This window comes from Pyrus communis, chromosome 13 (assembly GCF_963583255.1).
Source record: "Pyrus communis chromosome 13, drPyrComm1.1, whole genome shotgun sequence".
In the NCBI taxonomy this organism is placed as follows: Eukaryota; Viridiplantae; Streptophyta; class Magnoliopsida; order Rosales; family Rosaceae; genus Pyrus; species Pyrus communis.
Window position 1 is genome coordinate 1,595,479 of NC_084815.1, and position 71,497 is coordinate 1,666,975.

Sequence of the window (71,497 nt, forward strand, 5' to 3'; positions counted from 1 at the left end):
TGCCTTCATGAGCAGGCTCATCAATTCAACTAGGGACGTCACACTCCTCTGTGTTGATGGGATAATCACCGGCTTCTCACTGAACGATCAAAATGTAGCTGAGATGATCACAAAGTTAGGGGAAAAAGTTGTGTTCAACATAAGAGATTGCTACCTCTCCAAGCAGTTCAGAGATGTAGAGGCCTATTACAGCAGCCATTGGGCAACTTTCATGCGAACATATTTTAGCAGGCCATGGTCCTTCATTACAGTTTTAACTGCCTTCACCGTTCTTCTTCTTGCTGGGATTCAAACGATTATGGCCATCTTGAGCTACCTTCAAAAAAAATAATCAAAAGATTAATGTTGATGCATGTTGGCCCTTCTCCGGATTCCGGTTACCGGCAGATGACATCTTATACTTATGTCGTAAGTTTGTTTAGGGATTTCTACTTCTTGCAATATGAGTTTGGCCTGACTGAGTGCGAGTTGAAAACGTATCCAACCGTCACTCGTTTATTTCTGTTTGCTTTGTATTTCCCCCGTTTTTCCAAATGAAAGTTTCAACTAGTCTTGTATTTGGTGTGTTTTCAATAAATATTCTTCCAGCTTTACATCAATACACTCTGGGAAAATTTGATGGTTTCATTATCCTTTCCCTCACTTGACATACTTGATGATTAAGGGTTCTTCAAGAAACCTAAATACCTAATGCTTTTGTCAAATGAGATGAGGGTGTCCAGATTCCGGACCTGTTGTGATTGGACCATATAATATGGCAACAATTGAACCGTGTGTCTGCTTTCGGTGGGTCGCGTTGAAGGATGCAAACCATGTGGAGTGCTACAAAAGAAAGGTCTTGGATTGTCTGCTCTCTTCATCCCCTCTTATATTATGTGATCACGGTTAAGTTACGTCAATATTTTATATTTCTATTGCTTTTTGTTTTATTATTTCTATATAAAAAAATCAATATAAAATGTTAACGTGGCTTAATCGTGACCACAAAAATAAAAGAAGATGAGAAAGGTATAAGATGGGAAGGACAGACAATCCAAATCCTCTATTTGGATGCTTCTCTGATGCCTGCCCTCTCACTCGGCAAGCATATCCCAAGACATCACTTTTCATCCAATAGCTTCTCAAGCTAAATGCTCCCAATGTCAAAAAAGCAAAAAAGCAAGCCTAGTCTTGCTTTTCTTTTGGGACTTGGATTGTCTGCGGTTCCTATCTCATACCTTTCTCATTTCTTTTTATTTTTGTGATCATGGTTAAGCTACGTTAACATTTTCTACTGATTTTTTTTATAGAAGTAACAAAACAAAAAGCAATGGAAATATAAAATATTGATGTGGCTTAACCGTGATCACAGAATGTAAGAAGGGATGGGAAGAGTATGGGATAGAGAGGATAGACAATCAAATTCCTTGTTTGCTAAGAAAATGATGTGATGTGACAGTGAAAATCTGAAATTTATGCTTTTAGTTCGAGATCAAATAAAAAACAAACATTAGAGGTTGCATTTGCAAGCTTTGTTTGGACAAAGGGCACAGCTGGCAAAGCTTGATGGTACACTGACCACAAAATAAGAGTGCACTTAGAGTCTCGAAATAATAGCAAGATAACAGACATACACAGTCATGAGGTCATACATTGCAACTTTGCCCACAAGAACACTGTAGAAAACGAAATCCCCTGGACCAAGTTTAATACCTTTGCACTAAACATTTTGCTACCTCCCCTTCATCTCTATTACCCTTACTTTCCTCGTTAGCTACCTCAACATCAACAATGGTATACTCAGAATTACCACCATTTTCATTCTCATTTTGATTCACATTACCCCTGGGGACTGATTTGTCATATAATTCTTTAAGGCATTAAATCAAACACATGGAGCGTGTATAAAGACTAGCAAAAAGCTGTACGAGAGATAGATGGAGGAAGACTATCAAACACCTGGAGATGTGTGGAGAAAGACCATCAAACTCTGTCGGTGACCCACTCGTAATTCCGTTGTTCGACGACGACGACGAAGCATCAGATACCTAGGTTTCAATATTAACCAATCAATCAAGCAATGGGGAATTCCCCAAATGAACAAAAAAAAAAATCAAATCTTTCAAGCCGAAATCGCACATGAAACACAAAATTCAAAAATACCCAAAAACACCCATTTGTGCAAAAACGAATTGAAGTGGAAAAGAACGAACCTTTGAGCATTTGAGGTTGGGAGGAGGGGAGACGGAAAGAGCTCGATTACGTGCTCTGATTTGTTTTGGAAATAGGGTGCCGTTTGGTACATAGGACGAGACGGAACAGAGTGAGACAAGGCGTTCTGTCCCACGTTTGGTGAGCCTAAAACAGGTGGAACGAGCTGTTCCACGGAACGAGTTTTGGGTGAATTTTCGTTCCACCTCACCCCCCTGGAACGACTTGTTCCACATTCGTGGAACGCAAAATTATAACCTCTCTGTCTCCTTCTTCTTCCTCCTTGTTTTCATCCAATGGCATCTTTGCTCCCGCTCCGTTCCGTTCCATCCTATTCCGTCCCGTCCCGTCCCATTCTGTTCCGTCTCGTCCCGTCTGCATACCAAACGATAGCTAGGGGAATGGGTCAAACGGTCAAATGTCATCCCACTTTCTCTTTTTTTCAAATCGCTGAACGAAACGGTGTCGTTTTACTTAACGATTTTAAAAAATAAAAAATAAAATTATAACACTGTGTTGCATAGTAGCAGAAAACCAGAGAGCGGGCTGAGCAACCATCACCACCGACGGGACCAGAGGGGTTAAACCACCGCTCCTAAGCTTGATTTCTGGCAAGGGTGTTCCTTTGTAGCTTCGCCAGTGGTGGTGCAGGTGCTGACTCATGGGAGGGAAACGATGCAGTCGGTGTAGATGGCAGGGGCACGTGTGGAGGTGCAGTCGGTGCAGCTGTAGTGGACGCAGCGTGTAGAGTGGCAGAAAGAAATGATACAGTTGCAGCCCGCGAGTTGGGAGGTGGGCTCAGCAGGTCGATGGTTAGAGAATGGACCTGCGGAGGAAAAAAAGGCAGTAGGCCTGTGCTCGGCAACGGGGGCTGCAGAGGGGCTGAATATCCAACAAAACGGTTTGAGATTCAATAGAGACCTTCAAGTTAGTAAAAGGAAAATAATCTTCTTGAAAAATGACATGACAAAAGACATAGATACGACTGGTTGAAGGGGGAGACACCTATAACCCAAAAAAGCTCTCATGCGGCAACAGCCCTGATCTCGTCTTTATCCTATTCAACCCCAACGACGACGCCATAATGGGAGACACCAAAGCCGTCGGCTCCGCCGCCCCCAATGCGGACGCAGACGACTTCTTTGTAGTCAAGCTCACGTACTTCGCCGGCGTCTCAAGCTGAGCTAGCGGATTCTGCCTTTTAAATTCACCGCCGCCGTTAGAACTGGTACTCGGGCCAGACAAGTCGCCTTTGGATGTGGATTTGGGCCTTTTCTTATCGGATCGGATCGGTGAATTTTTTTTTAAATTAACCGCCAACGCTGCCCTCCTCAGCTCCACAATGGGAAAGCCAAGGGAAGTGATGTTGGAAATACGATGTGAATACTAGTTCTTCTACAACAAATCTACAACAAATCACATAAGATAAATATTAGTGCATGATAATTTTCATTGCCACAATTAATTACATAAAATGAGCAAAATAAGATAAAATACTTATCTTTGATATGTAGAGAACGCTATTCGTTGTTCCTAGAATAGAACATATTTTAGGTTGAGGTGTGTAAGTTCACTGTTCTTAAAGAGTAGATTTCGCCCCTTTAAGACAATGTCTTAGTGTAACAGATTATAGCACTGTACTCTTCAGGATACAACAACCTTTGATCCTTGTAAGCGTACACTCGCAATACTTAGATCTGGTGAACAGCTCAGTTTTTCCATTGGTACAAAACAATTGAATGACATAACAACACTTCAAGAAATAAGGAAAGGTCATATGAAAATTGAAAAACAACTCATTTACCATGAAATGCCCGCAACCTTGTTATATATGATATATCTTTCCTTTGTAACATGTTTTCATAATAATAAATATTAAAATTATATAGCTATTAATATATATTAGAAATTAGGTAACTTAATTGTTCAAAGCAAAACGGAAGGATAAATTTCTTATCATAAATCAAGAATTAAAGCATATAAAGGCACCAACAATAAAATTGATATGGTAACTGTCACATCCCGGCCCGGGACGGATCACTTCCCGGACCTGCTCCACCACCGTAGTACGATATTGTCCGCTTTGAGCTTACCATTTCCTCACGGTTTTGTTTTTGGGAACTCACGAGCAACTTCCCAGTGGGTCACCCATCATGGGATTGCTCTAGCCCCCCTTCTCGCTTAACTTCAGAGTTCCTACGGAACCCGAAGCCAGTGAGCTCCCAAAAGGCCTCGTGCTAGGTAAGGATGGGAATATACATTTAAGGATCACACCCCTGGGTGATGTGGGATGTCATGGGAAGTTGCTCTAGCCCCCTTCTCGCTTAACTTCGGAGTTCCTACAGAACCCGAAGCCAGTGAGCTCCCAAAAGGCCTCGTGCTAGGTAAGGATGCGAATATACATTTAAGGATCACACCCCTGGGTGATGTGGGATGTCACAGTAACCAACCAAAACTGAAATTAAAGTAAATTAAAACCCATTTAATGGTTTGCAAATAACCAATTCAATAATCGTAATTATTGTGGAATAAAAATATTTTAATTTATTACAAAACATATTTCCTACGATCCCGCACATGTATTGCAAATTAAAAGCAAACCAAAGATAGACAAATACAAGAAACAGCTGTCTCGATATTAATATGGTTGTTGCAGAAAGTAACGCACATTAGTAGTGATGGATACCAACCAAATTGATAGTATCAACAACCATAATAATTAATTTACATATTTTTTAAAAATTATTTTTAAAAAAAAAGAAACGAATTAAAAATGTGAAACCACCCACTAACGTGGGAGGTTTTGTTTTTGTTTTTTTTTTCTATAATTTTAAATATTAAATTCATTCAAAATAAAAATATGGTTAAATACTTTAGCATCTTTTGGTTCAATTGTAATTTATGAAATTCTTAAAGGGCAATTTATGGTATTTTAAATGTTTCACCATTTTAGGATGCTCACTTTATATGTATAGATAATATTTAGGAAGTAAAATGATTTGTAATACCTTAAAAAGTCCAACAAGTGAGAGCATGGTAAATATAGGATTCAGGAATTTTGATTTTGCAAGGAAGGTGGTGCGAAAGGTCACGAAATTGGGAGGGAGAAGGTCCATTCCATGCCACGAAATGAAGTTGTCGACCAAGGTGTTTGGGTTTGTCGGATCTGTGAGTGGTGGCCTAGAAAGTGAGTGAGGTGAAGATGGTGGAATTGGCCGGAGAGAATAGGTGGAGGAGACGGGGGAGGGTGGGGATGTGGTATGGATTTATATTTTCTTTCTGGATTTGGGATGGGATGGTATGATTTTCTGGATTTGGTTTGGGTTAGTATGATTTTCCAGGTTTAGGAGTTGGGGTGACAATGTGGCAAGTGGGAGTTGGGGTGACAATGTGGCAAGTGGGAGAGAGTTTTTTTTTTTAAATTTTTTTTTAATTTTAATTGTTAAATAAAAAATTAATAATTTATTAATAATTAATAAAAATTTATTTTAGTTGCCGCTTCATCACTTAACAGTCAAATTAACAGAAAATTTAACGAAGGTCTGACATTGCAACAAATTCATAAGTTGATGTATGACATTACAATGTTTAAAACATGAAGTATGAAATTGTGGTTCGACCCATGGTTAAGGTAGTTTTGTATAATTTATCCAAATAACAACGAAAGTTTGCCATATTTGGTTGAGGACTTCGATGTTTTTTAATATTTGTATTACTAACATGAGTTTAGTCATGTTAACTTCCTAAGACCATCTCCAACCCTAAACAACTTGTTTGCTCCAACCCTTACACCATCTCCAACAATGGGCTAAATGTCAAATTTCCCCCTATTCTCCCCCCCCCCCCCCCCCAAAAAAACCCACTCTAACCCAAGCCAAAGCTTTGGGCTAAAAGCCAAATGCCAAAGCTAGGCCAAATACCCCGCCAAATTTCCCCCTATTGCCACAATGATAATTTTCATTGCCACAATTAATTTTCCATTTCCAATGCATATTTACTCAAAGAAATGAGAATGAGAGTATAAAAAGGAACCAAACACATAAGTGACCATTTCTTGAGATAAATCAAAAGAAAATTAAATCAAATTCTTAGCCCTAAACATCAAACTCTAGTAAAGAATTGTATTTGAGTTCCAACGCCCCAAATTAAATTCCAAACCCTAAATTGTGGCGAGATTTTTTAGTATGTCAAAAACACATATCGATATAGTAATATCAGAATGCAAATGGTTGGATACTTAAAAAAAAAAACTTAAATCACTTGTGTGACACCCCACATCGCCCAGGAGAGTGATCCTTAAATGTATATTCCCACCCCTACCTAGCACGAGGCCTTTTGGGAGCTCGAGAAGGGGGCTAGAGCAATCCCATGATGGGTGACCCACTGGGAAGTTGCTCGTGAGTTCCCAAAAACAAAATCGTGAGGGAAGTGGTCCCCCCGGGCCGAGATGTGACAATTTGGTATTAGAGCTTAACCCTGGCCGCGTGTGTGCCGACGAGTACGTCAGGCCCCTAAGGGGGGTGGATTGTGACATCCCACATCGCCCAGGGGAGTGATCCTTAAATGTATATTCCCACCCCTACCTAGCACGAGGCTTTTTGGGAGCTCACTGACTTCGGGTTCCGTAGGAACTCCGAAGTTAAGCGAGAAGGGGGCTAGAGCAATCCCATGATGGGTGACCCACTGGGAAGTTACTGGTGAGTTTCCAAAAACGAAACCGTGAAGGAATGGTAAGCCCAAAGCGGACAATATCGTGCTACGATGGTGGAGCGGGCCCAGGAAGTGATCCGCCCTGGGCCGGGATGTGACAGCTTGTATTATTATACTTGATGTACTAGGCTGTGTTTCAAATACACTGGAAAAAAAATTCTCCAAGTTATGGACCTTAGTGAAAATAAATAATTGAGATGACAATAATATTTGAAAAATATTTATCTCACTAGCATTTTTGGGTTGATCTTAAACTGTTATCTGATGAATTTGTCTTCAATCTCAATTTGCAAGAGCTAATCTGCATCTTCTCTTTTATTTCGTTTTATAACATTTGTTAACTTCATACCAAGAAACCATAAAGTAAGATGTGCATTTTGTACTGAATAATAACTTTATTATTTTTCTTATTATGCAAGCGATAAAAGAATCGAACGCGTAATCCTCAAATGCGAAAGTGATATTCTTGCAGAACCAATAATTCTAATGATTGTTTATAATTAGAATAATAAAACAAGCTTTCTTCAAAAAATGAGTAAACACAATTGATTTCTCTAAAAAATAAAAGATTCATAAAATAAATAAAAGATAATACATTTGGAGGTACACGTCAGTTTGTCATGTAAGATGGTATCAAGCTGTGGAATAGAAAGATGGTGAGCCAAACATGACTCGTTAAATTATAGTGTGTATTTAGTAGACCCCTCCATTTAGTACTGGTTCGAAACTGCTCAACTTTTTTTTTATATAAGTACGTGTTAAAAAAAGCTGGACTCCAATTTTTATTTGGTAAATCAATCAAACCCTTTTTTTTCTTTCTAAATCATGGAAATTCAAAGCAAAAAAGCGGATTTTTTTTTTTCTTTTCACAAAACAAGAGTGAACGATAGTCATTAATGAAAATTTCAATATGACAATCTCACTATCCTCTCCATCGTTCCTTTCTACGTATGAAACATTTTTTCGTCTCCCTCCCTCGTCTTCCATGCAAGAAATCAATGGACGGATTGAATGAATCAGATGACCATATGAGAAGTTAGTTGGAGCACATATCCCATTACATTTTCGGTGTTCATGGTGGCAGCAACGGGGTGGAATTCTGCTACCAAAGTGGGGTTGATCGAAGTCAAATTGACCCTTTGGATGAGAAAGACTGGGAGTTGGGCTCGTGGCCATGGACAAGAGGAAGGGGAAGTTCTGCAACCCAGAGTTTTATCTTCTCCATCTCTATTGTTTATCTCACGTTTTTTTTTTTTTTTTTAATTTCTCAACAATATTCTTCTTTTCTCCTCTTTAATTAATCAAATATTTTGTTTATCTTTTATAAAATTATTTGAATGTGAAAAAAAAAAAAATTAAGATAAGCATTATAATATCACATTCACCAAGATCCTCGGTCATTTTGCACAACCGCAACAATTTTACATAAAAGTTTACTAGACATTCCCATACTTTTTTTTCTTTTCTTTTTTTTGTTAAAAGCATTTTTATAGCTACAATTTATTAAACACCTAAATGCTTTCTTTGAAAACTGCTTTTTCTCACCGCACAATAAAAAAATAAATTTTTTTTTTTTAAACACAACATACTAAATTAGCCCTTAGTCTAATTCAAATAATACAAAAAAAGTGTAATTTGGATTAGACCATAATTGGGCTCAAAATCTAAGTACCACCATATATTGGCCCAAACTACCTCAATCCTTTTGGCAGCCAACCATCTTCCACAACCCAAACCACCTCAAGCCTTGAAACACTAACCTCATTCGTAAGATTCTAGGTGCTGTGCAGCCCATTTGTCAATCTTATATCTTAATCTCTACCAGCGCAGCTAGAATCCATCTATGGCAGTTTTAAATAGAGTGATCAATTGAACTATACAGTCTACACCTAATCATGGCATTGAGTCCAGTCGAAGTAAATAATCGTAGTCATAACAACCTTCTGAAACGTTAATATCCGCTGGTGGCTTTGGTAAATGTATGAATATGGAACGAGTTGTAAACTTAAATATTAGAATTTCGAATCACACATGTAAGAAAATCTCATGAGTACAACTTACTCCTACAAAACCCTGGTGTAATAAGGTGTACAAGAGCTCATATACCATCTCAAGAGAGGATATTTTTTTCAAGGGGTGTGCTATCCACATACCTCATTTTACTTCTCACACATTCCTTGATAATTTCTGTCCATTGATTTTCTTTAATTCATCCGATCCGACGGTCGAAAATTAAATATGTGTGTGAGAAGTAAAATGAGGTGTGTGAATATCATACCCCTTTTCCAATGTGTAATATAAAATAGGTCCTAACGTTGTAGGTTTGCAGTTGTACAAATAAATGCATAAAACCACGTCTGGTCTGTCTTACTTAATTTTGTCACAAAACTATTGTTATCCTTAAAAAATCAAGAACACGTTTGTCTAACTAAAATATAGAAAATACAGCACACACTTGCCTGGATCTACACTATATATTACCAGTCGATTTCTTTATTAAAAAGTGATCCGCTGGTAATTTCGTCACAAAAATTCATTCTTTTAGGGATCGGGAAGACTCACATGTACTACATTTCGACTTATAGACCTTCTTTTTAGCCATATGCTAAAGAAAAGCCCTATCCCGCCCATGCCTATGTCCCAAGTAAATAAATAAGAAGCATTTCAACTTCCTTTGGCCACCATCGTGCGATTCACTAACGCTAGGAATCGAACTCAGTTAATTGTATAAGTGATTCGCTATCTTTTGACACCCATAAAAAAAGTAACGCTGAGTAGACTAATTTTTTAAACCACCTATGTAAATTATATAACGTGTCAACAATAAAAAATAAACATATTAATCAAAACCTAAGTAATAATTCAATCGTCAATAACCACGTAATATAATTTATAAAATACAATTAAATTGAAGATCTCTCTGGCATTGCCCTAAAAAATCAATGAATGAATTGCATGGACCCAGAAAAAAACAGTGAACTTCCATTTTCTTTCACTTTCTTTTTTTGTCTTCTTTTTCTTTTTCCAAGTCCACTTCTCCACATGGTGCAGTAGTTAATCATACAACTTAATAAACAAAAGAGGCAAAGGATAAGACCGTGGTACGGTCACGTCTAGCAGAATATAATACGTGCATAGTGCATGTACACAGTGATCGATATAGAAAGAGATCAACCGATCGCGAGCACTAGGGTTTCTGGTCTTATACCAATAAAGTTTGACAAAATTTGAGCGCATCCGTGCATAGTTTTGTCACAGTGGCTAGGCCGCCAAAAGCATGCGATAAATTAAATAATTAGGCTCACCTACTTAACATTTTCCTTTGCAGCACCAGAGAATTAATAGTCTTTTGTCAGCACCATATATAGCTTTGTTCTATTAGGAACTCGATCGTATACACATATATGTGTGCATATGTACTACAGTGGAAAGATGATTGTCCAAGGTTTATTAAGTAGCAGAATGTTCAGCTCGTAAATAGGTGATCAGGAAATACGTAGTCATTAATCTTTAAATTGGATATTAAGGATGAAGGATCAACATAATGTGCTTCTAATTTTTTAGTCTTCACATTTAATATCAAACTGAATGGTGAGTGACTATCAATCTTTGATATATCCAGATGGTCAAAAGAACATGACTCTATGAAGTAGCAAGTTTCCTTAAATTACAGTTTTTTTTTAAGAAAACCTCACATCTTAATAGGTTTATTAAGTCCCCACCCAACTTATATATATGTGGCCAGTGGTGGAGTCGTCAATTTGCAACAATGAGGCTATGGTTTCGAAAAAAAGAAAAAAAAATCATTGCACCATTCATTTGAGCATCTCATGGGCACCTATAAAAATCTACCAACATTCGCTGAAAGCTTGTGATGACATCTATCAATTGTTGTGTTCTTCTATCATCTAAATCTATCAAGGTATGCCCAAGCTAGCAGACTGTCAAGACTTGCATGCCAAGACTTTTTAAGTGAAGCTTTTAGTTGAGCATGTGAGGTACGCACTACTAGGTTGCACACAAGAAAAAAGAGAAGGAAGACACGGGAAAGAATGAAGAAATTAGAGAATGAAGAAGCAACAATAGGTTGTAATTCAACGTTGTCCACTATCTCCTTAGTTGGGGTCAAAGATAAACTCTAAAACTATTGAGGTCATGAGCAGCCATTGATCCCAAACTGGCTCCGCTACTGTGTATTGTATAAATATATACAATTAAAGAATTTTAATATACAAGACTGCATAAAACCGAATAAACTTCTATAAAAATCACTTGTCTATAAGGTTATAGCAATGATTTGATTGAGGATACATAGAAATGGAAGCACATTGTGCTTTCCACTTCAACTTTTGCTTTGTGGGATCCCATAAGAGGAGATTAAACATTCAAATTGGAGCATAAACATGCATTTATATATAAGAATGCATTGTTACATAAGGATTAGGGAATCAAGAATGTCTTGTATTTGAGATATATCAGTTAATGTTTATGCGGGAGCAGCAAGAGCAGACAACGTACGTTAGTACAAAGGAAGCACACCACATTGACCAATCACCTTATTGTACATTATAAGGTCAAGGCATGCCAAGATAAGATTTCGATTCTCTTTTTGTTTGGAGCTGGGATTTCCCATTTTCTCTCTTTTATCTTAGTTAGATTGTCAAGAATTTTTATTTTTTCAAATAAAATGAAAATTATATATATATATATATATATATATTTTTTTTTAGAAAACTAAAACTCATGGAAACTAAAATTCATGGAAAGGTATCTACTTTGTAAATCTACGATTAATTGTCTGTTTAAATATGCTTGAAAGCAATAACGAGTATTAACCAGTTAGTAACCTAATAATTCATTTAAGTTCACGCGGCAATTTAACATCAGATGTGAATCTTACAAAACTTCATCACCATGAGTGAAAAACTGGAAACATTTAGTCATTTGAGGATTGTTCTGAACATCTCATTATTTAGTGATGAGAATCTCTTCTAATTCACATAATTACTTTCTCCTCTAGATCTAGCAACAATCATGATACATGAAGGATTAAAACTGAAATTGAAAAACATACTTAGCTCTTACAATTTAGCAACAAGTTATTTCAAACTGAAAATTATTCTAAATTGTGTTGGCCAATAACACATTATTAGTAGCGCTTAAATTTATGCACAATGTCAGGGATACTAAATTTTTAAACCAAATTTTGTAAACCATATAATGTGGTTGTTGATAATTTGAATTAGTAATGAAATATTGATTAACGTGCTTATTTTTTGTTGATGACACATCATATGGTAATGTAAATTTAATCTAAAAATTAGTTTATCTAGCATTACTCTAAATTTATCTATTTAATCATTGCCTATATATACTAATGAGAACTCCCACAATTTTCAGAAACTTTGTGTGATCCGCAACTATTTATGAACATCCTAATTAAGTTGCTATGATTAATAGAAAGTAGATTATAAATAAGGTTAGGTTCTTGCTCCAGGTCAAATAGACAAGGAAATTAAAACTGGGTTGTGGTGGATCAAACGTCTAATCACATCGGCTTAAGCTTAAGGCTCCATCATTTATAAATGACAAATATCTCCAAATAGAAAAAGCCTTCGGGAATTGGCTTATCTGTATATTCCTTTGGTGGACTTGTCACACTTAAAGGAGTGGTCTGACTGCGACATCTATATCTATAAAACCTGTGCATGGCATTAAAGAAATGATTTATATTGGCCTCAACCAAGATTATATGCCCCTACATATTTAACTATATACCTTTCTTGTTCAAAAACTAAATACCTTTTTCAAATTTTTGAAAAAAAATAGAGATTATTGTACATATAATGTGACCCCGTTAATTTTTAATTTCCAGTCCATATAAGTGGCTAGTTTTGAGACACTGATGTTTTTGCCACTGGGCAAGGAGAAGGTTCTCGGAGATTTTCATGCTATGACAGTTTTGGTTTTAACCTCAAATTTTCATTTTTTTTTCCTTCTAAATATTGGGAATAGATCGTTCCATCTTATTTCGTCAGAAACCTTAGGTGGTGTGCGGAATGAGGTCCACTTTAGATTTTTGTGTCAGGAGTATGCAGACCAAGAGATTTGACCTTTTTTAGAAAGATTCGAACTGTTCAAGTTTTTGTTTTTGTGAAGTTGACTAGTGGGATGAGCTAATAACGATCGTATGATTCAAATTGAGTGATATATATCTCTCGATTTGCTGGCTCCGAACATAGATATCCGAAGTGAATCTCAACTCGTGATGTACATCAAGGGTCAAAGAAGGCAAATACTAGCCAAGCCAATTTGGTGTATCAAGCATGCCCCTAGTGTTTAAGTTTATATTTCACACTACAATTATTCTACCAACTAAGTTCCAACGAAATTTTCTTTTATGAGAAACTCAATAGATTTCACTAATGAAGTAGTAACAGTACAACTTGGGGATAAAGAAACGCCCTTTACTCAATACAATATTCCAACAATAAATTTGAGATGAGGTTTAGAGGTTCCTTAAATCAGTTATAACACGCACTAATATAAAGAGCATATATATCGAGCTAGATAGTGAGTAGTATCCTTGGCTTGACGAGGAAACTCAATAGAAAATGTTCAAGTGCTCTTAAGCAACGCTGCCTTTGAATCCTCTACAATGTACCCCACGATAGACATTTTTATAGAGGTCTGTTGCAAAGTTGTTGCAACGAACTTGGGCGGATACATTGCAACACTTCCTAGTTGCCAACCCTACCAACCCCTTGCATATCATGTTTCACCGCAATTTCCTTGATTCCTGATCCACTACAAACATAACCTAAAATTTGTGATGAAAGTTGACTGAAGGCGAAGACGAAGACTAAGAGGGAGTGTCGGTCATCATTTTCCAGCACGAGCTGTGACCGGGTCCAAAACCTAAAGGGCACACGCTGGATTCACCATTTTACTTGTTAGATTTTGTGTCGTTTTCACGACTTGGTGTACCGTTTTATATAAAAAATTCGTCGTCCAAGTCTTTGCATAAATATTATATAAATTGTACAACCACCTAACGTACAGACCCAAAAAAACATAAAAAAGACAACGGCACAAAGCAGTTCTGTCTTTGCCACGAACGCGAGCACGACAAAACGCACAGATATCTCCGTCCATCGCACAGTTTTAGGCGCCAAGAGGCGCTTAACTTGTATAGCTGCTGAGTTTTAAGAGACCACAAGACTTGGGATTCTATAAAAAAATAACAACGTAAGTTGCCATATTTGGTTGAGGACTTTGAAGTTTTTAGTATTTGCATGTATCACTAACATGATTTTTGTTATGTGAAACTGTCATCTCATGTGTTTGTTTTACATCTCAATTTTCAATAGTTGATTTTGTAATTGCATCATCTCTTTTATTTCTTTACAATATTTGTTATCTTCGTAACATAGGACCATAAGTAGTAGAATGTTGTTTTCTACCGAATGATCGGTGTCTTGTTTTTTGAAATTTATGAGCATCATATTTTTTGTCTAAATACGATTTGAGAGTTATTGATCTTCGAGTAACAAGAGGTGTAAAAGTTTTACTGATTTGTGTAATCTTGTAGTTTTCAGTAAGTTCGATTTTGAACGAGTGCTATAAATTTACTCATTGCTTTCGAGACTAGAAATACCACTGGGGGAAAGAACCATGAAGACAACCTTAGACACGTATTCTTATTAAATATCAAACATCTTAGCACATACACTCAAACCACATGAAATAACATTCATAAAAATCAGAAAATTGTAAGTGACCAAATCAACGTGACAAAGCGTTATAAGAAAACTCGGACACGTTTCCAAGGAGTCAACCAAGTCTATCCTCTAAACCCTAAACAAACCCTAGCAAGACCTCGTATTTGAGTTTTGAACTCCCCGAAACTAGATCTCAAATTCCAAGTTAGACTTCCCTAACTCTTGATCCCCCCAAAACCCGAACTCTTGATTCCATAAAACCCCTAATCCTTGATTCGATTAAATCAAATATTACCATTTTCTTTTTAGTTTGGATGTATGGGAGTCATGCACTACTGTTTGTGGAATGAGATAGGACTAGTTTGTAAGTGCATTCGAAATGATTAAAAACACTTTTTGTGAAATTGATTTTTGGTTCAATTGCTTTTGGGAAGAAGCACTTCAAATGTTTTTTCATGATCCACTTGAATTTTACTAAAGATTAGTTCCAAAAGATTTTGACCAAAAGTATTTTCAATCATTTTAAAAGTAATTTCAAACGAGCACATAGTTCACACGTAAACATTTGCCCTTCACAAATGATTGTCGTATTAAATAAATACGTGTACCATTACTTGTCTTCAAATATAAGATTTGCAAAACTAAAAATTCCTAACTCGGAAATGTCCAAAACATGCAAGTCCGAAAAAGAAAAAGCATCTTTGTCAGATCTTTTTTTTAGGGATTCTATGAATTTTATGATCATGACTATTTATTTTATAATGTGCAGTCAGAAATCGTTAGGTATTATATACAATAAACGATCACCATCATAGAATTCCTAAGATCTTCAAGATCTTTTTCTCAAAAAAAAAAAAAAAAAAAAAAAAATTCAAAGATTGAATTCTTTCTATAGCCGAAAAATGAAGGGGGGGGAAAAAAAAAAGGATAGGCATGCAGACTGGGACATTAATAAGTCAATGTTGGGGGACATCTTTTACTTTACAGTTTACATGGTATCACGTCATTCCACGTTCTTAAATATCATTTGACCTGGAAAATTGAAATGCAGAAGGCCAAGCACGTGAATCATTTGAAACTTCGAGAAATGTTAAAAGAACTCTAAAAAAATCAAGGTTTTTTATAAAAAAAATTGTTCTTGGCACTTCAAAAATTTTATTTTGCATTTCAAATTTTCTATAATTAGAAAGAAAAATACTCTTATGAGAAGTGTAAAATGAGATTTTATAAGTGCTAATAACACTTTCCTTCGTAAAAGTTTTTTTCATTTATAATTTAAAATCAATTTTATTGTTAATAGTATAAAATATTAAAACTTGAAGTGATAGAAAGATCGTAAGTTGTCTTATTTTGGAAAGAGTTCTCTTTGAATTTCTCACTTTAAAATCCAAAGCTCCTTTCTACTATTAGTTTGAATAAATTAGAAAGGATTAAAACACATAAATAAATATCCTTCGGTAAAAGTTATCTTCTTTATTCAGTAATACTCGAATGTTGTCGCATAAGATCTTGCAAATCGTTCGTATTATTGACACTACAACTCCTTAATAAAAAAAATAAGATTAATACGTACAACTCCTTAATGAAAGAAAATCAAGAAGAAAAAAAACCTAATTGACTATTTAAATTGATGGCTAATTTAATATCTAATTTACAAACGTTATCATTCGACTAAAAAAAATAACTATTTAAATCAATGATAACAATTATCTATTAACAGATGTAGTAAAATTATATCCTAATGTATGATTTGATCGTTCACTAACAAAAGTGACCATGTTATTTATTTATTTTATTGTAAAAAAATATAACTATATCGATGACAGTTTCTAATAAATTAGGTAGGTTTTTTTTTATACAATAGTATGATCTATTCCTATTAAAAAGTGAGTTAATATGGTTTAGTTTTATTAGTATAAATCAATAAAAAATAAGTTTACAAATATAACTTATATGACATGACACACCCCGACCGAGATCGGAGCGTGCTGGCCGTCACACGAATGTGACGTAGCCATGTGCACGTGCGGAAGCTAATAGGGTAGTAATATAAAAGTACGAATAATTAGAAACTAGCATACAAAGTACTAAAATAAGTGCTAGTAAGTGAGATACAATTTCAGAGCAGGTCTATAGCAGCCCAAACAAAAACGACAACAGTAGTACGCCCGAAGGCGACCCTACAATGTGGAGTGTCTGTCAGAACGCCGGAAAGCTCTCAAGGGAAACCACCGCAACGGCTAAGCAACTAGAACCTGGAGGGGCGCAAAACAAAAGCGTGAGTGGGCAAAAACAAAGCTCTTAGAAAACCATTTAGCAAAATACATTCTAACCCCTCGCCGTAAAACCTGTATACTTCCCAGAAAATAAACATATAAACGTATGTGTAGATATGCCAATCATGCTCCATAATATGCCATTCATGCTCGAGAATATGACATGCCAAAGCCTCATAATGAATGTAAGTGCCCAGGTATACATCATATCACATCATAACATCTGGCAGCCGGAGTCACCTAACGTGACCTGTACGGCTGCATCTAGAGCTCAAATCTCAATTCTATAACTGAACCTGCCCACGAGTCGGAACCACTCAAGGTGGTCTGTACGACAGGCCTGGGTGTAACATATATATACGCTCTAGTGCTACGATCACGTGAAGACTGTGCGAATAATCGCGAGTTACCTACGAGTCGGAACCACCTAATGTGGTCTGTACGACAGGCCTATGCACCTAACTTGGATCCAAGCTGAGCGTGTGGTGCGGGAGGTGAACATCACGTGAAGGACTGTGCCTTACTCTGGGCGGGAGCACTAACACCGGGGGTGCAGGTTATGAGCTCTCTAGGCATCTCAAACCACTACTGAAACATAAACGTGAATGTCACTTACCTGGCACTTACATGTGCGTCCACAGCACCCAATATGCATATGTATATGTATGCCACAATAATGCATGCAATGATGCGTAAACGATAATAATAAAGTGCATGGCATAATGTAAATAACCTTTTTAATCAATTTCTGGGAATATAAATGTATATAGGTATATACGGAAAACAAAAGCCCACTCACTGGTATGTAGAAGGGTCGTAGCCCCCCTGTCTCGCGTGTGCATGCTCGTCCTCGGGGTACGTGTCACCTAAATGCGAAACAACTATAAAAACGTTAACTTTAAAGCACATAACCCATTTCTCGTAATAACTTCTCATACATTACTCAAAATGGACAAATGAATATACCAATGTGCTCTACACAACCTCAGGATCACAACCATATTTTTAAAATAATTTTTGGACCCCGCACGCGCCCCCACGCGCCAGAACAGGCACGGACCCACGCGCCCCCACGCGCGGCCACGTGCCAGGCACACTGACGGTGTCAACAGACGCCGTTAGGAATATTCCGTTAAACTGACGGAATATTCCGTTAAACTTAACCCCTGCCGTTAGGAATATTCCGTTAAACTTAACGGAATATTCCTGCTTCTTCTCCGATCACCCTCGCCGGACTCCGGTCACCGGAAAACTGGCCGGAAAACTGGGAAAACTTTAAACTCACTTTTCTCCTTCGTTTTTCATCCATTTTTCACGCATTTTATACCAAAATGAAGCCCTAAACCTCATCTACCACGTTGGACTAGTTTTAGAGCCTAAAAACAACTGGAATAAACTTTTCAAAAACATGGAAAATCGGCCAAACTTACAGTTTTTGGTTCCAACGTCCAAAACCGTCCAACGATGCACTCCCAAGCTCCTTGGGACCTCACCAACACAACTACAACCTTCAAAAGTCCAAAAACTAACTAGATTAAACTTGCATGAACAGTACACAATTCGGACCACTTCGAATCGACGTGAAAATGGTAGTTTCCTTACCTGAAAATGGTATGGCTGTGCTCGCCTTGACCTCACAAATCCAAATGTGTCCCTGGTTTCCTCGATCTGCTAAGGTTTGAGGGTTCTTGGTGTGTGTCCGTACGTTAAAGGTGGAAGAGAAGAGAAAGAGAGAGAGACGGGAGAGACAGAGGAAAAAGGAAAGTGACTGTGTGTGTGAGTGTGTGGTCCAACACATGCCACACCACACAAAACAACCCACAACAAGACAAAACGAACTAGGGGCAATCATGTAATTTCACACGTACGGTTCGATATTTCCGGGACGGGATGTCACAACCTTCCCACCTTAATAGAATTTCGTCCCGAAATTCAAAACAACAAAGCAGCAACCCCTAGTGGTCAAAGAACAATCGAGGGTACAAATCCCTCATCCAATCCTCTGTCTCCCACGTCGCTTCTTCGACTGAATGATTCCTCCACAAAACTTTCACTAGATTCACCGTCTTGTTCCTCAGAACCTTTTCTTTCCAATCTAGTATCGTCACCGGCTCCTCGTCGTACGTCAAATCTGGATTAATCTCTAACGGTTGAGGAGGTATCACATGAGATGGATCAGCAACATAATGTCGGAGCATAGACACGTGAAAAACATTATGCACTCTAGCCAACTCCGGAGGCAACTCCAACCTGTAAGCTACCTCACCAACTCGTTTTGTGACCACGTATGGTCCGATGTACCTGGGACTCAACTTCCCCTTCTTTCCGAACCGCACAACACCTCTCCACGGTGAAAGTTTCAGAAATACCCAATCTCCGACCTCATATGTTCTGTCCGTAGCATGCCGATCCGCTAGACTCTTCTGCCTGTCCTGAGCTGCTTTCAGGTTAGACTTGATTACCTGAACATTCCGAGTAGTCTCCTCAACAATCTCTGGACCCACTAAAACTCTTTCTCCAACCTCTGACCAACATAACGGTGTGCGACAAGCTCTGCCATACAAGGCCTCAAATGGCGCCATGCCAGTGCTCGAATGAAAACTATTGTTGTAGGCAAATTCCATCAAATCTAACCGCTGGTGCCAAGCATCACCAAACTGCAACACCGAAGCTCGCAGCATATCCTCCAAGGTCTGAATAGTTCTCTCTGACTGTCCGTCTGTCTGTGGATGATACGCCGTACTGTAAAGTAATCTCGTGCCCAAAGCTTCCTGAAAAGCCACCCAAAACTTAGATGTGAAACGTGGATCACGATCCGAGACAATATTCACAGGGACACCATGATACTTCACAACCTTCGAGATAAACAACTCTGCTAAACGGCTCAAAGAATACTTCTCCCTCACTGGAATAAAATGTGCCGATTTAGTAAGCCGATCAACGATCACCCAAATGCCGTCAAAGCCATTATGTGTACGCGGGAGCTTGTACACAAAATCCATGGTGATATTTTCCCATTTCCACTCTGGAACGGGAAGTGGCTGCAACAACCCAAACGGCTTCTTCCTCTCTGCTTTAACCTGCTGACAAACAGCACACCTGCTCACATACTCGGCTATCTCCCTCTTCATACCCGGCCAATAATAAAACGGTCGAATGGTATGATACATTTTAGTAGCTCCTGGATGCATGGCATAAGCCGAGATATGTGCTTCATCGAGAATTTCTTTCTTCAACTCCACACTATTAGGCACGAACATTCTACCCTCTAGCATCAACATGCCATCTGAATCACGAACTTTGAGGTCTCGCCTCCTTCCTTACTCTCGAGCTTGGATTAGTTCTTGAGTTTCCTGATCAGCTACCTGAACTTCAAGCACCCGATCGATCAAAATTGGCCTAACTTGAAAATTAGCAAGTAAAGCCACATCTCGGTCTTCTGCTTCTAACCTTACTCCCGTAGCACGCAACTCCGCCAAAAGAGGAATATGACTAGCGTACAACGCATTAATACGGCCTTGAGACTTCCTGCTAAGTGCATCGGCCACTACGTTCGCACGACCAGGATGATAATCAATCGTGCAATCGTAATCGCTGAGCAACTCCAACCACCTCCGCTGGCGAAGATTAAGCTCTTTCTGAGTAAAAAGATATTGGAGACTCTTGTGATCCGTAAAGATCCTACACTTCTCTCCGTAAAGATAGTGTCTCCACAACTTCAACGCAAAGATGATAGCAGCCAACTCCAAATCATGTGTAGGGTAATTCGACTCATGAGGTTTCAACTGCCGTGAAGCATAAGCAATCACCCTACCATGCTGCATCAACACACATCCCAGACCATTCAAGGAAGCATCGCTATAAACCTCGAAATCACCACTATCGTCCGAGAGTGCCAAAACCGGTGCATGAGTGAGACAATGCTTCAACTGCTGGAAACTCTGCTCACATTTATCGTCCCACTCAAATTTAACATCCTTCCTCGTTAACCTCGTCAGTGGCAAGTTAATCACCGAAAAATCCTTAACGAATCTCCGATAATACCCCGCCAAGCCAAGAAAACTTCTCACCTCGGTGACGGTTCGCGGTTGCTCCCAACTCTCCACAGCTGCAACCTTCTGAGGGTCCACCAAAATACCCTGAGCAGAAATGATGTGCCCCAAAAATGCAACTTGATCTAACCAGAACTGGCACTTGTTAAACTTAGCATACAATTGGTGTTCCCTCAACCTCTTCAACACCAACGTAAGATGTCGAACATGCTCCGCTTTCGACTTAGAATACACCAGAATATCGTCAATGAAGACAATAACAAATCTATCCAAGTAAGGCTGGAATACCCGGTTCATTAAATCCATGAAGGCTGCTGGTGCATTCGTCAACCCAAATGGCATAACCAGAAACTCGTAATGACCGTAACGAGTTCTGAATGCCGTCTTAGGGACATCATCCCTACTGATCTTCAGCTGATAGTAACCAGACCTCAAGTCTATCTTAGAGAACACACAAGCACCTCTCAGCTGATCGAACAAATCATCGATACGAGGCAATGGGTAACGGTTTTTAATCGTCACCCGATTCAATTGCCTGTAGTCGATGCACAGCCTCAAAGTTCCATCCTTCTTCCTCACAAACAGAACTGGAGCGCCCCAAGGCGAAGTACTAGGCTGAATAAATCCCTTATCCACTAACTCCTGCAATTGAACCTTCAATTCCCTTAACTCTGCGGGAGCCATACGATAAGGAGTTAGAGAAATAGGATTAGTACCTGGAAGTAACTCAATGGTGAACTCTACGTCTCGATCTGGGGGTAGACCAGGCAAATCCTCCGGAAAAACGTCAGAAAAGTGTCTGACCACTCTCACATCCTCAACTCTACCAGGAGCGGCCTCATCTAACACCACATGTGCTAGGTACCTCTGGCAACCTTTAGACAATAACTTTTTCGCTCGCAGCGCCGAAATAACACCATGTCTCACCCCACTCTGCTCACCCACGAAAGTAACCGCAGGTAGTCCAGGTCGGTGAAACGTGACTACTTTCCCGTAACAGTCAATGTTGGCACGATAGAAGTGCAACCAATCCGTGCCCAGAATCACATCAAAATCCACAATATCTAACGGAATAAGATCGGCTGATAAAGCAACACCCTCTACGATCACTGGACACCCTGGGTACACACAATCTACAACACATCTCTCTCCTCTAGGCATAGCGAACTCTAAATCGTACCCTAGAGGTGTGGGGCGAGGTTGCGTCACTTGAGCAAATGTATGAGAAATTACGGAATGCGTAGCTCCACAATCAATTAAGACTCTAGCGAAACAACCAAGAATGTTCAACGTACCCATAATCAAGTCCGGGTTGTTCTGAGCGTCCTGCAGAGAAATATTGTGAAGACGCCCCTGTCCCTGCTGACGCCCGCCACGGCCTCTGCTCGCCTGAACGCCGCGTCCCTGAGCACCACGCCCCTGACTGGGCTAGCCCGACTGTCTCGAAGACCCTGCACTGCTAGTGGCAATCTCCCCCTGCTGATACTGTCCTCCCTGATACCACTGAGAACCACCCGCTGGAGCTGGAGGATACGGCATATAGCCGCCTGAATACTGGGGATAGCCACCCAAGGAATAGGGGTCCTGAGGGTGCTGATACTGCCCCGGAGCATAAGGGACAGCATCACCCTGATAGTGGTAAGCACCACCTCGACCCGTCTGGCCGTAACTACTAGGACCCTGGATCTGCTGAAGTGGTGTAGGTGGCGGCATAAAGGTCTGCTGTGGTTTCTGCTGCTGTTGACCCTGGGGACAATTCGCCGCTCTATGTCCCACCTGTCCACATGTGAAACAGCCGTTGCTACCACGTCTACACTCACCAAAATGCCGGTTGTTACACCTGCGGCAAATAGGGGCTCTGCCTCGACCACCATCGCCCTGCCTCTGGCCTCTAGCGCCACCAGAAAATCTACCTCCACGGCCCTGTCCAGTGGCACTGAAGCCACCACTCGAAGAACTCGAGCTAGCACCACCCCTCTTGAAGTTCTGAGTCTGACGGGGCCCGAGCGATACCTGACCTTTGCCTTTGTCATCTTTCTTCTGGTTGCTGTCATTCTCTTCATCAGTGTCGCTCGACATATTCTCAGAATCCTCGATCCTCAGTAATATCTCATAGAAGTCCCGGTAAGTCTCGTTGTGGACAGTAGACGCCATAGAACGCCACTTCTTCCTGGTGCCCAAACGGAAAAGACGGAGCATCTCCGCCGGATTACCAGCGACATCAGGGTGATAACGAGACAAGTCTGTAAACTTCCGGTAGTACTCATTCGCTGACATCTTCCGCTGTTTCAGTTCGGTAAACTCCTGCTTCTTTCTATCGATGTACTCAGGGGGCACATACCTCCTCCTGAACAAATCCGTAAAAACATTCCAATCAATCCTCTGATCCGGAGTCAACCTACGGAGCTCCTGCTCCCACAAAGCTGCCGACTCCGTATCCAGAAACCACGAGGTCGTCTCGACCCACCTCTCCATAGGCAAGTTCCCCTGATTATGCAGCACACGGAAGGTCTTCTCTAAGTGTTCTAGCCAGCGCTCTGCGCCCTCGTGCCCCTCACTGCCCTTAAACTTATCCAACTTCAGATTGTACATAGTCTCCAGAGGAGTCCTCTGGGGAGGGCGCATCACTGACTGAAGGGCTGTAGCAAAAGCTTCCCCCAACTGAGTAATATCGGGGAAACTAGGCTCAGAAGAGCGACGGGGTTCCCGACGAGGCGGCATAGTTCTGACAGAAGACACCAAAACCATTAGAATACTCACACAGACACAGGACTGCCAAACCTAAGCTCTGATACCAAACTGACACACCCCGACCGAGATTGAAGCGTGCTGGCCGTCACACGAAGGTGACGTAGCCATGTGCACGTGCGGAAGCTAATAGGGTAGTAATATAAAAGTACAAATAATTAGAAACTAGCATACAAAGTACTAAAATAAGTGCTAGTAAGTGAGATACAATTTCAGAGCAGGTCTATAGCAGCCCAAACAAAAACGACAACAGTAGTACGCCCGAAGGCGACCCTACAATGTGGAGTGTCTGTCAGAACGTCGGAAAGCTCTCAAGGGAAACCACCGCAATGGCTAAGCAACTAGAACCTGGAGGGGCGCAAAACAAAAGCGTGAGTGGGCAAAAACAAAGTTCTTAGAAAACCATTTAGCAAAATACATTCTAGCCCCTCGCCGTAAAACCTGTATACTTCCCAGAAAATAAACATATAAACGTATGTGTAGATATGCCAATCATGCTCCATAATATGCCATTCATGCTCGAGAATATGCCATGCCAAAGCCTCATAATGAATGTAAGTGCCCAGGTATACATCATATCACATCATAACATCTGGCAGCCGGAGTCACCTAACGTGACCTGTACGGCTGCATCTAGAGCTCAAATTTCAATTCTATAATTGAACCTGCCCACGAGTCGGAACCACTCAAGGTGGTCTGTACGACAGGCCTGGGTGTAACATATATATACGCTCTAGTGCTACGATCACGTGAAGACTGTGCGAATAATCGCGAGTCACCTACGAGTCGGAACCACCTAATGTGGTATGTACGACAGGCCTATGCACCTAACTTGGATCCAAGCTGAGCGTGTGGTGCGGGAGGTGAACATCACGTGAAGGAATGTGCCCTACTCTGGGCGGGAGCACTAAAACCGGGGGTGCAGGTTATGAGCTCTCTAGGCATCTCAAACCACTACTGAAACATAAACGTGAATGTCACTTACCTGGCACTTACCTGTACGTCCACAGCACCCAATATGCATATGTATATGTATGCCACAATAATGCATGCAATGATGCGTAAACGATAATAATAAAGTGCATGGCATAATGTAAATAACCCTTTTAATCAATTTCTGGGAATATAAATGTATATAGGTATATACGGAAAACAAAAGCCCACTCACTGGTATGTAGAAGGGTCGTAGCCCCCCTGTCTCGCGTGTGCACGCTCGTCCTCGGGGTACGTGTCACCTAAATGCGAAACAACTATAAAAACGTTAACTTTAAAGCACATAACCCATTTCTCGTAATAACTTCTCATACATTGCTCAAAATGGACAAATGAATATACCAATGTGCTCTACACAACCTCAGGATCACAACCATATTTTTAAAATAATTTTTGGACCCCGCACGCGCCCCCACGCGCCAGAACAGGCACGGACCCACGCGCCCCCACGCGCGGCCACGTGCCAGGCACACTGACGGTGTCAACAGACGCCGTCAGGAATATTCCGTTAAACTGACGGAATATTCCGTTAAACTTAACCCCTGCCGTTAGGAATATTCCGTTAAACTGACGGAATATTCCGTTAAACTTAACCCCTGCCGTTAGGAATATTCCGTTAAACTTAACGGAATATTCCTGCTTCTTCTTCGATCACCCTCGCCGGACTCCGGTCACCGGAAAACTGGCCGGAAAACTGGGAAAACTTTAAACTCACTTTTCTCCTTCGTTTTTCATCCATTTTTCACACATTTTATACCAAAATGAAGCCCTAAACCTCATCTACCACGTTGGACTAGTTTTAGAGCCTAAAAACAACTGGAATAAACTTTTCAAAAACATGGAAAATCGGCCAAACTTACAGTTCTTGGTTCCAACGTCCAAAACCGTCCAACGATGCACTTCCAAGCTCCTTGGGACCTCACCAACACAACTACAACCTTCAAAAGTCCAAAAACTAACTAGATTAAACTTGCATGAACAGTACACAATTCGGACCACTTCGAATCGACGTGAAAATGGTAGTTTCCTTACCTGAAAATGGTATGGCTGTGCTCGCCTTGACCTCACAAATCCAAATGTGTCCCTGGTTTCCTCGATCTGCTAAGGTTTGAGGGTTCTTGGTGTGTGTCCGTACGTTAAAGGTGGAAGAGAAGAGAAAGAGAGAGAGACGGGAGAGACAGAGGAAAAAGGAAAGTGACTGTGTGTGTGAGTGTGTGTGTGTGTGTGTGTGTGTGGTCCAACACATGCCACACCACACAAAACAACCCACAACAAGACAAAACGAACTAGGGGCAATCATGTAATTTCACACGTACGGTTTGATATTTCCAGGACGGGATGTCACATGACACAAGTAAACCATCACGTACATTTTCATCAAATGAAATAAAGGATTATCTAAATTTTTTTGTCCATATTCTTTATAGGTGGTTCTATCCACACATTTGTTTCTTACATTTCACACACCTACTATTAATTTTTATCTTTTGATTCTTTTTAATTCATTCGATTTGACCGAGTCAAATATTGAGAAAAATATGTGTGAAGTAAAAAAGTATATGTAGAGAGCATCAGAATATGTAGAAAGCATCCGACAATTATTGTCTACAGTCTAGTTTCCTTTATGTCTAAATCAAGTGGTGGATTGCCTAATAATTAGAACATTTCTCTTCGCCCATTGCGTCTTAGGTCCAAACTTTCTTTCTTTTCCTAGTAAATTAATTTAGAATATCATCTTAACAAAAAAAAGGAAAAAATTCGGAATTTCGCCTCTATCTCGAGAGATTTTTCAGTGTGACCGTCATATGGGAGAAAAACTTGTGTGGGGCTTTACTTGCCACTGGATTTTGTTGAGTGACACTACAATCCAATCAAAACTCGCAACGTGGCAAGTCTTAAATATTATCTTTTATTATTTTTCTTTAATATTTAAAACTTTCATAATTATATTTCCTATTAATTGATATAAGATTAATTTAAGATTTCAATTTTCCTCTGATCTCCTCTGTCTTCCCTTTTTCTTCTCAAATTTTCTCTCTGCCAGTGCCGGCTTCTTCCCCACTCTGTGCATTTCCTTCCTTCATAAGAATAATGGGAAAACAAATTAAACCATCTTCTCCATCTATAATGAAATAAAACTGTGATATATATATATTCTAACACAGGCTTGATGTTTAACGAAATTTGTTTGTTCCTTTTTTTTCATTTTTTTTTCCTCTTCTCATTCTCGCTTATTTTTCTTCCCCAGTTTTCTCTGCCGTGTGCAGTCTTCTTCCCCCTCTTTATTTCCTTTCTTCATAAGAATATGGGGCAAAAACAAAGTCATCTTCTCCAAACCTTTACTTCTTTTTTTCGTTTTTTTCTTTTCTTTTTTTTTTTTTTTTTTTTTTTTTTTTTTTACAAAAGCTGTTTATTAATTTTTTTTTTTTTCAATTATAAGCACAATTTCATTGCCCAACAACTCGTCCTGTTTTATATATTCCTGAGTTGTAATTTGCGTGTTTATGTTTTTCCTATAAAGGATTAGAATATTTTGGAGCAAACTCTAAATACAATCTTGCAGACTCACTCCATACAATCGAGTTGATCTTTTCACAATTTATTGGTTATCCTTCACTTTATTTTGGTTGAAGTACAACTATTTTGGCTGATTATCCATCTTTAACATGATGGTAGAAGTGGGAGAGAGAGAAGAAACTGAAGACTTCTACAGCAAAACATAAAAGTACCAAAAGGGAAAATTTGGGAAGAAAAAGAGGGAGGGGGAGAAGAAAAATATACATCAAATTAATCTCATGATGTATATTAATTAGTAGGAAAAATAATTATGAGAATTTTAAATATAAAAGAATGATAAAAGATAATATTTAAGACTTGCCATGTGGCAAGTTTTAATTGGATTGTAGTGTCACTTAGCAAAATTCAGTGGCAAGCAAAGCCCCACACAAGTTTTTCTCGTCATATGAAGTGATATACCATGTATCACTATATAAATAGTAAGATATATGTGCTAAAAAGTTCATAACTTAAAAACATAAAAATTTTCACTATTTACATAAAAACACTTGATATACTACTGTGTACAGTGCCCGATCTGCACTCCAAGCGCGTGCCACGCAGCCTCTCACTCCCAAAAACCCAGACGTTTAGTAAATGCATTAAAGTTGACCGGTAAGTTTCCCGGTAAAACCACCCCCACACCTCCATTTCCCCCATATAAAATTCATTGAACTCTCCGAACTCCGACCATATTTTCGACTCTCTCTTATCGAAAAAATGAAGATGGAAACTCAGACACAAACCCTCCCAACCTTCGACAATCCTCCGTTTTCTTACTCCGTCACCGCCCTCGGTTCCCGCGACTTCCGCAGCTCCGAAATGTCTGGCGTTGGCCCGAAATGCTTGGCCCCCGAAGTGCTTCACGGGGCGCCAGCGAGTGACACGGTTGCGCCGGTGGGCGAGTGGTCGGAGTCGACTGCGGCGGTGAAGGTTCAGAAGCTGTATCGGAGTTACCGCACCCGGCGCAGATTAGCCGACTCCGCCGTCGTCGTTGAAGAATACTGGTGAGTGAAACTGTACCGAATCTCCGTGCTTTCTCTACTTTTTTTAACAGTTCGGTATTCAGTGGTAACACGAACACACAAATTTATGAAATTAACTGAAAAATGAGGGGTGTTTTACGGATTGAAGGTGGCAAGCGATAGATTCGTGGAGATTGAACCGCAGCACGATTTCGTTCTTTGATCACGGCGAATCTGTGGCTAAACGTTGGAACCGTGTCGGCAAGAATGCTTCTAAGGTAAAATTTATTTTATTTTTTAGGTATGTTTTTGAACAATTATGTTTTAATTTCTGGGTTTGGATCGAAAAAGAAATATAATTTGTGTGTAGTTACTGTTTTTCGTATCGGAAAAGATTTCTCAGAGTGCACTCCTATGTTTACTTTTGTCTCTTGATTATTAGTAGGAAATGATTTTTTGCAGAGCGCACTCTTATGTTTACTTTGTCACTTGATTCTTAATATAAAAAAAACGTATAAAATGGTGTGCGAAAGTCACTTATATTAACGAATTTAGGTGGATTGTATGGTAAAAATATGAAATGGAGTCTAAATAAAATTTTGGACTTTTGGCAGGTGGGCAAGGGGCTATCCAAAGACGCCAAAGCACAGAAATTGGCTTTTCAGCATTGGATTGAAGCTGTAATTATTTTTATTAAATGATTTCTCTGGATTTTTTTAATAAAAATTTAACTTTTGTTAATCAACATAATCAATTTCTTGTCGTTGTTTTTACTGAATGAAATTTTGGGTGGGTAAAATCCAGATTGATCCGAGGCATAGGTATGGGCATAGCTTGCATGTGTATTATGAAGAGTGGTCTAAAGCAGATGCTGGTCAGCCATTTTTTTACTGGTATGAAAAGTTACCATTTTTGTCTTCTTCAAGTTAATTTGTTTAATCACTTGATTAAAGTTTGATTTTTGCTCTGGTTTTTTTTTTTTTTTTCCTTGCAGGTTGGATGTAGGAGATGGAAAAGAGCTTGAGCTAAAAGAATGCCCGAGATTGAAGCTTCGGCAACAATGCATCAAGTATCTTGGACCTGTATGTGCTTCTATGAATCAATTCAACTTTACATGATTTTATGAAATTTTGTGATCTTTCTTTTAACCCTTTTTGTGGTTGTGGATATTGTTGATGAATTTTAGCAAGAGAGAGTGCATTATGAATACATTGTCGAGGAAGGGAAACTTATTCACTCGCAAACTGGAGAGCTTCTTCATACAAAGGATGGATCTCCGGGAGCTAAGTGGATATTCGTTATGAGCACCTCTAAGAGACTCTATGCTGGCGTTGTAAGAATCGAAAACATAAGATGCCCGTGTTTCTGATTTTCTGTTGTTATCCAGAAAATAGCTAACACATTGTTGATCCTTTCAGAAAAAGAAAGGGGTTTTCCATCATTCTAGCTTCTTGGCTGGAGGAGCAACGATAGCCGCTGGAAGGCTAGAGGCAGAGAATGGAATTCTGAAGGTACTGTTTTATAGCTGTTATCTTTGATCCTTTAGCACAAAAACAAACTTAACATGCACAAGCAATATTTTGGTGGTGCCTTATTAAAGTACTGACTGAGTATGTTGGATTTATAGCATCTGATCCTTATATCGTTGATTTTGCAGTCAATCTCTGCATATAGCGGGCATTACCGGCCAACAGATGAAAGGCTTGATACCTTTTTATCAGTTCTCAAGGATAATGGGGTGAACCTTGACGAAGTTCAGGTAATTGATAAAACGTATGGTTCTTTTAGCGCTTTTATTCCAAATTAGCAACCTGGAAAATAAAACTAGGATTACCACGAATTGGTGACACTTCATTGGGAGTTTTGTTGTTCCATGTTTTCGTTAATCTGCATTTGGCTAATGGTGTTAAACTCTCTTGTTCCCCAGATACACAAGGCCACTGACGATTCTGATAGCTATGATGGTGGCAAGTCTAATGGTGGGAGTACATTTAGAATGCCAACCAACTTTGAAACTCCTCAACCGGAGATTCCAGAAGAAGTGGAGAAAACCCAATCCGCAGAATCCACTGAACTTCCACAAGCGGAACCCAAAACTGAGTACAAGAGGACTTTATCCGGTGGTCTTCATAGTCCAAGAACTGAGGTCCCTCAGAATAAGATACTGCTAAGGATCAACTCCAAGACCTCAGTGAAATCATACCAACTCGGGCATCAGCTATCCCTCAAGTGGTCAACAGGAGCTGGCCCGAGAATCGGTTGTGTTGCTGACTATCCGGTAGAGCTGAGAACGCAGGCCTTAGAGTTTGTTAACCTATCTCCGAGATCTCCCCCAACGCCATCCTACAGGCGGTTCGGTGGTTTCACATCACCTACATCGAATCTCACATCACCAACATCTGGTTTCACATCACATACATCGAATTCCACCATGGATGTCAATAACGTTGATTAGACAGTCATCTGGTGATTGAACTGCACCAATCATCATCATCAGTTTTATGCACCATCTCTAATGGATGTTTTAGAGAATGTAGTATAGATCGTCAACTTCCTGTCAAACTTAAATTTTTGACATTAATCGTTAGGAGCATTTTCTTCTTACTTAGTCATGTTTTCATGGAGTCACTGCTGTTTCTGTTTAGTTCGTTGTAGTGACAAGTAACCTGTAACTGGGTGAAGTTCGATATTTTGTTTCGGATTTTTTATCTGGTAATGTCCTTGACGTTTGAGAAACTCATCACTTTTGTGCCCCAGGAATGTTTAGATTAACATAGGCTTCAATGATCAAGAATGCTTAAGATTAGTGCTCAAAAGAGGCCACAGGGCCCACGTATGTCCTTCCAATCAATTAAAGGACCTAATGCAAGCCTGATAATGAATGCTCTAAATTAAACATAAAGGAGATTTGAGGCATCCCATCATTTGTCAACCTTGACTGATGATTTTTCTTTTTCTACAAAATTTTACCCAACTTAAAATTCCGAGGTACATATATCTGGTTTAGTTAACTAAAGCAGTGTGCTCTACTTTCTGCACTTAAATTTGAATCTCCCAAATTCTTCTTTTTCTTCCGTGTAATTCAGAATTTTTAGATGAATTTAGTTAAATTATCATATCGTTTGTCAAAAATAAACAAATTAAATAAAATTCAGATACTACACAAGGAAATAAAGAATTAATCTTATAAAAGCTCTAATCTTAAAAACAAAATCTTCATTTGATAACACCAAATTACTCCTCATAAAATCAAATCTTTTGGTGTATGGTTTCAATGTCAAGGATGCTCTTCTCCAGCTGCACAACCCAAGGGTGAGGAAAATGTTAATATACAATACTTAAAAGTGTAGATGATAACAAATTATGGTTTAATTAATCTTTGCACCCCATTAGTTTGGGATCACTGAAAGTCTGAAAGTATGGTTTCCATCTTTTTAAAATGAAAAAGCAATCTCAAAGTTATGACCCCAACATAACACCAGTTCTCAGTCCTACCACGAGTCAGCTTTTGTTTTTTGTGTAGCGCTTATTTGACCAGTTTTTTTTGCTTAAAAGGACGTTAGTGGTTGAATATCTTAATGGATAGATTGTACAATTTTTACCCATGCATCGACACTTTCCCCTCCTCCTCTAAATCATTGCAATAATTTGAACGCTTTCCCCTCACCTTGATAACAATAAAGGATAACCTCTAACTAATAAGGCTCTCCGCATTGCCAGAGTCAAATTGTGAGAAGGCGGGGGGAGGGGGAGGGAGGGAACAACCATCTTATGCAGCCTTATTCTTGTTTAAAGCCTTACCCCGCCTCCTGATAATAATATTTAAAATAATACAAAATAAATCTCATTCTTTTTTTTTCCTTCACGTAGGCTATTTAGATATAAAGTGAAAGTGACAGTACATGAAATGCATTACCTGTATTAGAGTTTGAAACTTGTGGTCTAATTCTATGTAATAATGTGTGATTCTCCTCAAGGCATGTGGGCACCTGAAAAGGACAAAAATCTATTGCACAAGGACAGAAATCTAAAACTATTATTTACACACCATTTCTAAGTTTTATTATATGGAATGTTTAAGACATTAATGTTGGATATGGCCGGCAGATAGTGAATGTATTAAGTAAATAAATGTACTGTAACCAAGTTCAAAAAAGAATTTTGTGAGAGCGTCGTAAAAACATTACCTAACAATGCTGTTAGCACTCTATCACATCTTACCTCATATAATTAATCACATAACGAAAAATACTAACATAATTGTATACAACCGGTTAATTACCCATAAGATTTTCTCACCCTTCCTTGTTTTTGTCAGCAGAAGCCTGGCTAAGATCAGCACAAGCTAGTGTTATTTGCCGTGCGCCAATGCTGCAAGGCCAAAAGTAAAGCAAAAGTGAGGTATGCGCAACGCTCCATGATAGCCACAGCAGTTTTGGTAGCATTCGTGACAGAAGTTAAAAGTGCTTATGGAGAAGCACGTAAGCAATGGGGAGCGAGGTATAGAGCTCGTTCGTAAGCACTTACTATAAATGTTTTTAAGTTTTTATATCAAACACAGTCAAAATTTAGTTGTCCGAAAACTTTTATCCGTTTCGAAGTAATCCCAAATGTATAATAATCAAGGAGAAGCAGTTAGCATCGTACCTAGAGCTACTTCCTTGGAGTTGAAGAACAAAAGGAGTCAACTTGCAAAAGTCAACATCTTCACATCTGCAAACAATTCATAACTTAAATACATAAACCCCAAAATCCAAAAGTTGGATAATGGATCAAAATCTCTACACAAAAAATGAATATAATTGCATCCGAGAGTCTGAGTTTTTTAGGTTATTACAAATATTGCTCCAACTCTGTTATAACCTTTTTTGTGTTGTCACAAAACAACTTGATTATTTCAGCAACAAAATTGGGATTGCTTGAATTTTGCAACTCTTGTAGTTGAGTAAACTGGTAATCCAACATACCCTGTACAAAAGAAATATTGAAAACCCAGTACATATCACGTATACCTTTATAGCAAGGGTTTGTAGATGGTTAAGAACGTTCACTCATACACCAAGGTTTTGTATTCGAATATCCCTCTTCCCGACGTCCCCGTATAAAAAAAAAAAAAGAGAGAAAAAAATGGCCTAATACCAGTTTGCGTAATTACCCTAACCAAAAGAACGAGAATAAAGAGTTAATTACCTCATGAAGCATGGATTGGATTAAAATTTTGATTTGTGCCTTGAGTTCAGGTAACGCCATGTTAATCACAATCTTGGAATCTGAAAAACAAAAACAAACCCTAATTGAAAAACAGAGATTCGAGGTAGTAAACAATGAAACGACCATTTAAATTCTTACTTTGTGAAACGATTTCGGTATAGTCCAAGTCAAGATCAGTTAATAAGGAACCTAACAGTCTTCTAGTAACTAGTTTCGTCAAAAAAATTCTCGGAATAACTAGAGCTTGTGAACGAGTTTAACTGCATAAAACCAATGATTAGAGGCGTTGGAAACGTTGCACCATGAGTATCGACATAGATTTGGTGGGCAGTTCTATGGCCGCAAAGATGTTGTTCACGCTTGTACACACTGCACAGTTTACTTTGTGATTTTCGTGAGTACAAAGATTTTGTACTGTTTGAATGGACATGGAAGAATTGTGAGTACGGGCAAAAAGAAGACTAACAAAATTTCTACAAAAATAGAAATTTTGCTTTGGGCGTTCATTTGAGTTGAGGTTGGGTTGGGCTTTGAATGGACCTGAGTTGGACCAACTAAAACGGCCCAAGCCCCATTAACAATTTCAGTAAATTAAAAAAATAAACCTAAGCTGCTTGATTCACCATGAAGCATTACTTGCTATTTATTTTACGAATTACATATCTTGCTTTGATTGATCGATTATTATATATTTTTTGTGTTGAATTATGTGAGAGAACTGACAAAAAAAGAAAAGAAAAGGAAATATAGATCCTAATCGCATTTGAGCTACATGGAGCCAAGCCATTACTTGCTATTAATTGAACCAAACTATGTCTTTGAACCAGAATGTCCTAAACCTTGGTGCTTAACTGCTTATGTCCATTTTACTATTCCATAGCACAAACCACGACCTTTTCCATCCCTTTTAGCGAAATTTCGAACCTTCACCTGCCTTGGAAGTCTTTGGAAGAAACTACTTGAAATGGGTGCAAGACGTGAAACTCTATTTGATTGCAAAGAAGCTAAGAGCCACCATTGAAGCTGAAAATTCGGTTGGCGAAGATGAGAAGGCCACTACTATGAGTTTGAAGACACATGCATCATGCACTGCATATGAAATACCTCATTATATCTAGTAGGAAGATCTAAGACTTGACTATGTCATACACAGTTAGATGATCGTCTGCATGTTCACCTATTTTTGCGCGCACACAGTTTTTTTATCATGAGTAGTTGATATTTTATGGAAAATGCATATGGAATTTAACATGTTCCATATGAATTAGATTTAAGAGAAAATAATAAAATATCAACTACTCATGATAAAAAAAACTGTGTGCGCGCAAAAATAGGTGAACATGCAGATGATCATCTAACTGTGTATGACATACTCTAGTCCTAGATCTTCCTACTGGATAGAAAGACTTAATGTAGAGCACAACTATATAAAGAGGATGAAATACCTCGGTGAAGAGGAACTTGAGCTCTTTGGGTCGCTCTTGAAGAACGTTTTAATCACCAGAAGTTGATCCTTATGCCAGAAGCAAGAAATGACTAGTAATATCTTTGCTTTCAAGACTTAAAAGTTTTTGAATATAAATAGAATTATGAAGTTTGTCGAATTCGCTCACTCCTTAAATTTGATAAGGAGGAGTTGATTGTTCCAAGTGGGATGTGTGGCAAATGAATCACCACTCCTAAGATTGGAAATCAACTTGAAAGAGGTCCTTACAACTCTTAATTTTGAGGACCTTAACCGAGCATTGTTTTTCCAACATAATCTTTATTTCTGATTTACACAATCAAATTTAAATCACAATTACTGTTAAATACGAGATTACAGACAAATAATCTCAAATTTTAGCAGCAAAATTAATGCTACGTGAAAACAGGCAGTCAACTCAAATCATAAGGACCAAGGAGACCCACAAAACCAAAAGGCAACAACCACGCACTGGGACCCAACGGTGACAACTGTGACCTCTTATGTCCCCCACGCGTTTCACCGCGCGGATAAAAAAAAAAAATCCACCTTCCGATTCCACCACCTCATCCAGAAAGTGCAAAGTAGTCGAAAACTCCACGTGTAAAACAACCGCCGGGCCACGTGTGCGATGCCTCCCACGTGCGAGCCCACACCCGCGTAATCGTATGAAAAGGGAGACGTGGCGCGCAGAGATATATGGAGGCCGATTTAGCTAGGGCGTCGTGGCCTGAGGTGGCTCGACAAGTGGCACTCTCTCGCAACCCTTTTGCTTTTGTACCAGTAAGGCAGTAACCCTCTCTCTCTCTCTCTCTCTCTCTCTCTCTCTGTCTCTCTCTCACTCTCTCGCTCTACTTTCTCTCTCTACAGCTATGTCGCTTCAGTAGCTTAACGTAACGTGTGCTGAAGAAGCAAGTACGAACTCTTAGTGACGCAAATAATCGAACACTTCGCCTGCGTGCGGTTTTGCTTTTGTGTTTTATGAGAGAGGGAAGCGATGGTGTCTTCCGAGAGGCGGTCGTTTTCGAGCTCGACAGGGTCCACGGCGGCGGGGCAGTCGTTGTTGCCTGATTCCGGTTCTTATTCGTCGTCGACGAGCGGTGGGGTTGGCGGAAGCGGCGGAGCGGATCGGATGGTGAAGGAGGAGCTCGAGGCGGCGGAGGCGCTGGCGGATTTGGCATTTTTGGCTATGCGCGAGAGTAGCGGCGCTGAATCGGCTGGGCATTGGGGGCAGAAAGGGAAGCGAGCGAGGAAGCGAGTCAAGAGCGAGTCTCCGCCGAGTCGGTCGGGTTTGAACCCGCTTGACCCGCCTCCCACATGTCCGGATCTTCTCCCTCAGGTTCGTTTGGCTTTTTGGCTTATATATATATGTGTGTGTGTGTGTGTTTGAAATTATCATTTATTTTGATTTAAATTATTGTTTTGAGAAAGGAGGTGTTGAAAGAGAAAGGGAATGGTGGTTTTTGTATTGGGTGAAATTGGTATTTTAACTTGAATTGGAAAAATTCAAAGATTCTGGGAAATAATGGACTTTTAGGGAAGAATAGCGACTTATCCATGACGAGTTACAGAGAAAATAAAGTTAAACAACTTTATGGGGTTTGTATGATGTTATTGTCACTGTTGAGGGATTAAAGTTTGATTCCTTGTACAGAAATAGTAACAGGTTTTGAAAATAGGATAAACCCTTTTTCGGGGAAGGATTCCCATTTTGTTTATGTCAAAGTAAATTGTAGTTTCTGCCCATTGATGATGGCTTGATTCAAATGCGAGTTTTGCGAGTTCAGTCACCGCATAAATAGTTCACATATGGCCGGAATTTAATGTTAGTACGTGCATTGTAATGGGGCCGAGTCCATACTGATTTAGCTAGAATCGTTTTTCAATTTGCATAACACATCCCCATTTGGATTTGTCTAAAATATAGTTATCCACACCAATTTAACCTTGGGGGGAGGGTGGGGTAATCTGTTACACTGGACGTACATTGTAATGGGGCCGAGTCCAGGGCTGGCTTAGCTAGAATCGTTTTTCAAATTTGCACATAATATCACCATCTGGATTTGTCTAAATATAGTTAGCGACACCAGTTTATAGAGGGGGAGGGCGCGGTAATCTGTTACATGATGATGCGAATGCTTAACTGTCACCAAATCGCACTATTTTCTGCAGGACTTGAGAAATATTTTTGTCTATATCAGGATCAAGCGGTGACAGGTTTGCAGCAATGTGAAACGGTATGCACAAATGTCCTTACAGAACCAGTGAAGACTGAGCAGGTTCTGAGTGAAAAGGTTGTGAAGGCTGAGCATGATACAGAAATAAATAAGCCAAGTCCTATATGCACTACAATTTACCCATCATTTACTTGCAGCAAGTCAAGGCGGAATTTAACTGAGGTACTGACAACCTTTAAACTTCTTCCATGTACAGCGATGTTCTGTGATTACATTTCTCTTTTTAGTGATAGTTAATATTTTCCCTGTTTAGGAGGAAAAGGACGAGCGGAGGATACGCAGAATAATGGCAAACCGAGAGTCAGCTAGGCAAACAATTCGTCGACGGCAGGTAGGCCGCTTTACTCTGCTAGTTTAATATATCTTTCTTCTAGTTCTTTTTTCGAAAAATGAAGTTTGTGTGGTAATGAAATAGCAAGGGGAACAGAGCTTTGTATTGGCAAGGCTTTAGGTAGACGACGAGGTAGACGACAGGACTAGTTTCGAAGAACACTTGTACGGTTGTACTTGTACCCTACACCTACAGAACCATTAGGGTGTCTAGTCTGCGATGTATCTAGTCCTGTCCTGAGATCCAGAGATAGTACGTTGTCTGTTTCTTGAACTTAAGGGTATCTAATTAATTTGTGCTTTGGGATCCCCAACTGGTTTTTTTCCCTTTCCTTTATGAACTAATCATTTGTAGCCATAGACGGCCTCCTTGCATTTTCTAGTCTCAGGAATAACTAATGACATGAATCTGTTTAAATATTTTGAATTGTAGTTGCTGTTCGACTGAAGTTTGTAGCCATAATATGACAGTATAACATGTGCCATTGTGGCAGTAAATTAAATGCATTACAAGGTGCACTGGTCTTTTCAAAGGAAAAAATAGATGTTGATCAATTATGTTTCTTATTCTCAAATTGCATGATATGTGTCCCGTGCAGATTGCTTTGTTGGCTAGCATGCATTTATACTTTAGCAAACCATTCATCTTTGCTTGTTCTTCAGGCTCTATGTGAGGAGTTAACCAGAAAAGCTGCCGATCTGGCATTGGAGAATGAAAATCTGAAAAGGGTAGGCATTAGTCCCAAACGAAATTTTGTAAACTTGCTTTGCTTTGAACTCTGTCTCTGTCCCCCGCTGTCTCTCTCTCACTCCCCCTCCCTCTCTCACGTATTTTTTAATATTTATAACCATTGGTTGGTATATTCGAGTCCAGAGCTTGACTATCCATGGCAGTACTAACTTTATTCACATCTGTGGTGACATTTTAAATCCAAAGAAAAAGGAGTTAGCGGTAAAGGAGTTCCAGTCCTTGGAGAAAACAAATAAGCACTTGAAAGTTCAGGTAAAGATATGCCTGACACTTTGAAGAGCTCTCTTATCTTAATAAGGTATCACTTGCTTGACATGCTCTCTCATTCTGCAGATGGCTAAAGTGATAAAGGCAGAGGATCAGGAAGCGCCGGCCAAAAATATGTCAGCCTATGTGCAGATGCAGATACCTCCATCTTCGCCTACAAATTCCCCATTCTTCTTGTTTAATCGCCCACCGTTTACACCACTTTTCTGGCCTCCTATCATTCAATCCCCAAATTCTATTCAGGTGCAGCACGTACTACAAAATCCAACAGCTGTTCTGTCAAACATCTCATTGCCGGCTAATGGTACAGCTGAGTCTTCTCTTGATCAAGAAAACCCCCCAAACATCAATGGAGCGAGAACTCCTTTATATGTATTTCCGTGTCCTTGGTTCATCCCTCATTTTGATAATGGGAATGGACTCCAACCCCAGTCCTCCTTGTGCCTGAATAATAAACAAGAAGAAACTTCTTTTAATAACCAGTACAGCTCTAGTTCATCTTCAAGAGCTGCTACGCAGTTAGACAACCACCAGCCGTCTCTCCCTGTCAGATTAAAAACAGAAGATTCCGCTTCAATTGAAGGCAGACCTTCACATGACCTTAACGAGACCCCAGCTCAGTTTCCTCTGGATGAAGGTGATCAGCACACAGGACCTCACCCGAAAGAAAATGGTTGTAAGGAAATATTCGTTTCTCCATCATCACTCAACCATGCCGGAGTTGCTTCTTGTATCAAGCATGAGAACGGATTTGAACCAGATTACACTGTAACGGTCGACAACTCTTATCACAAGTTCTCTGCCTTGCCAGAGAAGAACTTGCCAGAGAAGAACAGCGAACCAATCATCTACCCTACTGGGAAACTCGCGGATGCGATTGCTGCAGCTGAAGCGAGAAAGAGGAGGAAAAAACTCACGAAGCTGAAGAACCTTCATGGCCGGCAGTGTCGAACACAGTGCTGAGCTTGGATGTATACTCTCCTAGTCTTCATGCGGGTCCTTTAAATTTAGGGGGACTCCTTGGAGATTCGAGTCTAGAGCACATCACCTAACTTTAATTATACGGAAAGTTGCCGAGGTTGACATGAAAAGATGTGGCCTGTAACTTAGGTACATCTTCAAGGCTTTTGCTTGTATTTTATATGTTGTTTACGTAATTCGAATGGTTTGAGCGTGAGATGTTGGTTCATCCAGCTCCGCCATCCTTGCTGTAGTTCTGTTTGAACTCTCTGTAACATGTACACTAATAAATACCCGGATACTTGATTCTATTTCATTCGGAAAATTTCTGTTTTTAACTTTCGTTGGTTGCCGTAACGATCCAGGCCATGCGTGGGCCAACTTTGTGCATGGACGTTTGCGGACACGAGTGCCGACTGTTAGTCACATATGAACAGTATGTCTATGAAATCGAGATGTCTAGGAAAAAAGAGCTACCAAATGCTGGCACTAGAAGCAAAAACTAAGCTAAAAAAGACCAAATTGAGATGCTTACAGACTACGATATGGCTTTTAACGCTGTGCCCTAATTCAGATGTGTATAGACTACGATATGGCTCTTAACGTTGTGTTTAGAGTCATCCCATTGGAGTAAAGCGTGCATAACTGTCTCGTTCATCGCCGGACGACCAGTCACCACAACCTTAAACGACCTTTTCTGATGCAACTTAGTGAAGGTCAAGGTACTCGGTATGACTTTCACTCTCAAACCATTCAAATTCGTCACCTTTGCCTTGTACACGGAATTACCGAACCCTACATGCGTCACTCTTCTATGGAAGACTGCTGAAACGCCATAATTGTCTTTCGGGAAAAGCTGAAGATGCATAGAAGGATAGTTGAGGCCGTCTGTGCCTCGTGGATGTTTAAAGTCTGAGCATTTGTACTTCTTTTTATCCCCAATAAGTTTGCCTATGTCTGTGTCGTTGAAACCTTCTTTGCACAAGAAACTAATGTAGTCATCTGGGGTAATGTCGTAGACAAGACCAGGATGCACTGCCTTTTTTGGGTTTACTTGTCCTGCTCCCGTGGCTAGCTGGGTATCCGCTGTTTCATTTTTCATTGGTGTGGCTGGGACAAATGAAGTGAAAAGATTGGTTAGCGCATTGCTGTGATGGATTTGTTCTTTTTTTTTTTTTAGTGTACGGTTTGGGAAGACTAACCGGTCGTCATTAGAGCGGACTTGATGGCAGCAGGTGACCAGTCCGGGTGGAAGGACTTGACATAGGCGGCTGCTGCTGTTACATGAGGGCAAGACATGGACGTACCTGATAACATATTGAACACATTGTGGCGCCGGTCGTCTGAGTAGCCAGTTATGGATTGTATCTTTGGATATGCAGCCAATATGTTTACCCCTGGTGCAGAAATATCAGGCTGTAGGTGGAAATGGTACCTGATTATAACCAAATATGTAGAGAGAGAGAGAGAGAGAGAGAGAGAGAGAGAGAGAGAGAGATGAGAGATGAAAGAGAGGCATGTAGAGAGAGAGAGAGAGAGAGAGAGAGAGAGAGAGAGAGAGAGATGAGAGATGAAAGAGAGATGCCTTGAGGATGTTGGGGTGCATGTGTTGAGGTCCTCTCGATGAGAAAGAAGCAACGATGGGGGCGGTCGTACTAGGAGTTCTGGTCTTGTATATGACAGCCGTAGGGTTTCTGGAATTAGTACCACATAACTTATTAGGGTTTTCATATATGAAAAGGAAAGTGATTTCCGCCCCACTCCTTTTTTCCTTCTCCATAAACTGGCGTGAGTGTGCAGAAGGAGAAAAGCAGTATGCAAAAATCATTTTCCTTTGAAAAACTTTATGAGCTGTAAAAGATGTGAATGAAATGAGCTATACAAAACCATACTTGGTAGAGTTGATGTACTTCTCGATCTTGATCCCATCTTGTACAAGGATTTCGGTACCGGGGATTATAGGGCTATAAGCGTAATCATCAAGTTCATAACGTGTCATTAGGGTTCCAGCACCCCTTAACTTATGCATAGTGGAATCCTGAGTACCAAACCCTTGGCAGTACACAATCCTCCCCACCACCTTGTTAGCGTCTAGAGCCCAAGCATCACAAGCACTGCCGTTATCATTTTCATCATTTGATAATTAGGATTTATATTCTTGAAATTGCATTAATTTCACCAAAATTATCAATGCGAGTTTAGAAGATAGTCGAAGAATATTTTGTATGAGCACACATATGTTCGCCTTCTCACAACATGGAACTAATCGTCGTACTATATAATAATCGAACGTGTTACAAGTGACAAAATTATGTGAACACAACAATTTGTGCTAAAATTCATACCTCGCATCTCCCCCGAGTCGCATGGTCATGTTGGCTGCAAGGGTTCCACTTATAAGAGGATACATTAGTTTCTTCGGCGAATAGGTGTTGAGTGAATTTCCCTACAATTAATTCATCAGATTGCGTGATAATTCTGCACTCTATGTGTTTGTGCGCGAGATACGCACTAGAAAAAATTCTGACTATAGCCATATTGACGTGTATTTGTGAGCAATTAGTGTTAGTGTCTATTGTTAGATTGTTTTAGTGAGAGAGGGAGAGAGAGACTTACCGATATCCTTTGGCCATTTCCCAATTTTACTACAGTCTGTAACTGCCTATCAATGGTATTAGCAGCTACTGTCATAACCCATGGTGCTACGTTTTCCACACTGGCCGGAAGCCCATCATTCCCTGCTGCGCACGACACAAAAATCCCTTTTTTCATGGCATGAAATGATCCAATGGCAATGGGATTGTCCAAAAAACTCCGCGAGTGACCGCCTAGAGAGACTGATATTAAGTCCACCCCGTTGGCAATGGCCTCATCAAACGCGGCCAAAATATCCACATCAAGGCAGCCAGTAGTGATCCAGCACACTTTGTACACCGCGATGCGTGACAACGACACGCCCCCTCGTGCAGTCCCCTTTGCAACGCCATATACGCTGGCACCTTTGACGGCTGCACCAGCAATGATGGAGGAAGTGTGAGTGCCATGGCCGTCATCGTCGACTGGACTGTGGGTGCCCCAATAAGGACGACCAGTTTCCAGTTTAAAATATTTGGCACCAATTACCTTGCTGCTCAAGGAAAAAGGCACAGAAATAAGGTTTTTCATGAGACTGCTATGTTGGAGAATACAAGAATCCCACCTCAAAAATTTAACAAAACTAAATGTAGCTTTATTGAATGACTCTATTTCTAACTACATAGAGGGGTATTTGTGATAAGACCCTCACACCTATCGTGCTGTGCATTAGTAAAATACAAGTTGAGAGAAAATATCAGTGTTGTTAGTAGTAGGTCACCTGCCCATCTCTTTAAATAAAATACTGATTTGGAGTGAGAGAGAGAGAAAGGAGTGACATACTTGTTGCAGCCTGTAAAGTTTGCACCCTTCATACATTTGCCCTTCCATTTAGTTGGGGGTGGCCCGTAGCCTTTATCGTTGAAACTGGGAGCCTGCATGTAAATTCCTTATACACAGAATTTAAAAGGGTCATAAACATTTTGTTTCACAATTTTTCAATTTTGTTTCTTTTCTATTGTCTTTCAATCGGAATAAGAACATACTGATGAATTTATGATCATTTAATCCAGCGACATCTAGTATGGAGTTCAAATCTCATGAGCGATGGTTCTATCTATAAAAGAAAAGAGGGAAAAGAATGGCAGACTATACCAACCTGTATCCAACACACCCACTATGATATTGCTTTCTATTTGAGAGTTCCTTTTCTTTGATTTCAAAGGCAACTCTAGGAAATCCCATGACCTTGTTGTATGAAGTTTGCGCACGGTGTTTGGGAACACTGACACAACACTATCATCATCTACAAATCAAAGAAAATCATAGAAAATATAAATAGAAGTGCCTAATGTTCTGATAATAATTAGAACCCTTATTAGGGTAGCACCATTTGTTTACTTATTTACTTAGTTATATTTCTCAGAACCTGAGAGTGCCTGTGCTTCATGCGGCAACAATCTTGCTACGAAGCCATTGAAAGTCCTTCCATAACTATGAATTATTGATTCTCTGGCTACTTTGACACTGAAATTTAAAAGGAAAATGTTCGGTCATCCTCAAGAATAGCTCAGTAAACATATAAAAATTTGAAAAAAAAAAATTGGTCGGAAGAAGCTGATCATTACTCTCCAATCGCTTCTGCGAGCAGGTTATGGTGTCCGCTCATGGCGGAAATTTCAGGTCCTGGCAGTTCTCCCATATACACAATGTAAGTCTGTTAAAAGTACAATTTCACATCACTTTGTAAATAACAATCATTATAGGGTACATGTCTCTTGGCAGACGATCTAGCAAGTTATGTTGTCACATAGTCACATTTGATTATCATATTATCTTAGTCTGACGATAGAACATGATAACGTTGTTGCACAAAATGATGAACTGACGAAAGAAATGGAAAAATTGTCGTCTGGAGTGTATGTACCTTCCTACCATCGTCACCATTCTGACCTGTTCTTTCACCCAACGTCGCTACAAAATAAGTACTGAATAAAAGAATCAACAGTAGATTTCGTAACATCCTCATTGGAATTCAATTTGCTAAAATCTCTGTGTGTGTGTGTGTTTGTGTCTCTCTCTATCAAACACACGAGTGAAAGGAGTGATTAAATTTGCTATAAATAGAGGAAGAGTATCTCTTTCTGCGCAAAATATGGTGAGGGAGATAGTGAATGAGCTGGTTTGACTGTGTTGAACAAAGAATAATTAAGGGAACGCAGTCTATAGTCCAAATAGGGCTGAGAGTTTGGTGGCTTGGATTTTGGATCTGCGGATATTATGTAGCTAAGGTGGCTAGCTAGCTATATAGCTCCAATAGGTAGAAACATCATATGTATATATTATCACAAAACAAAACAAAAACAAGTAATGTTACACTAAACACCTATTTGTACTATAGCTCTAATAGGTGTAGGGCCCATCAACGCATGTGAATCTTTCTATTAGGAAGATGATACAAATATATGGTAAAAGTATCATTTTTGAACAAAAACATCAAATTGATTATATCAACAAATGTTGCGATTTTGCTCAAAAAGAAAAGAAAAAAAAAGCAAGTGTTACAAAAATTATATTATGATGTATTTGACACGACCCAACCCCGATATCCTTAAATATCAGGGTAGGCATATGCTAGCCGACACCCAAGGGTGACGAAGCCATTAAAAACATGCATGCCGATAAAATATGTAGTTAGAATGAATTAAACCCAAGCAGAATCGTGTTCAGAGTGTACAACTGATCGAGAATAAAGTGAAAGAATTACGGTAAAAATGTATGAACCGAGGAATGGGTCCTACACAAAGGAGGCTCGAGATGCCCAAGTGGAGATGTCCTGACACCGGGATCATGTGCCTCGAATCTAAATCTTGAGGGGGTGTAAAACAGAAAAGGTGAGTGGACCAAAGTTTATAATAATACTAATAATAGGAAAACCACTTTCTTTATGAATATACTAACCCTTTATTTTGAAAACATATATAATACTACATAATAGGTTTCTCTGAAAACCCTAGCATGCCATGAAATCATTCGTAAAATCAATGCGTGTAAAATAGTGCTCGGAAATAGTAATATAGCCGCCCGAAGGCAAATCCGTAAATCTCCTCAACTGTACTCTCTCTAGGGGTATCATAGTCGCTTGAAGGCAGTACTTGTCCATCACCCAAAGGTGAAGCTGTACGACACTGGGTTACACCAATGAAGAAAACCATGGTCTATCACCAGAAGGTGAAGTTGTACGACTTCGGGTTACGCCGGAGAAGAGGATATATAACATCACACACTGACACTAGCCCCAGGCTAGTGAAGCTGGGGGTATTTCATCAATATCATCAACTCCTTATCTGCCCAAAGGCAATACATGTTCATCACTCGAAGGTGAAGCTGTACGACACTAGGTTACGCCAGTAAAGAAAACCATGGTCCATCACCCGAAGATGAAGCTGTATGACTCCGAGTTACGCCAGAGCAGAGGTATATACATAAATCTCCTCAACTGTCCTATGGCCATAGACATCTACATACCGTGTTGTGTGGATGTGCTGTATGATAATCCACTAGATAAGTACCAAAAACATATCTTAAAATCTCATATCAAATTCAGAGCTCAAAAACTCAAAGCCTCATTTCATAAATCCATGACATCTCATATTCATGAACCATAAATAAATCATCTCCGCAAATCCATAGAGTTCCATATATGATAATCCTATAATTTATAACCATTCATAAAAATGTAATTTCGATAAATCATAAGTATTTCGTAAGCCATAATATAGAAATCCGTAATGCATAATATAAAACATACTCCAAATCATGAATCATGAAATGCATGTTAGGCTAATATTTTATAAAAACATGTAAGTTAAGAAGGGGTCCACTCACATATATTTTATTGTCCGAGAGCCACATGAACTAGGATGGACTGGATCACTTCCACCGATGCACCTAACCATAATTAGGAACCATTTAGTAAAATTATACTTAAACGATAGAATTTGGGAAAACAGACACCGAATTTGGATTCTTCACGTCGAAAAACTTAAGGAGGGACCTCAAGTTTCTCCTAATGCGTCTCCGAATGAGCCACCACGAGGCAGCAGCCTGGAAGGCCATGCACCGCCGCACACAGCGGCCGGCAGGCCCGACTTGCCGAAAAATTCAACAACTCCAAAAATTCCCAAATTTGATAGGAATGCAAATCTCAATGAGAGGAAAACACCTGAAATCTGCATCGATCCGCTAGAAACCCTAGAAATGGGGTGTTCTTGATTCGATCCCAAACAAGCTCCGACGCCTCAACCCAACCCTGGGCTTTGTTCCTGGACTCAAAAGAGTTGAAAATGGGTGGTGGTCTACGGTGAGGCTTTCAGAATCAGCCGATCGCAGCCTTGCATCCCACAAACTCGCTGTGGAGTTCTTCATGAATTCATGGTCCAATTAACTTGGGTTTATGATGAAATTGGAAGATGAAGGGATGCTAGGTTGTTCCTAAGTGGCCCCGTGCCACAAATCGTCGGAGAAACGCTGAAGATAGCGTCGGAACTCGTTGCAAGAACCGAGTTATTGGCCGAGTTGTGCGGGTCAAAAATGGGCAAGGGGTTGGCTCGAAAACGTGACACAACAAAGCGGTTAACAAAAGTTAACGTTTTGCCTCGAAGGGTATTTTTGTAAATTCAAGTATTAAAATTGTAAAAACTGAAATATTTGGGGACGGGTCGTTACAATATTTATCACTTGTCGTAATGACTATATTATCTTAACGCCGGACTAGAATGTCAATTATGATATACGATATCTACATGAATCAAAGGGTGGAACCAGGAATCGTCGGTAGCAACACTAAAAAAAAACCCCTATTTTCTAGACAGTAATTTTGTCGGGCCAAATATGTTTTTGGTGCTTGTAATTTTGTCCAACAACATTCCGTCGGGCAAAGTTCGTCGTGTAAAACCAATCAAAAATCCTACAAATTCTCCTACAAATATCAAAATCAGAAACAAGAGAGAGATGACTTACGGTTGCCGAAGAAAGGACGAAAGGAGAGAGAGATGTGCAGCTTCGTCGTGATGGAGGAAGGACGATGGAGGTCCGAGGTGGATGCTGGCAGAGAGATAGAGTAGAGACAAAGAGAGAGAGGGAGATAGCAAAGAGAAAGAGTTTAGCACGATGCGAGAAGGAAGAAGAAGAAGGAGAGCTTGGTGTTCACATAGCAGACTTTTGCTCGATTGAATGATTTGTCAGCCAAAGGTTTAAAAAAATATGACACGTGTTAAAAAATCTAAAATTTCGCTGGGCAAACTAGGAGCTTTTGTCGGACAAAAGTCAGTTAAAAATGTTAGCCTAGTTTAGTTTTTATTTTTTTTTATTTTATGAAAAAATTGGTGGGAAATAAAGTTTGCCCAACAAAATATTAGAAATGTTAGAGCATTTCGTCGGGTAAAACCTTTATGTGCGGGGAAACTTTGGATTTTTTTTTGAGAAAAAGTGGAGGGAATTTGTACGTTTGCTTTACAAAATAAAACTGTGACCCGAAGCATATATGTACCTTTGCTTGACGACCTACACTTATTCATCAGGCAAACCTCAAAACTTTATTTTTTCTTATTTTTTTTCATTTAATTGCAAACAGTCAAAAGATCATCAAATTTGATGATCAAATCCCTTCAATATGTGATTTTACTCTAAATTAGCATCCTTTAAAAAGATATCAAAATTGGAAGTAAAATCACTGTTAATTAATTGTGATTTTTCATTTCTAACTGTTGGAGGATTTCGTCCTATTACCAAATTCCCTAAACTTTGTTTTTGGTGATTTTTTGCGTATGCGATCTCAGATTATATGCAAACGAGTTTTACAGTTAGATCGTTGAAATTAGTTTCCTAGACTGCGTATCCTATCAAAACAATAGATTCAACAAACACTTAGAGTTTATTCTATACTTCCATTAGGTATAACATAAGATTTTGTGGTAACCACTAGTATAAATATTTTAAATTTATGGTCGAGTTCGTTCTTTGTATTCTTCTAAGGTTGAGGACTGTAGTTGTAGGCGCTAGGCAGCTGGCCACCATCCCGATTAATCCCTAGGTGTTTGAAAATTAAGAAAGTGCGCCTAGACCCGCTTAGGCGTCCGCCTAGCTCGCCTAAACTTGCATAGGTTGCGACTCTCACTTGAACAAAAAATCGTTAACTTTCATTTTGTATTTTATTTTTTCAATAAAATGTAAGGTTGAATACTTGGATGAACACTCATTATATGCTTGTTCCCTATGTTTTCAATTTATTGTAATACTTTATAATCTACATGTCATTTTTTTTTTACAATTTATGTATCCCAGTATAATTATATGTTTTTTTAAAGTATAAGTAGATATTTATTTATACAATATATAATAATTTTGTTTAAATCCCCTTAGCCCATCTAGTGTTTTTTAGAACCTTGGTTGTAGAAAATCATCAAATTAGAGCTGAAATCACTATTAGGTTGTGACTTTCTATTTCTAATCGTCAAAAGATTTCGTTCCGTTACCTAATCTTTGAAAGTTTGTTTTTTATGATTTTTGGCGTATGCGATATCTATGTACATATAAACATGTTTGACGGTTGGAGTGTTGAAATTAATTTTGTAGATTGCTAAAATCATCGAAGAAATTGAATATGCCAAAATGTCTCTCACCTTTGCCCGACGAAATAATATATTTTGTCTCACGAAATGTAAACTCTAAACCCTAAATCCTAAATAATAAAATATACATTTATGCAACGATACCTGAATGATTCTTTGTGCAAGGGATGCCATATTACACACCAACTATTTCCTTTGCACTTAAAACTTTACATGATGAAAGATCTTTGCCCGTCGAACTACATTTGCCGGGCAAAAGCCTCTGAAGAAACCAAAATATTGACCCTTTTTTGCCAACAAATGTTTGTATACCAGTATAATTATGTGTTTTTTTTTAAGTATAAGTAGACATTTATTTATACAATATATAATAATTTTGCTTAAATACGCTTAGCCCACCTAAGCCCCCGCCTAGGTGTTAGGCTCCAGCCTGCTGCCTGATTAGCACCTAGTGTTTTTTAGAACTTTGGTAGGTTGTGACTTTCTATTTCTAATCATCAAAAGATTTCGTTCTGTTACCTAATCTTTGAAAGTTTGTTTTTTTATGATTTTTGGCGTATGCGATATCTATGTATATATAAACATGTTTGACGGTTGGAGTGTTGAAATTAATTTTGTAGACTGGGAAAATCATCGAAGGAATTGAATATGCCAAAATGTCTCTCACCTTTGCCCGACAAAATAATATATTTTGTCTTACGAAATGTAAACTCTGAACCCTAAATTCTAAATCATAAAATATACTTTTACGCAATGATACTTAAAAGGTTCGTTGCGCAAAGGATGCAATATTATGCGCCAAATATTTTCCTTCGTGCTAAAACTGTACACGACGAAAGACCTTTTACCTGTCGAATTGCGTTTGTCGGGCAAAAGCCTATGAAGAGACCAAAACATTAACCGTTTTTGCTCGACGAATGTTTGTTTTCTGTCGGAAAAAGTATATTTGCCCGACGAATTGTCGTTCGTCAAACAACATTTCATTGGACAAATGGTAATTTTTTGATAGTGCAGCGGCCGTATAAAAGTCATAAAAAAATACTGCCCAAACAAGAGAAAATTATTAATCTCAAACCATATCACATAAGTTAGATAATTCAAGGTTTAAATCATATACCTAATTATAGATATATGACGGGAAAAATCATAACCAGATAATTGAAGAATGTAACACAAATAATAGTGTGATAAAATTTTCCTCTAGATTAAATATATTGTAATTGAAATTTGCATGTTCATATTTGTCAGATAAGCATATTGGTAACAAATTACATATTCGAGCATATATAACAATTAATAAATTTATGGGAATCAAATTTCTTTTAAATTTGCCACTTATAGTACCGTCTAGTAGTATTACTTCACTTGTAAGTCAGTGCTCTTAGGTTGATTCTCGTCAAAAATGAATTCGAACCTAATTATATAATGTAAATAATATTGTATTTATGTATTAAAAAAAACTTCTAAATTTTGCATTACTAATCCATGAAAGTATTTGAGTTAACTATACAAATTTTATTTATATTTGTGCATATAATATATGTAAATAATATACGTACATACATATATGTATATATATCTGCATGTGTGTGTGTGTGTTTGTGTTATTGTGGCCTATTTTATCTGACAAAGGGAAGGGGCCGGTGGCAATGTGTGTGTGTGTGTTATTGTAGCCTATTTTATCTGACAAAGGGAAGGGGGCCGGTGGCAAAGTGTGTGTGTGTGTTATTGTGGCCTATTTTATCTGACAAGGGGAAGAGGGCCGGTGGCAATGTGTGTGTGTGTGTGTGTGTGTGTGTGTGTGTGTATGTATTATTATGGCCTATTTTATATGACAAGGGGAAGGGGGCCAGTGGCAAAGAGTGAAGAGAGAGAAAGATGTGTTTGTAGAATTGTATAGATGAATGTGTGTGTTATTCCCCCTACATAGTGCCTTAGTAATAAGAGGGAGAAGAAATCCTTCATCCCCAAGGAATACAAGTCCATATAGGAAAGAATAACTAGAATCAAATCAAATCTAGGATTTACACAACCACATTTAAACTAAGAAACTTTACAACACTCCCCATTTAGTGTGTAAATACTCAAGGTAGATTTGGCATCATGTAGAAGTTGAGGAAGTCGACTCGTCGACACTGATTCTAGGAACAAGCTATTCTCAATAAGGTAGGAACCCTCTGGCTATGGTAAAAACCCGAGTAGCAACAAAACCCATAGTCGAAGATAAAATGCATAAGTAACGCAAAGTTAAATGAAACGTCTACATGATGTCATCAGGGATATGATCAACCCAAATGGGTGCCTCGTTAAAACCTAGTTAGGTAGCAAAAATCCAGTGGGAAAATGCTCATACTCGTAGGAGAAAAGATTACATTAAGATCAAACAAGTATACTTCAGGATACTTCTCCTGAGTTTGACACAATTCCAAAGAGAACTAGCAATGTTACAACTCACAAAGTTTACGCATACCAATTACATGAACAAGCTTCTGAAATGTCGCATTTGGTAGTGATTTGGTGAAAAGGTCGGCCAGATTGTCTTGTGAACGGATTTGCTTGACTTCAATCTTCTGATGCTTTTGTTATTGATGTGAGAAGAAGAACTTCAGCGCAATGTGTTTGCTGTTGTCTCCTTTAATGTAACCTTTCTTGAGCTATTCGATGCATACTGCGTTGTCTTCATAGATTGTCGTTAGGACATCCACGACGGGGTAAAGATTGCATGAGCTTCGAATATGGCCCACAATTGCTCTTAACCAAAAATATTCCCGAGTTGCTTCATGTAAGGCTAGAATTTCAGCATGGTTAAATGAAGTGGCAACTAAGGTCTGTTTAGTTAACCTTTAAGAGATTACGGTGCCTCAAATGGTAAAGACATAATCTGTTTGAGAACGTGTCTTGTATGGATTAGATAAGTATCCTGCGTCGGCATAACTAGGGGTGGGCAAACGGGCCGTGAGCCCACAGGTAGGGTCAGGTATTGGCCGTTTGAGGTAGGTCCATATTATTTTACATACAAAACGGAGCAGGACGAGGTGGATCTAGGTAAACATAGGGGTGGGGCGGATCCAGTTTTCTAAATACAGGGGCCCCCGGCCCGAACCGTATCCAGTAAACACACATTCAAATCTCACACACACACACTCGAACTAAAACTATTCTCCTCAGTTCTCCCTCTCGATCTCCCTCTTCCAGAGTCCTCCATCTCGATCGTTCTCTCCACAGTCCAAACTGACTCTTATCCCTCTCTATTTTTAGTTTCTCTCTGTCGAACTAGAAGGTATGATTGACTAAGTCAGTTTTTCTCTGTCGAACTCGAGGGGACGAACAACGGAATCGAACAACTCGAAACGATGAATCAGTCATCTCCTTTGTCTGACCCAGATTTGCATGGAAGTTGAAGGTCTTTTTCAGTTTCAAGGTACTATGTTTTAGGGATTTAGGATTGAAAATTAAATTAGGATTTAGGGATTTTGTTGGGTTCTTGAATCTTGACTTTTATTCTATTCCAATTTCAAATCTTTTGTTTCATTGAATTCGAATATTTTGTTCGGTATTTTTAATTAGATTATGTAAACTGGATTTGAGTGTAAATTAGATTTGTATGTCTCTCATGGGTTTTATGAAGAAGCACTCTAACTATATGACAAAATGAGTAAACTGGGGTTTTGGGGAGATGGGTTTACATTTCCTTTGGTTATTAGGGAATGTGCATGGTCATGTTATACATATGGGTTTTCTGAATCATATTCATGTTGTCAATGACTTGTTGGTAATTTATGGGAAAATTGGTCATGTTATACTATGGTCTCTAGCTATACCTTTAATTATGACTGCGATGGTGCTACTGAAATGTTTAGCAGGATGGATTTAGAAGGGTTTGTGCCGAACCCTGTGACTTAGACATCATTATTGTCAAGTCATGCTTGTTATGGCCGCCATAGAGAAACCTTGGAGTTGTTTGGTAGAATGAGGGCGATAGGAATTGAAACTATAGCTGAATCACTTTTTGTGATGTTATCTGTATGTGATAATGTAGAAAATCAGCTGTGCTGCTGTGCAACTGCTATGTGATGTAATTATTCTGACTAAGCTATGAATTTGTGCAATTGCAACTTCAATATGTGAATCTATCTAAAAATTCAGTTTTTTTTTCCCAAAAAAAAAAAAAAGGACCCGTAGACCCGACCCGTTTGAAATGGGCCAGGTTAGGTCCGATTCTTATATTGAAATTTTCTATACTCGGCTTGATCTGGCCATTTTCTTTTAAACTTGGATTCGGTCTGGTCCCTTCAAATTTGGACTCGGCCCGGCCCATGCCCAGCCTTAGGCATAACTAACCAGGTGAGAATCGACTCGAGATAAGGAGGTATGGCATCACTCGAGGATTCATAGGGCTAGAACAAGCCCAGATCCGTAGTACCTTTAAGGTAGCGGAAGATGTCTTTAACGTTAGTCTAGTGTCAGCGTGTTGGTGCATTACTATATCTTGCCAAAAGATTAACAGCGAAGGAGATGTCGAGTTTAGTGTATTGAGCTAAGTACAATAAAGCGCCTATTGCACTTAGATAAGGAACTTTAGGCTCCAAAATCTCTTCATCATCTTCCTTCAGACATAAGGGATCTCGTTTTGCATCTAACGATCGAACGATCATGGGAGTACTCGAAGGATTCGATTTATCCTCGTTGAAGCAACGCAACACCTTCTGGGTGTAGTTCGTTTGATGTACTAAGATTTCATCCGAATAGTGCTATTTCTCGAGACCGAGAAAATATCAAGTCTTTCTTAGATCTTTCATCTCAAATTCTGACTTCAGGTGAGCGGTAGTTCTCTTGAGTTCTTCAGGAGTTCCGATAAGGTTCATGTCATCGACATAAACTGCAACTTTCGCAAAATCGGAATGTGACTTCTTAATGAACACACAAGGGCATAGTTCATTGTTCACATATCCATGACTAGTCAAATACTCACTCAAACGGTTATACCACATTCTTCCAGATTGCTTCAAATTGTAGAGTGAACGCCTCAACCGAATTGAGAGCGTGTTCTGGGGTTTGGAAATATTTGATCCAGTCAATGTAAGCCTTTCGGGAACTTTCATATAAATTTCAGTATCAAGATCTCCATAGAGATACGCAGTTACTACATCCATCAGCTGCACACTCAGTTTTTTAGAAACAACCAAACTGATAAGGTAGCGAAAAGTAATCACGTCCACATCGGGTGAATAAGTTTCATCATGGTCAATCCTGGGGCGTTGTGAGAAGCCTTGGGCAACAAGACGAGCTTTGTAACGCACAATTTCGTTCTTCTCATTACGCTTCCAAACAAAAACCCACTTGTAGCCAATGGGCTTCACATGTAGAGGAGTAAGAACTACATGTTCAAACACCTTACATTTCACAAGTGAATCGAGTTTGACTTAGATTGCTTGTTTCCAGTTTGACCAATCGATTCTACGTCAACATTCATTAACGGAACAGGGTTAATACCATCGCTCAACATGATCTCAATAGCTACTGCATATGATAATGCATCATCAACGATCATCTCATTTCTACACCACACATCGTCTAAGCTAGCATAATAAATTGAAATCTCACGATTCTCGAGGTGTGGATTCGTCTCTTCAAGGACGTTTCTGTAATCTAGAATTTCCTCATGAGTTAGATAGAATGAGTAAGCGACAGTCAATTCACAGTGGGTTCTTCAGGTGCCTGTGTGATGGGTTTCCTCTTCCAAGGGTGTGAATCCTTTGCACCAAGAGATCTGCCATACTTAAGTGTAGGGGCAAATGATTGGCTAGCCGCTAATGTACGTGGATTGGCCAAATTGGTGTCTCGGGCCTCCAGGAGGGACATCGGTCGTACATTTGGTACATTCATCTTTGCAGGCATATTCACAGCTGGAATATATGATCTTGTCACTTGCGCTAGATCAATGAAAGCATCTAGCATGCTGTGAGCTATGCTCTGAAGATCTAATATGTGCTGCACTTCATTTTCAAACTGAGCGGTGCAAAGATCTAAATGAGAAAAAGTGGGTGTTATCCACGATAATTCGCATTGTTCTTCAAGATCGTTGACGTTCTTATCTCCCACTAACAACTGGAAAACTGTCTCATAGAAGTGATAATCCACGAAATGAATGGTAAACAGGTCGCATATCAAAGGGTTTAAGTAATGAATGATCGAAAGATAATCATATTCGACATAGATTCTCATCATTCGCTGATGCCCCATTAGATATAAGGGCGGTGAAATCGGCACATAGACCGCACAACCAAAAATGTGCAGATGTGCTATGTCGAGTTTGTATCCGATAACCAATTGAATGGCGCTATATGGTTGGGTTGCAACAGGTCTTAAGCAGACCAACATGGCTGCGTGCATTATGGTATGGCCCCAAGCAGCGATCAAGAGCTTGGTACGTATGACCAACGATGGAGTAATCATTTGTAAGTGCATAATAAATGCCTCTGTCAGGCCGTTCTGTGTGTGAACATAGAATACTGGATGTTCAACTTCAACCCTAACTGACATGCAGTAGTCATCAAAAGTTTTAGATGTGAATTCTCGAGCATTATCCAATTGAATAGATTTGATTGGATAATCAGGGTGGTGAGCCCTAAACTTGATAACCTGAGCCAACAGTTTGTAGAATGCAACGCTCCTTGTGGACAACAAGCATATGTGTGACCAATGTGTGGAAGCGTCAACCAAAACCATAAAATATCTAAATGGTCCACATGGAAGGTGAATCGGTCCACAAATGTCCCCTTAACTCCTTTGTAGAAAAATATGAGGATTCGAACGAATCTTGTCATAAGAAGGCTTAATAATAAGCTTTCCTAAAGAACATGTTTGACATGTGATTCCTTGAATTGAACCTAAACTTCGAGTTAATGGATGCCCATGTGATAATTTGAGGGTAGGGCCGGCCACATAATGGCTCTCTATAGGGCGTATGGTTGTAGTATACAGACCACTCGGAATATGCTTCATCTTCTCTAGAACAAGCTACTGGCCATATCGTAGGAAGTTATGCACAGAAATTCAACTCCATTTCTACATAGGTTTCATCATTGTAATTATTATCTCTAATGTCCTTAAAACTCAACAACGTTTTTTCGGAATGTGCAGAGTAAAGTGCCTCATCAATGGTCAAAATTGTACCATTGGACAACATTATATGTGCCTTATTGTATCCTTCGATCAGGTTGGATGGGCCTAAGAAGGTTGTCAGACATGCATTCTTAGGTACGAAGTTAGTGAAATAGATGCGTTCATGCAAAACAGTGTGCATGGTTGCACCATCTGCCACACAACTAACTTTCCCTATAGTCATACCTAGAATGAAAATTAATTTGAATCGGTCACATGCATAAAAGTTCTAAAAACAAATATCCATTCAAAATAATTTTAAGTATTCAAGGATGGAAATTAATTAAAAAACTTAATATCCAAAAATAAATCACCAACAAATAATCCAAACATAAAGGGAAATTGTTCAAAATTTAACCAAAAACACAAGGGGGTTCGGCCACTAGGTGGAATTCAGCCCCAATGTTTAAATTTCAACTAGAAAAATAGTTTTTGTCTAAGATTCTAATCTTCCATAGGGGGTAACGGCTTTTTGAAAGTTAGAAACCTCAATCTTGGTACTCTCCGATTCGTCCACTTGCACAAAGTTTGATTCAAACTTCTTATGACGAGAATGATATTCAGCTATAACCTTATGGGAATCTCGGCAAACATGGGACCAATGGTCATTTGAACCACAACGATAGCACATGTCCACATCCATGGTTTCAGGTGCTTTGCCCTTATTCTTTAAGTTAGAGGCCTTATGAGAGAGGTTAAGGTGCTTCTGGGCTTTGTTTTCGCCTATAGATAGGCCTTGGCTCTGTTGACCATGATGGGGTGGCTTCTAGCCACCCCTGCCACACTTCTTTTAGCGTTTTGGGCATTGGTTCGTGCTATAATGTGTTTTAGGCACATCAATCGCCACAGTAAGTCGAGCTTGATGATTCTTCATCAACAACTGATTTTGCTTTTCAACAAAAAGTAAAACACAGGTTAAATTCGAGAACTTAGTGAACTTCTGAGCTCTATATTGTTGCTACAGGACAATATTAGTAGCAGAGAATGTCGAATAGGTCTTCTCCAGGAGATCCTCTTTGGTCAAAGTTTTGTTACAAAACTTGAGAAGTGATCGAATTCGACAAACTTCATATTTATATTCATTCATAGACTTAAAGTCTTGGAAGCCCAAATTGTGCCAGTCATGTCTTGCTTCAGGCAAGAAGATGTCCTTTTGGTGATCAAAACGATTAGCCAAAGCGACCCATAATGCTTGTGGATCTTCCTCAACAAGGTACTCAGTTTGCAATGCATCATAAATATGTCTTCGGATGAAGATTATGGCAGTAGCTTTCTCAACTTCGCCAACCGGGTTGTCCATCTCATCTTTAATGGCGAGATGAAAATTCTTTGCAGTGAGGTGGAGCTTCACATCTTGGACCCACTTGAGGTAGTTCCTTCCAGAGACCTCCAAAGCGGTGAAGTCGAGTTTGTTCAAATTCGACATGTTCTTATCACAAAACAAAGGATAAGATGTGATTAGTGTAATGAAGAAAGAAAATCAATCCATTCACATATGAGTAGAACATTCAGGTTCTAATAGACATGTATTGGTTAAAATTCGCATGAAAAAACTTCAGGTTTTCATGGGTGATGTTTTTAAGGAAAACTTCAGGTTTTCAAACAAGGCATGTTTTTAGAAACTTAAGGTCTCGAAATAATTATGAACTTCAGGTTCATATGTTCATGTAGACAAACGCAAATATATATACATAAATATGCAACAAGAATATATGTAAATAGAACTTTAGGTTTAGAATTATAATTGAATTAATTATTTGGACTTCAGGCCAAATTTATAATGTGGGTGAAAAATTATAAAACCCAAATTGTCTAAAAAAATAAACAATTAAGCTCGGGGCCCAAAACCATGGGCCAAAGCCCACGGATAGGCTGAGCAAATTGGAGATGTGTGGCCCAGGCCCAAAAATGGGTTGGAATGGCCTCGAGCCTAGCATAACAAATTATTAGGCTGTAGGCTCAAGCCCAAAGCAAAGGCCTAATAAAGGCTATAGTTTAGTGTGACGCATACATGAAAAAAAATTGATTTTGCACTGGTGGTATGTGGGCTGGGTCCAATAGAAAAACATGATTGGTTTGTTGGATATGGGTCGTGGTAGGAATAGCAATCAGCAAACCCAAAATATGTTGCGATACAGGCTCGAGGTTCCGAGGCCCACTAGGACTCGGGTCGAGAAAACCTAAGACACCCCAGCGGTGTTAGGTGTCAGATTCGAACCAAAAAAAAAGCTACGACATCACTTAAGGCGACTTGCCTCGGGTGGTCACGGCGAAGCAATGTTCAACTAGGAACCCAAATCTTGGACGAAAAATCAGGTTTCAACGTCGGGGGTTCAAGAAACCTTAAGGATTCGAAGAATTCACTGATGGTTCATCGGTTTTTTTTTAAGAAAAACCCATCATCGACCAACGATGATAAGGTCCCAAACACGACAGCAAGTCGTGATTTCCCAGGAAACACGATGGTGAGCCCATTGCTGATTGTGGGCTGCGCTGGGTCGTGGGTTCGATGCCAAAACGGCGTCGTCTCAAATGGAGCATAGGTTTGGCTCTGATGCATCGCAGCTTAAAAAGGCTCACGTGAGCCAGTTTTGTGTCAGGGTCACAGGTTCGAAGAACCCTATGAGTTTTTTATTTCTGTTTTTTTTTCTTCAATTAATTCAAAGCATATATAATTTGAAAGAATGAACATATATTTAATGCATACACAATTTATGTAGAATCTAAAATTAGAAAAACGTAAAGTTGGGTCATGCATTATGGTGAATGTTCATGCTATCAAGGCTACAAAAATATCGAGATAAAAATCGTTGTTTTGGAAGAACCTGATTGCATGATTATAGTAGATGAACTGGTTTAATGCAAAAAGCTTTCACGTCAGATTCCTATGCGCAACGGTAGGAGTGTGCTGATAACATGTTGTGGCCTATTTTATCTGACAAGGGGAAGAGGACCGGTGACAAAGAGAGAAGAGAGAGATGTGTGTGTAGAATTGTGTAGAGGAATGTGTGTGTTATTCCCCCTACATAGTGCCTTTATTTATAGTAATAAGAGGGAGAATAAATTCTTCATCCCCAAAGAATACAAGTCCATATAGGAAAGAATAACTAGAATCAAATCTAATCTAGGATTTACACAATCACACTTAAACTAGGAAATATATGAGTGACTATTCAAAATCTGATCAAAGATATATATGAGTGATTATTCAAAATCCACTCCCTTTTTCGAGGATAATAATTATTTAATTAATTCTTTTGATTAAAACTAAGAGTGTGTAAAGGGATAAATAATATCATCTTAAAAAACTAATAATTAAGAGCACATAGAAATTAAAAATATTCATTAAAGGTTCAACTTTACTTTTTGTAAAGGTAGCTTTTAAAAGCAACCTACATACTACTTTTAAAGGCTGTTGTCTAGAGGTTATTGTCTTTAAAATAAATAGGATATTTTAGTTTTACCAAACACTTTTTATTGCTTAAATTTAAGTGAAACAATTTTTTTGTGGAAAAGTAATAATAAACGGGGCCTAGGAGGGAGAGATTTGTGGTGAGTCATATATAAGCCAGCTATAATAAAATGGTACCCAATTTTTATGCATGAAAATTCAAATCTAAAACCTTTAACTCACAAATAAAAAGAAATACAACTAAACTGTAGTACTAAGTAAAAGTTTAACAAAACCTTTATTATCTCCAAATTTCATATGCCCACAAATTCTTAGAAATGGACCTACATCTATGTTCCTCTTTATAAGCTTTTCAAGTTATTTCACACGAAGATGCAAGATTTGAGAGATTCCCGCCAAGAAAAGGGGACTAATTAGCTTGATAATGGACATATATATATTAATTTCCTACTAAGATTTTCTTGAGAATGGATATATAGATTGATTTCAACTAACTTTAATGACATGATTATTTTGTGACGATCATAAGTGGAGCTATGACAAATCAGTTTCTTTACTGCCGGCCGAAGAGGCAACATAAAAGAAACCAGTCATATTCTAGCAGCATGAAATACTAGTCACATGAACTTGTTAATTACCAATAAATAATTAGAAATTAATGTAAACTTACAAATTAAATTAAGCAACTAAGCATACTTTGATCTATGATGAACGCTACGGAAATACAAATTAAATTATAAAAATTACAAATTAAATTAAGCCAAGATCATCGAATTTATGATTTTCACATATGCATTAGCTACGGAAATACAATAAACAACTAAGCATACTTTGATCTATGATGGTGAACGCTATAAGATTCCAATCTGTTTCAATCGGCGGTGGAGGAAATAGTTTATCTCTCTTGCCTTAGTTTGCACATAAAACCCCTAATCATGTTTTTTGTAATAAATGCACATTAGATAGGTATGTGCACTATATATACATGTATAAGGTTGAGAGATGACTCATTTTCCTTGGAAGCCCATAATCAATTTACACCCATCATGGTAATAAGATAGGAAACAATATCTCATAATTTGACCAATAGAATTGTTTGCAAATAATAATATCCGTTAAACTCTACATATCACATATAACACGTGAACCACCTTAGAATATTAAAATATTTTTACCGTTAAAACCATGGAATTATTAACCCAATTAGTAATATAGAAATGCCAATTTTTGTTTTTGTTGAAATATTAATGCCGATTGTGTTTTGGATAATGCAATTGGAATAAACTAACAAAGAAAGAAGAAGACGGTATTAGCAACAAGTTAACGTCATCAATAATTACTCTTCGCATAGGTGAAGTATCCTTCAAAAATCACCCGATCAAAACCCAATTTTAGAGCAAACTCCTAACCTTCACAAAAACAATTCTTAGGAGTCTACTGCATGATCAAACTCCAAACCTTAACACATCAAAACCCGCTTATAATAATCCCAATTGTCACGTTGTTCATTCACCTGAGAAAGTTTTGAGTTGATAGAATAAAGGATCGATTATTGGGACGGACCTACTGTGATCCCGACATTGCATTTCTACTGGAACTGGATTTTTAGCAGAATATATGCAATGCAAAGAGGCCACACCAAATATTAAAATCACGTACAAAAGGAAGACAGAAAACTGCAGCCCTAGTGGTACAAATTAATTATGTAAATATGTCATATAATGTCAGACACATTTGAAGACGTTGTGACATATTTTGTACTTTCTACTTTTTCACCTCATGATTTGGGACCAACGTTCCAACTGCCCAGCGACTTTGTTTGTTTGTTTTTTTTTTTTTTTTCTCTTTCTTTTCTTTCTTCCTATTATTTGTTTTTTTTTCCCTCTTATCTTATAACTTCACAAAGAGTGCAGTTCAGCATTGCTATATTTGGGCAAGAGATTTCTAAGTTTCAAGATATTGAGGTCAAGTTAGCATGGAATTGACCATAAAATCAGAATTACAAAAGCATGTGAGAGAAATTATCAAAACCCTACTTGAAAGATGTTATTTGTAAAAAGAGAATTTCAAATATTGCTAGAGGCTCGTTTTATTTTTTATTTTTGCCCTGTGACAGCATTCAAACAATGCATCTTTTATTAAAAAAAATGGTGACACAATTTTATTTCCGAATTTTCACTCTTGGATTTCAAATTGAAAGTTTTTGGGCTATATAAGATTTATGGTATATTGAATAAAACAACTTATCAAAAAGAAAAAGCATATCATATCGTTTCGTTTGTATGGACAAGAAACCTAGTTAGCCAAAGTCACCAACCCTTTGGGAGAGTATGTGGTGTTGTGGATTCACATAGAATAACAAAGAACCCTAATTTAGTGAATTGAAGTAGAATCTTAGCTCTTAGATATATGTTATTAAGGTCTGGTTTGGTACTGAGGTGATTCTGGAAAAAGCTGGTATAAAAAAAAAGCTGGGAGTTGTTTTTGTGTTTGCTAAACATTCAGCTTCAGCTTTTATTCACAGTTTTGGGTGAACAAAAGCCAAAAACAAGAAGTTGCAAAACCTAGCTTTGAAAAACCGGCTTTTTTTTCACATTTGTTTTACATAAAAGTTTACCAAACACTATAATACTGCTTTTTTTTTTTCAAAAGCACTTTTACAAAAAAGTTTACCAAACACTTTGCTGCTTTATTTCACAGCTGCTTATTCTCACAGCACAGCACAAGCAACTTTTTTTCAAAGTACATCAATACCAAACCAGCCCTAAGTGTACTTCTTCCAATATATCAAACTCAACATCCATAGTGTGCAGCTTTTTGTATAAAAAAACAAATAGATAAAGCAAATCATCACTAGCTAATTATACTCCATGAAGGAATATATGTATCCACTTGCACAGTGGTAAAAAAGCAGCCAGCTACATTGCCATCATTTTGTACACCAAAATATAAATACCTTACACCGACAGTAGACGTTCTGGTTACATATGCTGCACCTTGAGTTCAGCCACCGAGGTAACACTGCGCGCAACACTTTTTTATTGGTAGATCCTACTAACATGCACCAAATATGGCAGAGCAGAATATGACTCATCACGAGTCATGACTCATGACTCGATGGTGGTGCTAGTCCTTTCTTTTACCAGCACTGGAAGCCCACCACTTAAGGTTGCAGTGAGTCCGGGAGAGAACCGAGGCACACTACTTGATTCGTGTGCTGCATGTTCGATGTTAAAACGTCTGAGCAGTGAAAGCACAACGGTTTTCATCTCCATCACAGCCATCTCTTTCCCCAGACAAACCCTATGTCCCGGTTGAAAAACTGGGTACTGGAAAGGGTTTTCCGTGAAGAAAACGCCATCCTTCAACCATCTGTCGGGCTTAAATTCCATGCAGTCAGAGCCCCAAATCTCCTGGATCCGACCCATTGCGTACGGATGGTAAGTAACCCTAGTCCCTTTCCTCACAAACGTGCCATCCGGTAAAACATCATCTTGTTCACAAAACTTGGAGTCAAACTGTACAGGAGGGTAGAGCCTCATGCTCTCATAAATTGCGGATTGTAAATAGTGAAGCTCTTGCATTTGATCAAAGCTCTTGAGGCCTTGATTGAGTCCAAGCACCCTGTCAGCTTCCAACAGAATCGCTGACGCAACGTTCGGGTGGGTCCCAATGAGCCAAAAGAAACTTGTCAAAGCGGATGCAACAGTGTCACGCCCAGCCAATAAAAAGCTTACAACAATGTCTCTCAAGTAGGATTCATCTTCTACACTTCTCATGAATCTTGACAAGAGATCTTTTTGGGTTGAAAATCCCACTTCGCGCTTTCTGGCGATCACCTCCTTGGCTAAACCGTCGATTATGTTTATGGATTCTTTTAGTTGCTTCTCGCTCCCCAAATTTAAAATTCTCTTGATCTTCCAAATTATGGGAGATGGCGTCATGGCTCTCTCGGCGGACAACTTCGAGGCCATGTCGAAGGCGACGGTGAATTTGGACAAGGGCATTGACAACTCTAGGCACATAGGGTCCAACCCGAAAGAGAACTTGCATATGCTGTCGAACGAGAATCTCTTGAGGACGTCTTGCAAATCGAGGACTACTCCGTTACCATTATCCGAATTAGAACAAACGGATGATAAAAGAGGGATGAGACGGTGTTCGATTTCGTGATTGACAATCTCGTAAGCATACGATCGTACCGAGTGTCTGTCGAGCTCGAGGCTTGCCATCTTCCTTTGGAACCTCCATGAGTGGCCATCCACGTTGAATATGCCTTGACCTAGAAAGTCACCAAGGATTGTAGAGAAGGGTTTGCCTTTCGGGTAGTTTTCAAATCGAGTTTTGAGGATGTACTCGACGTTTTCAGGGTTGGCCGTGATGGTGTTTTTTAGAACATGTATGTGGATGGTTTTGCTTGGAGAATCTCTAAGAAGATGTGCATACCAATCACAAAGATTTATGAATTTTAAAGACCAGCTTGAGGTGAGATAGATCTGGCAAATTTCACAACTGCACAATCGGTTTGATCTCAATAGAAAAAGGCTGAAGATGGAGAATAGAAGAAAGCAAACGAAGGTGTAAAAGAATTGCAAGAGCTCAGAAACTTGAAGTTCCATTGGAAATATGATCAAGGAATGGGACATGGAAGAGACTGGAGTGGTGATGAGAGAGATCACAAGATAGCATGTATATTTTATATGGGATTCGACGGTTTTCAGATAATTAAATACTTCCGCACTGTCGCACACCCATTTGCTCGTGCTGCACAACTCTTTTTCTTTCTGGTTTTAAACGTAAATATAAACAAATAAGGTACAGAAATGAACATAGATATATAGAATATGGAAAGTAATTTTTAGTTCAGTGGTTTTTTTTTTCTTTTCTGTTTGCGTACAGACCCACTTGCAAAGAAGAATTATTTAATATGGAAAGTGAGAGAGAATATTTAATCAGCATGAAGAACCCGTGTGAGATTAGAGCAAACTGTGATGATTTGAATCAACAACTTAACAAAAACGTAAAATGTCCATTTAGTATTATGGTATAATGATACTTCTTTTTATTTGTAAGTGAGAAATTTAGGATTGATTCTCTTTAAAAACGAATTTATACCACATTATTACTAGTGCATTCTGATATTAAGTTCACCTCTCTTTTAATGAAGATAACATTGTTTGTTCAAAATAAAAAAAAATAGAAAAAAAACGAAAAATGTTAGTAAAATACATTCACCCACGTGGATTTATTCGTATATGTACGAACTGGTCTAGCCTGTATCTGTCTATGAGAAGCAAACTAACAATAGTATTGGGTGGATTGGACCACGTTCGTGGTCAGAAAACAGCCACAACACAGCTAATTAAATCGGGGAAAAATTAGTGTGTTTTGTATGGGTACGAATCTGCTATATATATATGCTAAATTATAGATACCCTTTTTGGATATTTTGATAATCTAAAGCATATATAATACAAATATGGACAAATAACGAGTGTTGTAAATTGACAAACTATCCATTTGCTACAATTAGAACCAAGATGGGTGAGCATCTATCACATAGAAATAATTCATTTGATATTTTAAAGGACACTTTTTTTATGTCTTAAAGAAATTAATGAACACATGGATTTGACAGGGGGAAAAAAACCCTTAGCCGCCAACACATGTATTTATGGCTGGTTTGGAATTATGGTGTTTAAAAAAAAAACAGTTTATTAAAATAATTAGAACATCAAGTATGTTTGGTAAAACAAAAAAAAAAAAAAGCTTTTAAAAAAAAAAATGTTGTCAATAACAGTAGAAAAGCATAAAAATGCAAAAACAGACTCTACCATGCTTCCAAAAAATTTTATTTTATTTTTTAAAGCATATTAATTAGTGCCCATTTAGTTAAATTCACAAATTTTACAAAATTACAATCATTGCCCCTATACTATTCTCTTTGACAATTATTATATCACATAAATACATATCCTTTTTAGTCATTTAACATATTAATAACAATTTATATAAAAGTTTACTAAACACTGAGACACTATATTTTTGTATTAAAAGCACTTTTACCCAAAAAAAAAAAAAAAAAAAAAACACTCAACAACTTTATTTTATAGCTGTTTATTCACACAGTACAACAAAAGTTTTTTTTTTTTTTTTTTTAAAGCACAACAATACCAAACTAGCCCTTAATTTTGGAGTTGGTGACAATCTTTTATTTATTTATTTATTTATTCTCTCTTTTCTTTTATGTTTTTAATAGTGGTTGCTCTCATTATGTTGAGATATTTTTTTGCTTGTGGTCACTTTATTGCTTTGTCTAAAAGAGTTTGTAGCAGTTGTGACTTACTAGTCAATCTAATCTTAGAGCGACAATTTTTTTTTTATAATTATTATTAAAGGGAGGTTTGAAACTATTACATTAATTTAGGGGAGGGGAAGTTTCGAATCCGGGACGCATGGGTGGAAATCTAACATTCTAACCCCTAGGATATTGGACCCAGATATGATGTAGTGGTTTTATGGTTTGTGCACTTGCCAAAAGTCTATGAGAATGAATATCGACATTTATTTGACGTAAACGGTAAATCATAGTATAGTTTCGTTGCCGACAATTGCAAAATGATTATAAGATGGTGAGCAAGGGCGGAGCCAGAAAATTTACAGCCGGTGGGCTAGCTAAGAAGTATAAAAAAGTTTGTTTTAAAAAAAAAAGACTATATGTTAATCTTATAAGTAAGCTCGTCCAATTATTCCATGTTCATCAACCTTTAATATGGAAAATATATATGTAAATAAACAAAAAAAGGTTAACACAATGTAAAACTTTTTTAAACAGATAAAAGTCATGCATAAAATAATTCAAAAACTGAAACATGCAACGAGTTGCTTTTGAAAAGAATTAAAAGCACTATTAGAGTAAGTAATTATGGTCACGATTAACCATAAATGGATAGTATATGCAGTGTAAAATATATTTTGTTAGGAAATAAATAGTATTGGTTAATGAAGTAAATAAAAAAAAATACATGGGGCTAATAGTGAGATGAATATAAAAATAAATGAAATATAAGGAATAATTGGTTCATACGCACAAGAGCTACCTAGGCTATAGCCTAGGGTAGCCTTGTACTTGACTCTGCCCTTGATGGTGAGGTACATATTTGCCTCGTGGTGCTTTTATGGCAATTCTCCGACTTAGGGTGTACGTGTGTTAAATTTTGGTATTGGTTGTATTTGTTTCTTCTGTTTTTTAGAGAAGATAAATTTTATTTATCTTAAATTTTAATTGTCTTTTTTATCCTCTTACATAATTACCATCAAGTACGAGATGAGATTAATAATAAAACTAAAATTTATCAAAAAAACCCACTCATTATAATTAAACCTTACTATCACTCCTTGTTTATTCTACATTCATTCCTACTAAAACCCTAATAGCTCATATAGAAAAACAATTTTTTTAATTGATGGCTAAAACCCTAATTGCAGCAAGGATGGAAGAGCTTGATGAAACAACATCTCACGCTCAAAACGTTCCAATTAGATAACCAATATAAAGTACAAGCAAAAGCCTTGAAGATGTACCTAAGTTACAGGCCACATCTTTTATGTCAATGGCTCAGCAACCTTTTGATGTCAATGGCTTAGCAACCTTCTATAATTGAGGTCAGGTGATGCACTCTGGAATCAAATATCCAAGTAGTCCACCCCAAAATAAAAGGACATGCATGAAAACTAGGAGAGAATTTATAGCCAACACGTATCGAAGCTCAACACTGTGTCCGACACTGTTGACCATGAACATGCTATAGCTTCGCGAGTTTTTTCCTCCTCTTTCTCGCCTCAGCTACTGCAATTGCATCCGCGATGCATACAAATGACCCAGAAGATTTTTGACTTTCAAGTTTCTTTGAAAACAAAACTATTCAATTTGAGATTTGAGATTTTATTTTATAAATGGGTGTAAAAATAAAGGGTAAATTACACTCTACCACCTCAGGTTTGGGGTCGATTTCAATTCCTTACAACATCTTTAAAACATTTCACTTTCATACCTCAAGTATTATTTTATTTCAATATAATATATCTATTACATTTTCCATCCATTGTCCTGTAAGAATAGACGTGGCTACCACATTTATGCCACGTGGCTAAACACTTAATAAAAAAAAATTAAAAAATTAAAATAATTAATTAAAGAAAAAAAAACCCCCAAAATTGCTTCGTCCTCCCCACCACGCACCCCCTTCTCCCAAAAATCCCAAAATCCACTTCCCCATTCCCCCATCCCCCATCACTTGCCTACTCCCTCATCTCCAACCCCTTCTCTCTTCTCACCCTCGTCTCCCTCACCTGTGTCATAACCCCCGCCGCCAAGGCCTCGTTTTGGATCTTCTCCAAAGCCCAGCATAGCAACTGCAGCGCTCCTGCCGCGTACTCCGTCATCCGGTCCGAGATCTTCAGAATCGTCTTCACCAGCAGTGGCACAGTCAGCCCATGGGCCGCAAACGTAGTGCAACCCTCGGGGACTCTGCATAGTAGCTCGATCGTCGCGAGTGCACGCTCCGAGTCGCGTTTCTCAAAATCTGCCAAGACTTTGATTTTTTGAGGGCAAACGGGTAGGTGATCAGATTTGGGAGAATTAAAACAACGCCGTGGTGGATTTTGTCCACATTGCTAAGGGGGTGGGTGATGGGAGATGGAGGAAGGGGTGGGTGATGGGGGATGGGTGAAGGGGCTGGGCTCGGGTGGGGAAGATGAAGGAATTTTGGGGTTTTTTTTTTCTTTAATTAATTTTTTTAAATTTTTAAATTTTTTATTAAGTGTTTAGCCACGTTGCACAAATGTGGCAGTCACGTCAGCTATTAACGGACCAATGGATGAAAAATGTAACAGATGTATTATATTGAAATAAAATAGTACTTAAGGTATGAAAGTGAAATGTTTTAAAGATGTTGTAAGGAATTGAAATCGACTTCAAACCTAAGGTGGTAAGGTGTAATTTACCCAAAAATAAATTAATTTTGAATTGGGTATGGGAGGGTCATTTAGTTAATAAATTTGGGTTTAAAGAGATATTAATTCTTTAATTAAAAATAATATGAATGTAGAAAGTAAGTTGGGTGTAAAAAGAAATTACATAAGTGCAAATAAAATTTCTATTTAGAGAATTGTATTATACCTTTGATGAGTTTGTAATTCTAGGGGTAGTGATGTTTCTTTTGGCATATGTGCTCTCTAAGGTGTCATTACTACGTTGGACAACTTGTTTCATACAAGTTATTGACCAACTCTTAATAAAATTTATTTTCGTCTAAAAAAAATTAATTAGCACATTTTTTAAATCCAATAGTAGAGAATTTCATTAGCCATGCATCGTTTTTTTTTTTAAAAAAAAAAAAAATACATATACATATATATATATACAGCCATGCATCATTTATTTTAAAAGAAAAGGTGCACTTGTTTTGGCGCATGAGATTTAGTGGTCAATTATTTAAGTGAGTTGGTCCATAAACTATTTAGGCCTTTGTCAAGACCCTTCTTTATAGCGACATATGCTACCAAGGTATGGTACCCATATAATGACCTTAATAGTTGAATACAACCTTTGAAAATTAAAATATAAAAGCTGTATCAAGTTAATTTAGTAACCAGAAAAAGGTAAGCCTCCTTTATCTGATATGTGTTTGTCGAGCTTATGTTCTTTGAAGTAAACATCATTTCCTTAACCTTATGCGTGTTTTCCATAGACCACAAATTTAGCACACCACCAAAAATAATCATTGCCCAAATAATGTGTCAGTGACGTTGATGGTCATATGTATCAGTACCCCAGCTGGAATTTGAAATGGCTGATGGCTTGTCATTTTTGTGTAGTTTATTACGACAGGTAGTGAGGTATATATAGCAAGAGAGTAGAGATTAGACCTAGGGTTGGGCAAACGGGTCCTGGGCCCGCGGGTAGGGGCGGGTATAGGCGGGTCGGGGCGGGTACGGGGCGGGTCCTGTTTTTAAATAAGGGAAACGGGGCGGGGCGGGCCTAGTTAATGGCATTCTAGGGTCGGGCCGGTTCCAGATTTATAGAAAAACGGGGCCCCGAACCGGCCCGTTTGTAATTGAAATGGACGGCCCAGATTGAAAATAAACATACCTTCCAATCATGACCGTCGGTTTTACCCTAATGATTCAGTGAGATGTGAGACTCCTTTGCTCTCTCTCGATCGACCTCCTCGACCTCTCCGTCTCTGAACCCTAATGATTTTCTTCTTGAATTGATTGTTCTCCTCGACCTCTCCGTCTCTGAAGTCCGACCTCACCTCGACCTCGACCTCTCCGTCTTTACTCTCTCTCGACCTCGACCTCGATCTTCTTCTTGATTGTTCTCCTCGACATCTCATCCTAGACCCAGGCACCCGCACAACCCATCTTCCCGATTCTTGTTCACTCTTTCCCGACGACATCACCGCCGTCGCGATCACCAACACTCCATCGCCGTTGCCAGTTCAGGTGAATTCTTTAACCTCTGTTTTTTTTTTTTTTAATAGGTTCTTTAACCTCTGATCTGATGTATGTAATCTGTGCTCAATATATTGGGATGTTCATGTTTGTTCTTGCTGATTTGGTGGATTTTTTTGATTTTTTAGCTTAAAGTTGGTGGCTCACCGCACGGCTCCGTGATAATTAGGTTAGTTCTGGTTCTAGCTAACCCCTGAGTTTCACAAAGGAGTATACTTTTGGTATCTTAGATTCCTGTAATGTTTCTTTTCAGCTTTTGAAAGAATTAAGGGAATGAAACAATGAGCAGTGTTATGCACATACATTGGATTCGATTACAAATTATGAAGAAGAAAAAAACCGCCAGTTTAAGGAATGAATAGTATGTAAGGTGAATTGTTTCGTGAGGTTTTCTGGGTGGGGAGCAAAGATGTTGAAATTTTTTTCCCTGTGGTGGATTTGCCTTCTTTGCTAGCTATATAGTTGTTGTAGGAATTTAGAGGAACTTTGTTTTAGCATTCAGTTTCTTGTTTTGCCGCTGGAGTTAAGAGCAACTTTGTTATAGCTTTTTGTGTATTTACTTATGCTGTACTTGGTGATGGTGTCCCTCTAATTATTCTCCTGAAAATAAATGTTTATGTGTTCTTATGATCTGGTTTTTTGTTTGCGGACTCAGTGATTTCTGGTAATCTTTTGGTGAAGCAGTAACTATAGTCTCTTGTTATATAACTCTTATGCAGTTTGAAACAAATGGCGAGCTCAAAGGTGGTGCAAAAGCATCTAGTGCTGGAAGACCATGGATTTGTGCTTGCCTAATACATGGTTTTAAGGGCCAAAGTGAAGGTATTTTATTTCGAATTGGGAAACAAAGATTGTGTTTTAACATACTTAATCCTTTCATTCGGTCAATTTTTGGTCAATTTATGGGCTCAATTTGTATTGCTCCAGCTGTTAAAATGTTGCTGCCTACAATGGCACCCATTATTTTGAAGTGCCAATATAATTTTGTACATTTGTCGACCACAGGGATGATTGATCAGGAGCTCCTTCCATGATGATTAGTGTGGAGTCTTTTTATGTAGCTCTAAGAGGTTTCGTCCACTTATGATTAGTGACTCATTTTTCATGCAAATTTTGTGTAAGATCCTAATGAAACTTGATATCATATTTTATGATTTACTAAACTGTACGCAAAAGGAATGGTTAATCAGATTTAGTTTTTTTCTCTGCAATTATGATCTTTTTATGTAAGCTATGCTCCACATCTTCAACGCAAACAGACCAAGTAACTCTTTGTTTTCTGTTGTAGTTTGCGAGTTCGAATCAAAATGGAAAACTTTATCAAGGCGTTTGCCTCGGAAAAGAAAGAAACACAAGGAGGAGGAGCGAAAAGAAAGAAACACAAGGAGGAGGAGCGAGCAAATGATTTGTCACTTCCATTGCTACAACACAGACAGGCAGCTCTGGATAGAGTTAAAGGTATACTTGATTGCACCAACTTAGAAATTGACTGGAAACTGGACCCTTTGTGATTTATAAGTCGCATGGTCTACGTTTCATAACAATTTTTCATTGTAAATGTATAATGTTTAAGCAACAAAAAATGTTGTAAAACTCAGGAAGATGATGAGTCATATTCAGCTAAAACAAATTTTCATTGTAAATGTATGTAATCTGTGCTCAATTTTTCATTGTAAATGTATGTAATCTGTGCAGTTTGCAATCTGTGCAGTTTTTTGTGCAGATTGCAATCTGTGAATCTGTGCAAATTTTTTTTTTCTTTCAA

At 38.6% G+C, this 71,497-nt stretch overlaps 7 protein-coding genes across 7 annotated transcripts in view; 3 read left to right on the forward strand and 4 right to left on the reverse strand.

Moving 5' to 3' along the window:
• The window catches only part of LOC137713778 (UPF0481 protein At3g47200-like), a 1,430-nt gene extending 873 nt beyond the window's left edge, over positions 1-557 (forward strand). The window contains exon 1 of the mRNA XM_068453129.1: positions 1-557. This exon is cut by the window's left edge and continues 873 nt beyond it. Within this exon, the coding sequence (XP_068309230.1) occupies positions 1-331 (331 nt within the window). The 3' untranslated portion in view covers positions 332-557.
• A 27,253-nt stretch (positions 558-27,810) lies between these two features.
• Positions 27,811-30,900, forward strand: LOC137712794 (IQ domain-containing protein IQM3-like). Its single transcript, XM_068451956.1, has 9 exons — positions 27,811-28,253; positions 28,381-28,489; positions 28,826-28,891; positions 29,016-29,104; positions 29,206-29,293; positions 29,398-29,544; positions 29,630-29,722; positions 29,869-29,970; positions 30,139-30,900. Exons 1-9 carry the CDS (start codon positions 27,967-27,969, stop codon positions 30,664-30,666), a joined length of 1,509 nt encoding a protein of 502 aa, XP_068308057.1. The 5' UTR covers positions 27,811-27,966; the 3' UTR covers positions 30,667-30,900.
• A 1,606-nt stretch (positions 30,901-32,506) lies between these two features.
• LOC137713329 (histidine-containing phosphotransfer protein 1-like) lies at positions 32,507-33,461 on the reverse strand. Its single transcript, XM_068452613.1, has 4 exons — positions 33,402-33,461; positions 33,049-33,179; positions 32,859-32,924; positions 32,507-32,582 (listed from the first exon to the last, which is right to left on the reverse strand). Exons 1-4 carry the CDS (start codon positions 33,459-33,461, stop codon positions 32,507-32,509), a joined length of 333 nt encoding a protein of 110 aa, XP_068308714.1.
• A 2,253-nt stretch (positions 33,462-35,714) lies between these two features.
• LOC137713695 (uncharacterized) lies at positions 35,715-39,742 on the forward strand. The gene is made up of 6 exons (XM_068453032.1): positions 35,715-36,226; positions 37,089-37,286; positions 37,378-37,455; positions 38,118-38,183; positions 38,392-38,457; positions 38,539-39,742. The coding sequence occupies exons 1-6, from the start codon at positions 35,885-35,887 to the stop codon at positions 39,433-39,435; spliced, it is 1,647 nt and encodes a 548-aa protein (XP_068309133.1). The 5' UTR covers positions 35,715-35,884; the 3' UTR covers positions 39,436-39,742.
• A 255-nt stretch (positions 39,743-39,997) lies between these two features.
• Positions 39,998-54,189, reverse strand: LOC137713330 (subtilisin-like protease SBT4.15). The gene is made up of 13 exons (XM_068452614.1): positions 54,132-54,189; positions 53,451-54,015; positions 43,934-43,994; positions 43,635-43,723; positions 43,436-43,533; positions 43,166-43,312; positions 42,850-42,955; positions 42,049-42,559; positions 41,807-41,878; positions 41,325-41,575; positions 41,018-41,126; positions 40,635-40,848; positions 39,998-40,542 (listed from the first exon to the last, which is right to left on the reverse strand). Exons 1-13 carry the CDS (start codon positions 54,187-54,189, stop codon positions 39,998-40,000), a joined length of 2,826 nt encoding a protein of 941 aa, XP_068308715.1.
• Positions 54,190-56,760: 2,571 nt separating this feature from the next.
• Positions 56,761-57,228, reverse strand: LOC137713331 (uncharacterized). Its single transcript, XM_068452615.1, has one exon. It carries the CDS (start codon positions 57,226-57,228, stop codon positions 56,761-56,763), a length of 468 nt encoding a protein of 155 aa, XP_068308716.1.
• Positions 57,229-62,228: 5,000 nt separating this feature from the next.
• Positions 62,229-63,860, reverse strand: LOC137711974 (cytochrome P450 94C1-like). Its single transcript, XM_068451124.1, has one exon. The coding sequence runs from the start codon at positions 63,858-63,860 to the stop codon at positions 62,322-62,324; it is 1,539 nt and encodes a 512-aa protein (XP_068307225.1). The 3' UTR covers positions 62,229-62,321.
• Between the last annotated feature and the right edge of the window lie 7,637 nt (positions 63,861-71,497).

Excerpts from the sequence above, each read along its gene's own strand:
- LOC137712794 (XM_068451956.1), top strand. The coding sequence starts at position 27,967 with ATGAAGATGGAAACTCAGACACAAACCCTCCCAACCTTCGACAATCCT. Across the intron at positions 28,892-29,015 it reads TTCAGCATTGGATTGAAGCT|ATTGATCCGAGGCATAGGTA; the intron begins GTAATTATTTTT and ends GGTAAAATCCAG. Across the intron at positions 29,723-29,868 it reads CAGAGAATGGAATTCTGAAG|TCAATCTCTGCATATAGCGG; the intron begins GTACTGTTTTAT and ends TTGATTTTGCAG.
- LOC137713329 (XM_068452613.1), bottom strand. The coding sequence starts at position 33,461 with ATGGCGTTACCTGAACTCAAGGCACAAATCAAAATTTTAATCCAATCC. Across the intron at positions 33,180-33,401 it reads TCCAATCCATGCTTCATGAG|GGTATGTTGGATTACCAGTT; the intron begins GTAATTAACTCT and ends TCTTTTGTACAG. Across the intron at positions 32,583-32,858 it reads CTCCAAGGAAGTAGCTCTAG|CATTGGCGCACGGCAAATAA; the intron begins GTACGATGCTAA and ends TTGGCCTTGCAG.
- LOC137713695 (XM_068453032.1), top strand. The coding sequence starts at position 35,885 with ATGGTGTCTTCCGAGAGGCGGTCGTTTTCGAGCTCGACAGGGTCCACG. Across the intron at positions 36,227-37,088 it reads GTCCGGATCTTCTCCCTCAG|GATCAAGCGGTGACAGGTTT; the intron begins GTTCGTTTGGCT and ends TGTCTATATCAG. Across the intron at positions 38,184-38,391 it reads AGAATGAAAATCTGAAAAGG|AAAAAGGAGTTAGCGGTAAA; the intron begins GTAGGCATTAGT and ends TTAAATCCAAAG.
- LOC137713330 (XM_068452614.1), bottom strand. The coding sequence starts at position 54,189 with ATGATCGTTGATGATGCATTATCATATGCAGTAGCTATTGAGATCATG. Across the intron at positions 43,724-43,933 it reads ATGGTGACGATGGTAGGAAG|ACTTACATTGTGTATATGGG; the intron begins GTACATACACTC and ends TACTTTTAACAG. Across the intron at positions 41,576-41,806 it reads GTGGAACCCTTGCAGCCAAC|TTATCAAATGATGAAAATGA; the intron begins ATGACCATGCGA and ends TATAAATCCTAA.
- LOC137713331 (XM_068452615.1), bottom strand. The coding sequence starts at position 57,228 with ATGTCGAATTTGAACAAACTCGACTTCACCGCTTTGGAGGTCTCTGGA.
- LOC137711974 (XM_068451124.1), bottom strand. The coding sequence starts at position 63,860 with ATGTCCCATTCCTTGATCATATTTCCAATGGAACTTCAAGTTTCTGAG.